This window comes from Schistocerca nitens, chromosome 4 (genome assembly GCF_023898315.1).
Source record: "Schistocerca nitens isolate TAMUIC-IGC-003100 chromosome 4, iqSchNite1.1, whole genome shotgun sequence".
NCBI classification, from domain to species: Eukaryota; Metazoa; Arthropoda; class Insecta; order Orthoptera; family Acrididae; genus Schistocerca; species Schistocerca nitens.
In genome coordinates, this window is record NC_064617.1 from 481,771,686 (window position 1) to 481,843,774 (window position 72,089).

Sequence of the window (72,089 nt, forward strand, 5' to 3'; positions counted from 1 at the left end):
TGCTCTTATTGCTTACCAGACGAGCTTCGTTACTTTTATTTATATTTTCCAACTCTGATACATTCGCAAAACCCTGCCAGGACATCCACAAACTGTAGATTTTGGTTATTTTTTTTTACCCTAGTAGTAAGTTATTCGCTAGTTCACAGTGTGTCTATTGCACTTAAAAACAGGACCGTGCACATTGCTTCTCCCCGGCAGAGTAATTTATAGACAAAGAGTTTGCAAGTTATGCATTCGAACAGCAACCGTCAGCTGCTGGCAGCTCTACACACATACATATAGAGATTGTACATGCATAATACTAATCGTGAAGTCTCGATTTCAACCACTTGCACATTATTTTCGACAGTGCTACAGCCCAACGAACAGTGAAAAATTCTTCGCAAAACGGTTCTGTAGGGAATGTAAGAACATTTTAAATTCCTCCTGCTAAAGAGCATAACATTTTCGATGCATATTATATTACCAATATTTCGTAACAAAATTGTCTAGATTCTCCAGTAATAACCACAAACCAAGGTACACCAATGCGCCTATCACACATCCTTTTATACTCTTAAAGATCCATGATGGTGGCACATGATCATCTCAGTTCTGTTACTTTGAGTGCAAGATATCCGTTGGATGGAGGGAGACAGTGCTTCGTGAGTATTATTCGTATGTACTAGTTAGAGCAGCACATTAATCAAAAGGTATAGTATAGCCCTGCACTCGAATGCACCCAGTCACCTACAACCATATATTCTAAAGATGCAGCGCATTTGCTGTACTTTCTGTATGTCTCATGTCTGTGCGTGTGTGGTGGATGTCTTCCATAAAACTGACCCAGGGTAGGGCTGAGGTAGTGCTCGAATGTGGATCCACTCTGCGTTATATTCGGAATAGTATCTAGAGATGGATCAACAATATATTACGTCCAGGACAGGGTTAGAAGATGGATCTACCATGCATAATAACGGGAATGGTTCAAATGGCTCTGAGCACTATGGGACTTAACATCTGAGGTCATCAGTCCCCTAGAACTTAGAACTACTTAAACCTAACTAACCTAAGGACATCACACACATCCATGCCCGAGGCAGGATTCGAACCTGCGACCGTAGCGGTCGCGTGGTTCCAGACTGAAGCGCCTAGAACCGCTTGGCCACACAGGCCAGCCGGGAATGGTGTCTAGTGGATGATTTGCAATGCGCTTTGTCTGGGATAGTGATCGAAGATGGATCCAGCAGCGAGATGACTGGCTCATATTATGGTCTACTGTTAAAGTTCTGAAAATGTACATCCCTAGAAGAATCAACCAATATATTGCTTGTTGTTGTTGTTGTTGTTGTGGTCTTCAGTCCTGAGACTGGTTTGATGCAGCTCTCCATGCTACTTTATCCTGTGCAAGCTTCTTCATCTCCCAGTGCCTACTGCAACCTACATGCTTCTGTATCTGTTTAGTGTATACATCTCTTGGTCTCCCTCTACAATTTTTACCCTCCACGCTGCCCTCCAATACTAAATTGGTGATCCCTTGATGCCTCAGAACATGCCCTACCAACCGATCCCTTCTTCTAGTCAAGTTGTGCCACGAACTCCTCCCCAGTTCTATTCAATACCTCATCATTAGTTATGTGATCTACTCATCTAATCTTCAGCATTCCTCTGTAGCACCACATTTCAAAAGGTTCTATTCTCATCTTGTCCAAACTATTTATCGTCCATGTTTCACTTCCATACATGGCTACACTCCATACAAATACTTTCAGAAACGACTTCCTGACACTTAAATCTATATTCGATATTAACAAATTTCTCTTCTTCAGAAACGCTTTCCTTCCCATTGCCAGTCTACATTTTATATCCTCTCTACTTCGACCATCATCAGTTATTTTGCTCCCCAAATAGCAAAACTCCTTTACTACTTTAAGTGTCTCATTTCCCAATCTAATTCCCTCAGCATCACCCGACTTAATTCGACTACATTCCATTATTCTCGTTTTGCTTTTGTTGATGTTCTTCTTATATCCTACCTTCAAGACACTATCCATTCCGTTCAACTGCTCTTCAAAGTCCTTTGCTGTCTCTGATAGAATTACAATGTCATCGGCGAACCTCAAAGTTTTTACTTCTTCTCCATGAATTTTAATGCCTACTCCGAATTTTTCTTTTGTTTCCTTTACTGCTTGCTCAATATACAGATTGAACAACAACGGGGAGAGGCTACAAACCTGTCTCACTCCCTTCCCAACCACTGCTTTCCTTTCAAGTCCCTCGACTCTTATAACTACCATCTGGTTTCTGTACAAATTGTAAATAGCCTTTCGCTCCTTGTATTTTACCCCTGCCACCTTCAGAATCTGAAAGAGAGTATTCCAGTCAACAATGTCAAAAGCTTTCTCTAAGTCTACAAATGATAGAAACATAGGTTTGCCTTTTCTTAATCTAGCTTCTAAAATAAGTCGTAGAGTCAGTATTGCCTCACGTGTTCCCATATTTCTACGGAATCCAAACTGATCTTCCCCGAGGTTGGCTTCTACCAGTTTTTCCATTCGTCTGTAAAGAATTCGTGTTAGTATTTTGCAGCCGTGACTTATTAAACTGATAGTTCGGTAATTTTCACACCTGTCAACGCCTGCTTTCTTTGGGATTGGAATTATTATATTCTTCTTGAAGTCTGAGGGTATTTCGCCTGCCCCATACATTTTGCTCACCAGATGGTAGAGTTTTGCCAGGACTGAGTTTGATAGAGCACTGAAAGATTTAAGTCCTCCTCCTTATACTTCGCCTAAAGTCGGTGATAATAAAGTTATAAAAATTCGAGGTCACATGAAGGCTTACCAGCAATCGTTCTTCCTGCGAACCATGCGCAACTGGAACAGGAAAAGGGGGAAGTGACACAGAAAAACAATGCGTCCTCAGCCACACCCCTTAGGATGATTTGCGCAGTACAGATATAGATGTGTCACTTCGCACATCTAGACAAGACTTTGCAGTTCGATGCTCCGTTTCTTTATCCGTATCGACGAGACGGCTGTATACTTCAATTTTGAGGCGATCCCAGACACGAAAAACCCAGAGGACTGAGGTTTTGTTGGAGTGTAAGGTACGAGATCCAACAGACTCATCCATCTTGCTCCAATGAAGGCGAGTTAAACGTCGCCTTACCTCAGTAGCCAAATGTGCCGTTACCCAGTCATGCATGTACCACATTTTCCAGCCATGAGTTATGAGTGAGATTTAAGTTCATTTCAGTGGAGACATAATCGAAAGGTACATTTCAAATATGTTTGTAGGAACTACACAATATTTCATACTGAAGTCATTGGCTGATCGTAAACGCACATTCGCATATGGGCGCCCATGTTTACTGGAACGTTTTCTCTTCTATATTCGTATACTTTCACCCGTTTCGGTTCTCACTGTTAATAATGAAACAGCTCGTTTACTTCGAAAGTCACTGTACAACGCAGTGTTCTCGATTTTCTATCCTATTATATTCGAATGATGAACATGGCGGTATATGCCTCTGTATGCATCCTAATGTCGCATTGTCTTAATGTCATGATGCCTATGTGAGATATAAGATCCTGTCATATTTATGGCCCCACAGTCACCTTGGAATAGTCCGCCCCCGGTAGCTGAATGGTGCCGGCACGGTAGCTCAGCGTGTTCGGTCAGAGGGCTGCGTGCTCTCTCTAATAAGAAAACTGAGTCACGGTATCAACGATCAACCTGACAGGATGTCTTGTGACGTCCGCCCAAACCAACGCAACGAACTATATCGAAAAAAAAAAAAGATGGTCAGCGTGACGGATTGTCAATCCTCTGGGTCCAGGTTCGACCCGGCTGGGTCGGGGAATTTTCTCCGCCCAGAGACTGGGTATTATGCTGTCCTCATCATCATCCTATCATCCTCGTCGACTGCAGGTCGCCGATGTGGCGTCAAATTGAAAGATCGGCACTCGGCGAACGGTCTGCCCGACGGGTGGCCCTAGCCATACGAATAAATAAAAACATTCTAATACAGGGTACCTAAATTTACTCAATAGGATTTCACAAGAACTACTTCGACTTTCTTCCTACGATTCCCATACTTTCGTATGGGCTGCACCGATCTGTTACGGTCCTAGCAACATGTTTCTCCATTCTTTCGGCCTCTGTTGTCATGCCTACTTGATAAGGACTCAAAACACTGGAGCAATAGAATCGTTCGCACTAGCCCCTTCTTTGTGTTTACATTTACAGATCCACTACATTTTCCGAGAACCCTTCCAACAAATCAAGACTTTCATTCGCCTTCCCCATTATTAACTTTGCGTGGTCACCTCAGTTCAAATCGCTTTTTAGTATTCACATAAATAATTATACGAAATGGCGTGCTCAAAATGTTCAATATTAATGTCGTACTCGTATCGTATCGTATTCTTCCTCTTTCTTCAAGGTATTGTCTTAAATTTACATACATTTAAGGAGTGCCACCTTTCATAACACCAACTGCAAATCCTGTTCAAGTCTTTCTGTATCCCGCTGCGATTGTCCAGCGGCTATACTTTCCTGCAGGAAACAGAATTGTCAGTGTCCAGTCATACAGAGCTGCTAATCCTGTCTCATAAAGCAAATGTTGAAACACCACAAGAAATGCATGCTCGACCGTAAATGCATATTATATAAACTGAATGTGCAGGGGGAGAGAAAGCAAAGGAATTATTGCAGTCAGCTGCATCAGGGCTTTGTGCTGCATCAATGGCGACAAGTGAAAATGTGTGCTGGATTGAGATTCGAACCCAGGATCTCCTGTTTATTTGGCACGTGCGTTAAGCACTGCACTCAACTGACACAGTGTTTATTGCAAATCCGTGGACCCTCTCGGCAAGCCACACGGCTGACCCACATTTCCACCGAGCGCCACCTGTCTGCAGTCCCTGGCCAATCCTCCACACTCGCTCCATTGAGATTCTGCAGGAGATCGGCCACAATTGTGCATCTGCACTGATTATGGTGGGTTGGTGTCCATTGGGCATTAACAATATGTGATCAAAACTATCCGGGGTACCGCAAAAAACATTCGTTTTTCATATTACGTGTACTGTGCTGCCACCTACTGCCAGGTACTCCACATCAGCGGCCTCAGTAGTCAGTAGAAATCATGAGAGAGCAGAACGGGGCGCTGTACGCGAGATTTCCACACTCCTAAACATCCCTAGATCCATTGTTTCCGATGTAGTAGTAAAGTGCAAACGTGAAGGGACACGTACAACACAAAAACGTACAGGCCGACCTCGTCTGTTGACTGACAGACTGCTGACGGTAGGCCGGGCTTTGTGACCGAGCGTTTCTAGGAGCTTCAGTCCGGAACCGCGCTGCTGCTACGGTGGCAGGTTCGAATCCTGCCTCGGGCATGGATTTGTATGATGTTCTTAGGTTAGTTAGGTTTAAGTAGTTTCTAAGTCTAGGGGACCGATGACCTCAGATGTTGAGTCCCATAGTGCTTAGAGCCATTTGAACCATTTGAACTGCTGACGGTTGAAGAGGGCCGTAATGTGTAATAGGCAGACCATCACACAGGAATTCCAAACTGCATCATGATCCACTACAAGTACTATGACACTTAGGCGGGAGGTGAGAAAACTTGGATTTCAAAGTCAAGCGGCTGCTCATAAGCCACACAACACGCCGGTAAATGCCAGACGACGCCTCCCTTGGTGTAAAGAGCGTAAACTTTGGACGATTGAACAGTGGAAAAATGTTGTGTGGAGTAACAAATCACGGTACATAAAGTGGCGAGCCGATGGCAGGGTGTGGGTATGGCGAACGCCCAGTGAACGTCATCTGCCAGAGTGTGTAGTGCCAACAGTAAAATTCGGAGGCGGTGATGTTATGGTGTTGTATTTTTCATGGAGGGGGCTTGCACCCCTTGTTGTTTTGCGTGGCACTATCACATCACATGCCTACATTGATGTTTTAATCACCTTTTTGCTTCCCACTGTCGAAGAGCAATTCGGGGATAGCGATTGCATCTTCCAACACGATCGAGCACCTGTTCATAATGCAAGGCCTGTGGCGGAGTGGTTACACAACAATAACATCCGCGTAATGGACTGGCCTGCAGAGAGTCCTGATCTGAATCCTATAGAACACCTTTGGGATGGTTTGGAACGTCGACTTCGTGCCAGGCCTCACCGACCTACATCGATACCTCTCCTCAGCGCAGCACCCCGTGAAGAATGGGTTGCCATTCCCGAAGAAACCTTCAAGCACCTGATTGAGCGTATGCCTGCACGAATGGAAGCTGTCATCAGTGCTAAAGGTGGGCCAACGCCATATTGAATTCCAGGATTGCCGATGGACGGCGCCACGAACTTGTAAGTAATTTTTAGCCAGGTGTCCGGATACTTTTTATCACATAGTGTATGTCCAAAGTGACAGGCACCCCTCATTCATATAATCGGTACTCCTCAATGGGCTCTGGATCCACCGCCTTAAATGTGGATGCACAATTATGTTCAACTTCCTGCGGGAATGTGAAAGTAGCGAGCCTGTAGGAAATGGGTGGAGACTGGGGGTAGGTGACGCTGGATGGGAGCGTGGTTCGGCCATGAGGAGCGCCGAGTTAGTCCGCGAAAATGCAATCATCACTGTGTCAGATAGCGAAGTAGTGAACGCAACTGCCCAGTAAACGAGAGAACCCAGGTTTGAATCCCGGTCCGGCACACATTTTCACTGGTCGCCATTGATTTTGCATAAAATCCCGTTGCAGCTGACATCAATAATTCCTTCCCTTCCTTCTGTTTCTCTTTCTCCACCTTCAGTTTACTTAATATCACAGTTGCGGATTTCGTGTGGTCCCTCTTCCTTGGGAAGTGTCCGAAAGAACAGACGCCACGCATTCATGTAAATAAATGTATATGTTAGGCAAACCTGCAGATTGCGCTGTTGTATTTGACCACGAACGTCACCTGTGCAATGTCCCAATAAGCAGCAAGTGTCAGTAGTGTTCAGAGCTGTGTTCCATGTAGTTGTGAGTGCATTATGTGAAGATAAGTGAATTAGAACTTGGTAAAATTGTTGATGCATTCGTAACCAAGAAAGCCGAAGTCTCAGCTGAGAGCCGGCCGGAGTGGCCGAGCGGTTCTAGGCGCTTCAGTATGGAACCGCGCGACCGCTACGGTAGCAGGTTCGAATCCTGCCACGGGCATGGCTGTGTGTGATGTCCTTAGGTTAGTTAGGTTTAAGTAGTTCTAAGTTCTAGGGGACTGATGACCTCAGATGTTAAGTCTCATAGCGCTCAGAGTCATTTGAACCAGTCTCAGCGGAGAGACCTCGTTGGAAGCGGATATGGAGGGCCATGTGGTCAGCACACCGCTCTCCCGGCTGTTGTCAGTTTTCGTGACCGGAATCGCCACTGCTTGGTCAAGTAGCTCCTCAACTGGCTCCTCTTGCCAACAATGCTTGGCAGACCCGGACGGTGACACCTCCAAGTACTAGCCATGCCCAACAGATGAGAACCGGTATTACCATTGCAGCAAAGCCATTGGCACGCAGGCCTATGCGCTGTAATTTAAAACGAAGACACGAAAACAATATACACTACTGGCCATTAAAATTGCTGCACCAAGAAGAAATACAGATAATAAACGGGTATTCATTGGACAAATATATTATAATAGAACTGAGATGTGATTACATTTTCACACAATTTGGGTGCATAGACCCTGAGAAATCAGTACCCAGAACAACCACCTCTGGCCTTAATAACGGCCTTGATACGCCTGGGCATTGAGTCAAACAGACCTCGGATGGCGTGTACAGGTATAGCTGCCCATGCAGATTCAACATGATATCACAGTCCATCAAGAGTAGTGACGCGTATTGTGACGAGCCAGTTGCTCGGCCACCATTGACCAGACGTTTTCAGTTGGTGAGAGATCTGGAGAATGTGCTGGCTAGGGCAACAGTCGAACATTTTCTGTATCCAGAAAGGCCTGCCGATCGATGTGGCCGTGCGGTTCTAGGCGCTGCAGTCTGGAACCGCGAGACCGCTACGATCGCAGGTTCGAATCCTGCCTCGGGCATGGATGTGTGTGATGTTCTTAGGTTAGTTAGGTTTAACTAGTTCTAAGTTCTAGGGGACTAATGACCTCAGAAGTTGAGTCCCATAGTGCTCAGAGCCATTTGAACCCAGAAGGGCCCGCATAGGACCTGCAACATGTGGTCGTGCATTATCCTGCTGAAATGTAGGGTTTCGCAGGGATCGAATGAAGGGTAGAGCCACGGGTCGTAACACATCTGAAATGTAACGTCCACTGTTCAAAGTGCCGTCAATGTGAACAAGAGGTGACCGAGACGTGTAACCAATGGCACCCCATACCATCACGCCAGGTGATACGCCAGCATGGCGATAACGAATAAACGCTTCCAATGTGCGTTCACCACGATGTCGCCAAACACGGATGCGACCATCATGATGCTCTAAACAGAACCTGGATTCATCCGAAAAAATGACGTTTTGCCATTCTTGCACCCAGGTTCGTTTTGAGTACACCATCGCAGGCGCTCCTGTCTGTGATGCAGCGTCAAGGGTAACCGCAGCCATGGTCTCTGAGCTTATAGGTCACGCTGCTGAAAACGTCGTCGAATTGTTCGTGCAAATGGTTGTTGTCCAAATCTGTTGACTCAGGGATCGAGACGTGGCTGCACGATCCGTTACAGCCATGCGGATAAGATGCCTGTCATCTTGTCTGCTAGTGATACGAGGCCGCTGGGATCCAGCTCGGCGTTCCGTATTACCCTCCCGAACCCACCGATTCCATATTCTGCTAACAGTCATTGGATCTCAACAACGCGACCAGCAATGTCGCGATACGATAAACCGCAATCGCGATAGGCTACAATCCGACCTTTATCAAAGTCGGAAACGTGATGGTAGGCATTTCTCCTCCTTACACGAGGCATCACAACAACGTTTCATCAGGCAACGCCGGTAAACTGTTGTTTGTGTATGAGAAATCGGTTTGAAACTTTTCTCATGTTAGCACGTTGTAGGTGTCGCCACCGGCGCCAACCATGCGTGAATGCTTTGAAAAGCTAATCATTTGCATATCACAGCATCTTCTTTCTGTCGGTTAAATGTCGCGTCTGTAGCACGTTATCTTCGTGGTGTGGCAGTTTTAATGGCCAGTAGTGTATTAACTTTATAAAAACAATTGCAATGACCAATGGGCACTCGTAAAAAACAGTTAAAGGATTGACAGATCCATTATTTGTAACAAAAATCCTACTCAAAATGCAGTCAACTTAGAACATGTCTTCACAAACATACCATTTAATATCATAAAAATTGCAAAAATAAAGCAAAAGGAGCGTAAGGCCCAACAGTACCTATCGACCACCATGTTATATTCTGCTGTTAAATGTCACTGGATACAAATATGAAGAGGCATGTGGTCAGCACACTGATCTGGCCGCTGTCAGTTGTTATGACCAGAGTCGCTAATTATCAGTCAAGTGGCTCCGCAGTTGGCTTCACAAGGGACGAGAGCACGCCGCTTGCCAGTACGACTCGGCAGACCTAGACAGTGAACAGTACAAGTGCTAGCCAAACCCGAGAACTCTTAACATCGGCGATCTGATGGGAACCGGTGTTACCTCTGCGGTAAGGCCATTGGCACATTGCCATCCTGGGAAAAGTCATACTGAAGGTGAATTGCCACTGTCTCCTCCTGAGAACCGACAGCCATTCGACTTGTCTCTTTTCATTTATCAACGATAAATAATTCGACTGGATAGGAGTTGCACGGGCTCTGACAGTAGAAAGTTTAGATGGGTTAAGAGGTTACAGTATTGTATGTGCAGACTTTATTTCCACTTTCTTAATAGTGTTTAATTTAACTTGGTGCTGGCATTCAGTGCTTTTCTGGGTGAGCTTTAGAATCCAGGAACACTGTCGATATGAGACTGTAGTGGTAAGTGGCACGGCAAAAGTGGGCGTCTGTGGGAGGGTATGCACCCTTTGCAGAACTGCAAGAGGGGCGGGGGCAACAGGTAGTGCTGTCCTTACATTGTCTTGGGAAAGTTGTTTCAGCTAGCATCACACTGGGGCCAGACCCATTAATGGCATTTATCCATTTTCGACGGCCAAGATGAAAACATTTGTTCCATCCAATGGAACGCTGCCGGCAAGAGGTAGGCATTTGTACTATGATAAGAAAAGTGCATTCAGTGGATAAATGTCTCCATAGTTTCCAGAAAACATGGCAAAACAGTTCTGACGTATTGCAGGTTTGCAAGACACTGACTGGTGAAATCGATGTGACATCATGAGGATGTAACACGTAATTCGAAGTTTTTTTAGAAAAGTGGGGAGGAAATCAAGATTATTGTTTTTCTAACGTTTCGTGTCTCCTTGGCAGGAAATTTTGTTAAGCAAACAGTCACACCACTGGCGGGGTGATACAACTTTAAATAGGATTACTTGCTGAGATTCTTCACAGGATTAAGATCGCTATCAGTTCAACTGATCATAAAGAAAGACAGACAAACTTGTAGGCAGGGCAACCAAGCAATGAGCTTTCTTTAGTCCTTTATTATTGGATCACTACCGATTTCGTCGCATTACAAGCCCATCTTTAGGTGAACAGATGACTAAAATATTAGAGCGGAAAAGCTCGGAACCTTTTTACCCTACATTCGTTGTCCGTCAGAACGTAACACAGCAAAAGGGTGGTATGTCATAGAATAAAACAGCCGACTTCAAATATAGTGGATGGATCCGCTTCTCCGATCTATACGGAATCGCGACCAGAGCACGCGGCCATGTCTCCTGGTCACGATTCTGTATAGATCGGAGAAGCGGTTCCATCCACTATATTTGAATCCGGGTCTTTTATTCTACGACACACTGTCTCTTAGCGGTGTTTCATTTTGACGGATAATGAAAGTAAGGTAAAAAGATTCCGAGCTTTTAGCTCTAAAGTTTTAGTCATATATTCACCTGAAGATGTGGCTGTTAGTGCCACAAAAAGGGTATTGATCTAATAATAAAGGACTAAATACAGCTGGAGTGGTTGTGAGTACCTAGGACATAAAGAAGGGACTTCGTCTCTGGACTTGACACTGAACGCATCAGTACTCCGCAGGCTGCACTCTCATCTGGAACAACAGACTCTATCAGCAGAGTGGGATTCAATGTCTGAGTCTTTGGCAGAGCGATTTTAGCATCATCCAGCCATGGTGCAACTATTCTACTCAAATCGACGATAATGGTGAGCATAATTAGCAGTTTCATCATTTTAGGACCATCACGAACTAGAAGTTCAGATTCGTGATCGGTTTCCATTTTCCACCTTCATCAGCACATTAACTATTGCATCATTTTCTTCGCCTTTCCGTACAGACATGAGGTCACTGTAATTGACATGTAGGCAGGTCGACATAAATTTCACAAATTCAGACACGTGATTATTAACTAATTCTGATCCCCACCGAGAAACTTTGCTAACCGACAGTTAATTTTTCAGATTCTCATAGTTAATATTCTTGGCTTCAAATTCTCATGATTTCGTGGTTTATATAGATCCTCGACCATTCTAATGCACTTTTTTAAATAAACGAATGAGTTCACTTAAATCCTGTGTTTGATTCGAGCAGATGTTGCCTTCCTTACCACATTTGATGAAATGTAAGTCCCCCACCTTAAGACTGAGAGATAACAAATGAGGCCCGCTTGTGTTTTCTGTCACGTGTGGGCAACCCGAGAGAACGCCGGGATAATCACTGTATGTAGCTTATTGTTTGAGCTGGATAAGAATTGTGGATTGCCTAGATACCGAAAAGTTTACATCCACGAAAGAGCGCGGTTTTAGAAAGTATCTCTCGTCAGAAACTCAGCTTGCTCTTTTCTTACGTGATATCTTGGGAACTATGGATAAAGAACACAAGCCAGATTCCACATTTCTAAATTCTCTTAACGAAGGTATGAGCATGTGGAATAGGTTCCCAGATATCTGAGTGGCTCGAAGATTTGTGAAGTAATAGAACCCAGTACATTTTTCTCGATTGCGAGTATTCATTGCAGACAAAGGTATCGTCAGGAGTGCCCTAGGGAAGTGTGATAGGACCGCTGTTATTTTCTAATTATCTGGCGGACAGGACTGTAACGGTACGCCAACCACCGTAAAACGGCAATCGATGTTAACGTAATACCTCTACGAGAAATTTTTGAAAGTTGTGACCCGTGAGATAAGCTAATGGAAATAGAACAATCAAACTGGGATTCGTTTCCGAAACACTCCAGCAAAGTATAACCTACAGTAAAGGGTGGGTCAGGAACAGTCGTTCTCCCAGCACAAAAGCAAGCTGTAACATTACATATTAAAACCAGTCGCCAGACTAAATAGGCATTCTTCTGTCAAGCAAAATGATAAAGCAGAAGGCAGTGCTAAGGCTCACCTCACCTAACCTTCCTTCACACACACACTAACCTTGCAGATAAATGTGCTACTAACAAGCAAATGGCCAATGAGATAGTAAACCGTATTGTATGTGCCTCTCAACAACATCTATCTTAAATGAACTATTTGTAACAGTTCATAAAACCAGTTACCGACGCAGATGAAACTAGTAGCAATACTGAACAGGGGAAATGGTTCTGGATTTAAATCAGGGGGTCTGCTAATGATCATAATCTATAACTTCATTGCTTAGTACAGGGTCTCTATGCTTGTGCATTAACCAACTTTCATTAGCATAGATAACACAGTTCTTTCTTAAACTTGGATTGAAGCAACTAAACAGAATGCAGATCTAATTACACTGGCTCTGAAGGAGCCTTTGCATTGCTTCATTGACAAATTAGCCTAGTACATGACGACCCTTAAACTTTCATGGTTTGAAGAGCTATGCTCATTAACAAAACTATACTAGTATGTTTGAGAAATGGTAAGCATTATATACTCTTTAAATAACAAATATGCTTTCATAAGCAGTCTTTTTACCTACTCAAAAGTATAATTGGCTGTGCAAATGATAAATGGAAATGAAATGAAGTTCCACGCTTCTTTACAGAGCGTAGGGAACGATGCGGGAGACCTGCACTGCTTTACTAGGCAAGGTCCTAGTGGAGGTGGTTTGCGATTGCCTTCCTCCGACCGTGATGGGGATGAATGATGATGATGAAAACGACACAATACCCAGTCATCTCGAGGCAGGAAAAATCCCTGACCCCGCCGGGAATTGAACCCGGGACCCCGTGCTCGGGAAGCGAGAACGCTACCGCGAGACCACGAGCAACGGACGTGCAAATGATAACACAACATTAAATTCAAGTTCACTCACTTTCTCATTATAAATTAGGACACTCGGAATTAAATTCACTAGCATACGACTCCTGTCCAGGTTTGTGATTTGGGATAATCACGGTTGTAAGGTAGAGTTTTTAGCAACACCACGATTATTATTAAGATCTACCAAATTTCACAAATACCTGGTCGATTTACAGAGTGCCAAATATAAACAATTAAGTGGAAGGCTGGTGACTCCGGTGGCGCAATTTGCAGTGGCTAATAATCTTATGGCGATGCAATCATAGCAATACTGTTGGCCTCACCCTGTTACATATCTTCTTGGCGGAGGAATTATGTATATATATGGCCAAAACCCATGCCATGAAAATCATATCACCAAATGTAACCTCCAAGGCCAAAAATTCTGCCCTTAAGCTCTTCTGGCCTTAAAACGCCTGGAATATGAGCCACAATGGTCCGCTACTGGTAGCGAGATGTTAACCACAGCACTGCTCAGCCCAGTACCTTAACCGTCACATAGGACGAGTTGCCAATTACTCGCCAACCACACCTTTTCCATTCCACCAGGTTATTTCCGTCGCTGGGGGGCTTCCCCACATCTTTTACATTCAACCCTATGTTCCCTAACTATGGGCCAAGTCATTTACAGTACGTTATATAACAATCATTTCAGTAGTTATTTAAATCCACTAGCATAATTTAAACAACATCGTTTTAAAGTACTGAAACATGTATACGTAGTCAATGAATTTCCATGACGGCAACATTATACATAAGCAATTCAACAAACTGACAAAGAAATATCGATGCAGATACAAAATAAGTGTTACAGGGTTAGCAGCAAAATGCGGTTCTTTCTGATGATAGTGTGGAGTCCGTGAAGGTGTCGAAATTGAGTAACTTTAGGAGGTTACAAGATGACTTAAGCAAAATTTCTAAGTGGTGTGATGAATGGCAGCTAATTCTAAATGCTGAAAAAAATGTAAGTAAATGCGAACGAGTAAGAAAAAGAAACCGCAAATGTGAAACGTCCCATTAGAAAAATTACGAATTACTGTGGTGGTAAACTTCTACGTTATTTGATACAAAGACAGCTGAGTAAAACTCAACGTACTCAAACAGTTTCCTCTATACTTATTCTGATCATCATTAAACTGACACACAATATTTTTAGCGCAACGTAGTCTGACTTTCAATAATCCCTACAAAAGAATGGCCCTGACTAACAATAACCTACACTTTTCATGAATCACTTACCTCACAAAAATCTTCGTTACTCGAACTACTGCAGTACAACGGGCACAAATACTGCCATCTAAATAAAAGATTCTAACTACTGAAGGCACTAACTACTGGTAGGCGTAGTTAGCAAATGAAAGACTTTGATAGAGAACAAACAATCTACACTCCTGGAAATGGAAAAAAGAACACATTGACACCGGTGTGTCAGACCCACCATACTTGCTCCGGACACTGCGAGAGGGCTGTACAAGCAATGATCACACGCACGGCACAGCGGACACACCAGGAACCGCGGTGTTGGCCGTCGAATGGCGCTAGCTGCGCAGCATTTGTGCACCGCCGCCGTCAGTGTCAGCCAGTTTGCCGTGGCATACGGAGCTCCATCGCAGTCCTTAACACTGGTAGCATGCCGCGACAGCGTGGACGTGAACCGTATGTGCAGTTGACGGACTTTGAGCGAGGGCGTATAGTGGGCATGCGGGAGGCCGGGTGGACGTACCGCCGAATTGCTCAACACGTGGGGCGTGAGGTCTCCACAGTACATCGATGTTGTCGCCAGTGGTCGGCGGAAGGTGCACGTGCCCGTCGACCTGGGACCGGACCGCAGCGACGCACGGATGCACGCCAAGACCGTAGGATCCTACGCAGTGCCGTAGGGGACCGCACCGCCACTTCCCAGCAAATTAGGGACACTGGTGCTCCTGGGGTATCGGCGAGGACCATTCGCAACCGTCTCCATGAAGCTGGGCTACGGTCCCGCACACCGTTAGGCCGTCTTCCGCTCACGCCCCAACATCGTGCAGCCCGCCTCCAGTGGTGTCGCGACAGGCGTGAATGGAGGGACGAATGGAGACGTGTCGTCTTCAGCGATGAGAGTCGCTTCTGCCTTGGTGCCAATGATGGTCGTATGCGTGTTTGGCGCCGTGCAGGTGAGCGCCACAATCAGGACTGCATACGACCGAGGCACACAGGGCCAACACCCGGCATCATGGTGTGGGGAGCGATCTCCTACACTGGCCGTACACAACTGGAGATCGTCGAGGGGACACTGAATAGTGCACGGTACATCCAAACCGTCATCGAACCCATCGTTCTACCATTCCTAGACCGGCAAGGGAACTTGCTGTTCCAACAGGACAATGCACGTCCGCATGTATCCCGTGCCACCCAACGTGCTCTAGAAGGTGTAAGTCAACTACCCTGGCCAGCAAGATCTCCGGATCTGTCCCCCATTGAGCATGTTTGGGACTGGATGAAGCGTCGTCTCACGCGGTCTGCACGTCCAGCACGAACGCTGGTCCAACTGAGGCGCCAGGTGGAAATGGCATGGCAAGCCGTTCCACAGGACTACATCCAGCATCTCTACGATCGTCTCCATGGGAGAATAGCAGCCTGCATTGCTGCGAAAGGTGGATATACACTGTACTAGTGCCGACATTGTGCATGCTCTGTTGCCTGTGTCTATGTGCCTGTGGTTCTGTCAGTGTGATCATGTGATGTATCTGACCCCAGGAATGTGTCAATAAAGTGTCCCCTTCCTGGGACAATGAATTCACGGTGTTCTTATTTCAATTTCCAGGAGTGTATTTACCTTAATAGCGTTCAAAAGTCATTATATACAGGGTGAGTCACCTAACGTTACCGCTGGATATATTTCGTAAACCACAGGAAATACTGACGAACCGATTCCACAGACCGAACGTGAGGAGAGGGGCTAGTGTAATTGTTTAATACAAACCATACAAAAATGCACGGAAGTATGTTTTTTAACACAAACCTATGTTTTTTTAAATGGAACCACGTTAGTTTTGTTACCACATCTGAACATATAAACAAATACGTAATCAGTGCCGTTTGTTGCATTGTAAAATGTTAATTACATCCGGAGATATTGTAACCTAAAGTTGACGCTTGTGTACCACTCCTCCGCTGTTCGATCGTGTGTATCGGAGAGCACTGCAACATACATCGCGTTTCTACGGAATGATCTGCCACCGTTGCTCGAAAATGTCCCACTGGAAACGCGTCGACGTACGTGGTATCAGCATGATGGTGCACCTGCACATTCCGCAATTAACACTAGGCTGACCCTTGACAGGATGTTCAACGGGCGTTTCATAGGACGTGGAGGACGCATAAATTGGCCAGCCCGTTCTCCTGATCTTACACCTATGGACTTCTTTCTGTGGGATACGTTAAAGGAGAATGTGTACCGTGATTTGCCTACAACCCCAGAGGATATGAAACAACGTATTGTGGCAGCCTGCGGCGACATTACACCAGATGTACTGCGGCGTGTACGACATTCATTACGCCAGAGATTGCAATTGTGTGCAGCAAATGATGGCCACCACATTGAACATCTATTGGCCTGACATGTCGGGACACACTCTATTCCACTCCTTAATTGAAAACGGAAACCTCGTGTGTACGTGTACCTCACCCCTCATGATAATGTACATGTGCGTCAGTGAAAAAGACCAATAAAAAGGTGTTAGCATGTGGACGTAATGTGCTGTTCCAGTCCCTTCTGTACCTAAGGTCCATCACCGTTCCCTTTGGATCCCTACGTAATTCGGTGCTCTCCGATACACACGATCGAACAGCGGAGGAATGGTACTCAAGCGTCAACTTTAGGTTACAGTATCTCCGGATGTAATTAACATTTTACAATGCAACAAACGGCACTGATTACGTATTTGTTTATACGTTCAGATGTGCTAACAAAACTAACGGGGTTCCATTTAAAAAAACCTAGGTTTGTGTTAAAAAAACATACTTCCGTGCATTTTTTTATGGTTTGTATTAACCAATTACACTAGCCCCTCTCCTCACGTTCGGTCTGTGGAATCGGTTCGTCAGTATTTGATGTGGTTTACGAAATATATCCAGCGGTAACGTTAGGCGACTCACCCTGTATATGTGCCATCCAATTAAACAAATTTCCTTTTGCTGACGGACACACGTCCAGATCGTCCGCTCAAAACTCTGGCATCTCTCTCTCTCCACATCCACCACTGCTGGCGGCTCACCTCCAACTGCAAAACGCTACGCACTATTCACATCCAGCTGCCCAGCACTACAATGCCAACCAGCCACAGACTGCACACAGCACAGTCAGTGATTTTCATACAGAGCGCTACGTGGCATTACCAACACAAAAACCTAAACAGCCTACTTACAAATGTTCGGATACAGCATTAGTAGTTTCCTACTTGACTGAGTAACGTCGTTTAAATATCTTGGCGTAACGCTGCAAAGCGATGTGAAACGGAACGAGAATTCAAGGATTGTGGTAGGGAAGATGAATGGTCGACTTCGGTATATTGAAAGTATTTTTTGGGAAAGACTGGTTCATCTGAGTGTACTAGTCGAGTGTCCGGGATCCGTACCAAATCGGATTATAGGAAGACATTGAAGGAATTCAGCGGCACGTTAGTAGATCTGTTAACGATAGGGTCGAACATCACAAAAGTATTACAGAGATGCTTCGGGAACTAAAATGGGCGTCCCTGGATAGGCTTTTCAAGGAACACTATTGAGAAAAGTTACAGAACCGGAATTTGACGCTGACTGCGGAACGGTTCTGCTACCACCAACATACATTTCTCGAAAGGACCACGAAGAAACGAGAAATAAGGGACCATGCGGAGGCATGTAAACAGTCGTTTTTCCCGCGCTCTATTTGCGAGTGCAACAAACGAAATGACTAGTTCACGGTACCTTCCACCACGCGCCGTACATTGGCCCGCGAAGTATGTGTGTAGATGTAGGATCGTCTTTCACCTGTCATCTAAGGATGGGACGTCCACTGCACTGAATAACCTGGAGGCATATCGGCAGAGAGAAAGCGGTATGCGTTACCCATTTGTTTCTTAAAAGCTATTCACTGCCCATGCACCCCCAGCGTCGGTTGCGTGTCTTAAAACGCGCTGCAAAAGTGAACATCGTTCTCTTTTTTATGACGAAAGGTTTCGCACGCTTTACGAGTGTTTTGAGCCAAACGAACTGTAGTACTATTCTCTTCGTACATCGTAAAGACCACACCGACGTATTGGAACGTGCATATTAAAGGCACATTATATCTTGTCTTACGAAGATGCCGCTCACAAGCTTCCCATCTCTAGGGATTGAGAAATGGCAGGCACTGTTAGTTACCGGCTGGTTGCTTTCCGACCGAACGGACCAGAAATTCTTAGACGCTGCAGTGAGGTACGGCACTTACAAAGGACGCGTTTTAAAAGGGTTTTCAAAGGGACATTGTCTTCTCATATGCTCCAGACTGTCGCACGATTTCTAAGCCCGTGGGAAGAAAGCTGCCTGTCTGTCTTAGTTATCTGAGCTGTTCTCTGCGTATTTGTTAAGCAACGCAAAAGGGACAGTCGCCCGAGAGTCGGGCTGTCACTTTCGAAAGATCCTGTGTGCGTTTTGTTGGCTCTGGTCGATACCAACCATCTCCCTAAGTTTATTAAACGTCGGCAGAAACGAGGTTAGCCTAGAAACGAGGTTAGCCTGGCTGTTCCTGTTTTGTTTCAATCAACTGTCTTCTCAGATAGAAAGATCAATGGCAGTGTCTCTCCGTGAAATGTGGAGAACATTTATGTACTGAATTTTATGACAAAATTAATACACGGTAATCTAATGATCTAAATTAATGTAAAGTTTATGGAACATTAGACATAGTAAATAAATAGTGTCTGGTATCATTAGAACAAATATTTAAGTGTGATTTAGAGAATAATGTTTGTTTAATTATAGTTGTTGAGCTTGGCCAACTGGATCACAGATATATACACTACTGGCCATTGAAATTGCTACACCACGATGATGAAATGCTACAGAAGCGAAATTTAACCGACAGGAAGAAGATGCAAATGATTAGCTTTTCAGAGCATTCACACAAGGTTGGCACCGGTGGCGACACCTACAACGTGCTAACATGAGAAAAGTTTCAAACCGATTTCTCATACACAAACAACAGTTTACCGGCGTTGCCTGATGAAACGTTGTTGTGATGCCTCGTGTAAGGAGGAGAAATGCCTACCATCACGTTTCCGACTTTGATAAAGGTCGGATTGTAGCCTATCGCGATTGCGGTTTATCGTATCGCGACATTGCTGGTCGCGTTGTTGAGATCCAATGACTGTTAGCAGAATATGGAATCGGTGGGTTCGGGAGGGTAATACGGAACGCCGAGCTGGATCCCAGCGGCCTCGTATCACTAGCAGACAAGATGACAGGCATCTTATCCGCATGGCTGTAACGGATCGTGCAGCCACGTCTCGATCCCTGAGTCAACAGATTTGGACAACAACCATTTGCACGAACAATTCGACGACGTTTTCAGCAGCGTGACCTATAAGCTCAGAGACCATGGCTGCGGTTACCCTTGACGCTGCATCACGGACTGGAGCGCCTGCGATGGTGTACTCAACGACGAACCTGGGTGCTCGAATCGCAAAACATTTTATCAGATGAATCCAGGTTCTGTTTACAGCATCATGATGGTCGCATCCGTGTTTGCCGACATCGCGGTGAACGCACATTGGAAGCGTGTATTCGTCATCGCCCTACTCGCGTATCACCCGACGTGATGGTATGGGGTGCCATCGGTTACACGTCTCTGCCACCTATTGTTCGCATTGACGGCACTTTGAACAGTGGACGTTCCATCTCAGATGTGTTATAACCCGTGGCTCTACCCTTCATTCGATCCCTGCGAAACCGTACATTTCAGTTGGATAATGCACGACTGTACGTTGTAGGTCCTGTACGGGCCTTTCTGGATACAGAAAAGGTTCGACTGCTGCCCTGGCCAGCACATTCTCCAGATCTCTGACTAATTTAAAACGTCTGATCAATGGTGGCCTAGCAACTGGCTCGTCACAATACGTCAGTCACTACTCTTGATGAACTGTGGTGTCGTGTTGAAGCTGCATGGGCAGCTGTACCTGTACACGCCATCCAAGCTCTGTTTGATTCAATGCCCAGGCGTATAAAGGCCGTTATTAAGGCCAGAGGTGGCTGTTCTGGGTACTGATTTCTCAGGATCTATGCACCCAAATTGCGCGAAAATGTAATCACGTGTCAGTTCTAGTATAATATATTTGTTCAATGAATACCCGTTTATCATCTGTATTTCTTCTTGGTGTAGCAATTTTAATGGCCAATAGTGTATCTTTGCTGATGACCTGGCGTGGCGACGAAATAGAATGGTGCGAAATGTACTGAGGTGGTCAGCCAACAGTAGACAAACTGAACGCTGTGGAGGGGAGATTGAAAGTTTAGTTCGGAACTGGTGTTGGGTGGATTGGGGACAGGAATCTGGAACTCCAGAGGCTCCAGACGTTGCTACATCTACATCTACATCTACGTGATTACTCTGCTGTTCTCATTTAACAAAATATTTTTGCATTCGGAAGAGAATGTTGGTGACTGAAATTTCTTAAATAGATCTCGCCGCGACGAAAAACGTCTTTGCTTTAATGACTTCCATCCCAACTCGCGTGTCATATCTGCCATACTCTCTCCCCTATTACGTGATAATACAAAACGAGCTGCCCTTTTTTGCACCCTGTCGATGTCCTCCGTCAATCCCACCTGGTAAGGATCCCACACCGCGCAGCAATATTCTAACAGAGGACGAGCGAGTGTAGTGTAAGCTGTCTCTTTAGTGGACTTGTTGCATCTTCTAAGTGTCCTGCCAATGAAACGCAACCTTTGGCTCGCCTTCCCCCACAATATTATCTATGTGGTCTTTCCAACTGAAGTTGTTTGTAATTTTAACACCCAGGTACTTAGTTCAATTGACAGCCTTGAGAATTGTACTATTTATCGAGTAATCGAATTCCAACGGATTTCTTTTGGAACTCATGTGGATCACCTCACACTTTTCGTTATTTAGCGTCAACTGCCACCTGCCATACCATACAGCAATCTTTTCTAAATCGCTTTGCAGCTGATACTGGTCTTCGGATGACCTTACTAGACGGTATATTACAGCATCATCTGCGAACAACCTAAGAGAACTGTTCAGATTGTCACCCAGGTCATTTATATTGATCAGGAACAGCAGAGGTCCCAGGACGCTGTTTCGGAATATGAAAGGACTTTGGTCTGAGGCTCCGCAGAGTCCAGACGTTTCCGCTGCTGTTCCGTTTCGGTTGTATTGGAGGATTTCAGTCTGGAACTCGGGAGAGGTCAGACGGTTTGTCATTTCTGTTTCCGTCCGAACGAATTGAGGATTCGGAGAATCCAGACATATCCGTTTGTGAAGACCTGTGTTTCCTGAACTATTTTGGTTCCGAACTTCGCTTTTATCGAGAATATATCGCTATTACAAAGTTTGGGATACAGCATTAATAATAACGTGCTTTACACAGCCACATTGTTTAAATATCTAGGCGTAACGTTGCAAAGCGATATGAAATGGGACATAGGTGTGTAAATTGTGGTAGGGAAGCCGAGTGAACGACTTCGGTTTCTTGGGAGAATTTTGCGAATGTATGGTTGCAAGTCATTTAGGCGTGAAATAAATCGGAAATACAGGGAAGCTAAAGTGTAATGGGTACATGAAAAATGCGAAGAAATAGTGAAAGAAATGATGGTCGGAAGGAACGACTCAGCAAATAGAAAAGTGAACACAACCTTCGGTGCAGTTAAAAGCTAGGGAGGTAACATAAAGGTTGCAATGGGAATTCCACTGTTAAACGCAGAGGAGAGAGCGGATAGGTGGAAAGTGTATAGTGAAGGTCTCTAAGAGGGGGAGGACTCAGATGATTACATGATGGAAGAAGAAGCAGGAGATGATAGGAAAGAGTTAGGGGGTCTAATATAAGAATCAGAATTTAAAGAGCTTTGGGCAACTTAAAATCAATTAAGTCAAAGGGGGTAGATATTCCTTCGGAATTTCTAAAATCTTGGGAGAAGCGGCAACAACTATTCACATTGGTGTATATTATGTATGAACTGGCGATACACAATCAGGCTTTCGGGAAACATCATCCTCACAATTCTGAAGGTCGCAAGAGCCGACAAATCTACATCTACTTCTACATTTATACTCCGCTAGCGATCCAACGGTGTGTGGCAGAGGGCACTTTACGTGCCACTGTCATTACCTCCCTTTCCTGTTCCAGTCGCGTATGGTTCGCGGGAAGAACGACTGTCTGAAAGCCTCCGTGCGCGCTCTAATCTCTCTAATTTTACATTCGTGATCTCTTCGGGAGGTGTAAGTAGGGGGAAGCAATATATTCGATACCTCATCCAGAAACGCACCCTCTCGAAACCTGGCGAGCAAGCTACACCGCGATGCAGAGCGCCTCTCTTGCAGAGTCTGCCACTTGAGTTTATTAAACATCTCCGTAACGCTATCACGGTTACCAAATAACCCTGTGACGAAACACGCCGCTCTTCTTTGGATCTTCTCTGTCTCCTCCGTCAACCCGATCTGGTACGGATCCCACACTGATGAGCAATACTCAAGTATAGGTCGAACGAGTGTTTTGTAAGCCACCTCGTTTGTTGATGGACTACATTTTCTAAGCACTCTCCCAATGAATCTCAACCTGGTACCCGCCTTACCAAAAATTAATTTTATATGATCATTCCACTTCAAATCGTTCCGCACGCATACTCCCAGATATTTTACAGAAGTAACTGCTACCAGTGTTTGTTCCGCTATCATATAATCATACAATAAAGGATCCTTCTTTCTATGTATTCGCAATACATTACATTTGTCAATGTTAAGGGACAGTTGCCACTCCCTGCACCAAGTGCCTATCCGCTGCAGATCTTCCTGCATTTCGCTACAATTTTCTAATGCTGCAACTTCTCTGTATACTACAGCATCATCCGCGAAAAGCCGCATGGAACTTCCGACACTATCTACTAGGTCATTTATATATATTGTGAAAAGCAATGGTCCCATAACACTCCCCTGTGGCACGCCAGAGGTTACTTTAAAGTCTGTAGGCGTCTCTCCATTGATAACAACATGCTGTGTTCTGTTTGCTAAAAACTCTTCAATCCAGCCACACAGCTGGTCTGATATTCCGTAGGATCTTACTTTATCCGGCGACAGTGCGGAACTGTATCGAACGCCTTCCGGAAGTCAAGAAAAATAGCATCTACCTGGGAGCCTGTATCTAATATTTTCTGGGTCTCGTGAACAAATAAAGCGAGTTGGGTCTCACACGATCGCTGTTTCCGGAATCCATGTTGATTCCTACATAGTAGATTCTGGGTTTCCAAAAACGACATGATACTCGAGCACAAAACATGTTCTACAATTCTACAACAGATCGACGTCAGAGATATAGGTCTATAGTTTTGCGCATCTGCTCGACGACCCTTCTTGAAGACTGGGACTACCTGTGCTCTTTTCCAATCATTTGGAACCTTCCGTTCCTCTAGAGACTTGCGGTACACGGCTGTTAGAAGGGGGGCAAGTTCTTTCTCGTACTCTGTGTAGAATCGAATTGGTATCCCGTCAGGTCCAGTGGACTTTCCTCTGTTGAGTGATTACAGTTGCTTTTCTATTCCTTGGACACTTATTTCGATGTCAGCCATTTTTTCGCTTGTGCGAGGATATAGAGAAGGAACTGCAGTGCGGTCTTCCTCTGTGAAACAGCTTTGGAAAAAGGTGTTTAGTATTTCAGCGACGGTTATCGCACAATCAAGGTAACAGCTCGTGCATCCAAGTTGCTGACAAGGGCAACATACAGAAGAATGGAAAAGAAAATTCAGGATGTGTTAGATGATGATTAGTTTGGCTTTATGAAAAATATAGGCACCAGACAGGCAGTTCCAACGTTGCGGTTGATGATAGAAACAACACTAAAAAAAAAAAAAAAAAGAAATCAAGTCACGTTCATAGGATTTGAAGACCTAGAAGTGTTCGACAGTGGAAAAGGTCCAAATGCTCGAAATTCTGAGAAAAATAGGTATAAGCTACAGAGAAAGATGGGTAATTACAATGAGACAGGAAGCACAAAATGCTCGTATTAAAAATACTGTAAGTCAGGCATGTAGTCTTTCGCCCCTACTGTTCAATGTATACATCGAAGTAGCATGGACGGAAATAAAAGGTTCAAAAGTGGGATTAAAATTCAGGATGAAAGGATATCAATTATAATACTCGCTAACAACATTACTATCCTCGGTAAAAGTGAAAAAGGATTACAGGATCTGTTGAATGGAATGAACAGTTTAAGGACTACAGGACATGATCTGAGATTAAATCGAAGAAAGGCGAAAATAATGAGAAATAGCAGAAATGAGAACAGCGAGGAACTAATCATTGGAGGGTGCTTACCGATGATAGGGCACAATACGGTGGTCACCAGCCTTTTAGAAATCTACCTTCCTTGATAGATAACAAAATCAGGTGCGGAAGTCTGAAGTTACTGTTAGAAGCAAGTGCCCTAAATAGCCCCCCCCCCCTTTCACACTTTCTGCATTATCCTGAACTCTAGTGGGACCCAAGTGTGGGTAGTAGTTTAGGCTTCTACCGTTCTGCAGTGGAGCGCACACATCACCCACATTAGTCAGTTCGCCATTAAATGTTCTGAAAATGGAAACAGTTTTTACGTTGCGCTACATTTTCCGTTATTTTTCATGACGCTGGCATTAAGCCTTTCAGCCTGTATGTGATACTGGACAGTAGTGTTTAAGATTACTATGACTAAACAGTTTCATTTAGATGATTGTTTAAAAATTTATTGGGTCAACAAAATGTAGGTCTACGCTACAGTCGCTTAGACGGCACTCCCTTCAGTTGCTGACGCCAGTATTACACTATCGTATTTCTTTGTCAAAGTTGATATGTTAAATATTTATGTCAAAGAAATTTGATGGTGTAATAGGGAACTTCGTCAAATCTCGCCTGTCATCAAATAAATATGATCAAATCTAGGGCTTCGCCGTAGATTTTATCATAAAAGTCGCTCGTCTTCTGTTCACTGCAGTGTGAACTGTAACCGCTGGGAGCGCTGGCGTCGCTACAGCTATTTGACGTTCCTTCGATTCTTTCATTTTGAATAACTTGCTTCGACTAGGGTGGGGTGGGGTGGGGGGGGGGTGGGGGGAGAGTAAGGGGCTGATGGGCAGGTGGAATAAGCTGCAGACGACTTCATGTCCACGATCACAGTTACAGCCATCCACATCTACATCTGTAAACATCCAGGCAGCTTTTCAGGAAGCCAGAATGGAGGATGTGGTCACACTCTAAAATAAAAAAATTCTTACTTAGCTTTCCGTTCTACTTTGTCTATTTTTGAACTCTGGACGCCAAAAATTAAAAAGCGCTTCATCTGTTTCATACTTGTTATTAATTTTGTAGTTGTTGGAACACTAATTCCATTAATAAAATTATTCAAAATTAGAAATGGTTCTCATTGCCCATATAGTGTACTAAACCCATTTATTTACATTCACGTATTTCCCCTTCAGTGCTTTATAAATCGCTTCACAAGTTTCTGGAATTATTTTGGTTAATGTGGAATGTGATATTCGAGTGCTGTGTTGTAAACTAGAGTAGCTCTCTCTTGTATCAACAAATCGCAGTTTCAGTTTGCCTGTCATCTGCACATATAGCATTTCTGAAGAGAGTATTCTGTTTTGTAATATGAGAATCCACTTTATTGAGCAAATACTGAGACACGCTCTCATCCATTCGTAAGCAATTTATTTATTAAGACTTGACTTGCTCCACTTGCAGCTCTCGTAACTTATTTTGTTGGATGCTTTTACTAACTCGTCGTAATATCTATGGCTTCATCCAAGTGTGTTTCCTTATTTTCTGCCGCTTTTATTCCAAATACACACACAGTGCAAATATGGTACTAGCAACTGCAGCGCATTGTAACAAGTTGTTGTCCTCCATCTTGGAATTTGGCGAAAAGTGTGACGACAGTGTAACACCCGTTTTCAGCGCCACCTCAAAGATCTTTGTCAAAGAACTGTGACGAACATTTGACCGCATTTCTTTGTTAGAGAAATGTGACTGTAATACTGGCCTTAAACCGGGTCCCCAACTTTTTCATGTTTAAGGCTTGCATGTTGTAGTACACAGTCTTAATCTCTTTGAATCCTCTTGCAAAGTGTTTAACAAATAAAGTGGACTCCGTCTGAAATCGCTAAAGCTATTAATGCAGCTCAGAAAACGAAGGTGGACTGGATGGAATTAGAATTGCGCTCTACCTAATCTACGGTTCAGTATTATCGGTAAGGTACGTAAATGGCGTACCGTATTTTTCCGCACTATAAGATGCTACGGACTATAAGATGCGCCTTAATTATTAAGCAGTATTTTAAAAAGTAACATTTTACCATGTTTATTATTAGATTGCAAAGCCAGATAAATCACCATCTGAACTTTATTCTTCTTTTTCTTCCTCTTCGTCGTCATCGTTGTCTCTTCACATGTAAGATGGTCTTCACGCCAACGACTGAGTTACTGCACTTCTTGAAACATTTAACAATGATGTCTTCTCTCACTGTAGACCAGGACTGTCTTATCCACTGACACACTTGTGTGATCGTACATCGTTGTAAAGTTCCCTTCGGGGTGAATTCATTCTGCAAATCACATTAGCCCGCATCTCGTGGTCGTGCGGTAGCGTTCTCGCTTCCCACGCCCGGGTTCCCGGGTTCGATTCCCGGCGGGGTCAGGGATTTTCTCTGCCTCGTGATGGCTGGGTGTTGTATGCTGTCCTTAGGTTAGTTAGGTTTAAGTAGTTCTAAGTTCTAGGGGACTTATGACCACAGCAGTTGAGTCCCCTAGTGCTCAGAGCCATTTGAACCATTTGCAAATCACATTCAAGTGCCTGGCAGAGGTTCATCGAACCACCTTCACAATTCTCCATAATTCCAATCTCGTATAGCGCGCGGAAAGAATGAACACCTATATCTTTCCGGACGAGCTCTGATTTCCCTTATTTTATCGTGGTGATCGTTCCACCCTATGTAGGTCGGTGTTAACAAAATATTTTCGCATTCGGAGGAGAAAGTTGGTGATTAGGATCTCTTGAGAAGATTGCGTCGCAACGAAAAATGCCTTTCTTTTAATGATTTCCAGCCAAAATCCTGTATCATTTCTGTGACTCTCTCTCCCAGATTTCGCGATAATACAAAACGTGCTGCCTTTCTTTGAAATTTTTCGATGTACTCCGTCAGTCCTATCTGGTAAGGATCCCACTCCGCGCAGCAGTATTCTAAAAGAGGACGGACAAGCGTAGTGTAGGCGGTCTCCTTGGTAGGTCTGTTACATTTTGTTAAGTGTCCTGCCAATAAAACGCAGTCTTTGGTCAGCCTTCCCCACAACATTTTCTATGTGTTCTTTCCAATTTAAGTTGTTCGTAATTGTAATACCTAGGCATTTAGTTGAATTTACAGCTTATAGATTAGACTGATTTATCGTCTAACCGAAGTTTAACGAGTTCCTTTTAGCACTCATGTGGATGACCTCACACTTTTCGTTATTTAGGGCAACTGCCAATTTTCGCACCATTCAGGTATCTTTTCTAAATATAAAAGGTTGCAATTGTGAAGTATGACTTCCAGGAATAGTACAGCAAGCTCTGTAATTCCCCGCCTCAATTTCTCTTTCAGAGAATTTTTCACTGATGTAGCACAAGAAGAGAACTCTTCTTCAATAAAGCGCCTTCCCTTATCACTCACAATCTATTAATCCGTAATATCACACCAGCTTCGTCTCTCCAGCTCTTTTGATGTTTGTGAATAACAACACCTGGTAGTATTTTAGAAGGTTTTGGCATTGTTAGGAGAACAGTGCAGCGCATTTTTCATGTCCACTTGTTTTTATAGCTGCAGTTGTAGCATATTTCATGGCAAAGACGGCGCATCAATTGTCAGAGGAGTTTCGTCCATATTCGCTATTTGGCTTAATTCCACACTGGTTTTCTTTCGATATTGAATAAGAAGGCGATGGAAAGGTACTATTTTCTCTTCATACTCTTGTGGCATTTACTGAGATATTTTGGTTTTGGTTCGCATGCTAAGTCCATGAGGTCTCACAAACCTGTAACACCAACCAGTTCCACCCTTAAAGTCCGTTAAGTTAAACTATAGCTCTAGCTTACGAGCGTGTATTTGAATCATTTTTGTATCAATTCCGATGCCATTTTGAAGATGTCCTTTTATCCATTTCAATACATAATCTTCTAGTTTTTGCCATTTTGCATTCCGTCCTCTGTGTGCACGTTTAGTCCTACTCATTTTTTTCAATTCTTCTTTACTAGTCCGCCAATCCAAAATGTTTTTTTTTCCCGTTGCTGTATGGCCGAAATGCCGCTCAGCTGCTCTGTTTCCATGTTCACCTGCGTATGCTATTAGTTTCAATCTATAGCCCATCATATGAATACTTTTTCTTTCTGTTACGAAACTAGCTACTAACAAAAATATTGCGCTGTTACCGATAACACAAATCACTTTCAATTCAAGCTTACTGGCACAGTAGACAGCAAAGATGCATCGTATGCTAGACAGTATTTTGGGTTTGTGATGGCTGGGAGGGAGGGAAACAGTGTTAGCAAGCTTGTGAATTCCCGCAAATGATGTTCGTCACATCGGTGTACTGCTGCTGCCAGTTGAATACAATGTTGTCAAATAGAGATGGGTTTTCCACGGCATCGAATATGGCCATTTTTAAGACTGGCGAGATTTTTAAATCAAACACTGGGCATTTTTATATTCATTTCGACTATAAGACGCACCTGAATCTTGGAGGCAATTTTTCGAAGAAAAAATTGCGTCTTATTGTCCTATTGGTAGCATTGGAAGGGAAATAAACAAAAATGAATTGTGTGAAACAGAAACAGGCAGCCGACGACTTCTCTTTGTTTTTTGTTTCTTTTTTGTCCGGTTTGCATATACTTAGAACCACACATCGTTGAGTGCTGGTCCATTGAGTATATTCTGTACTTACAAAATATAAATTGCATTTTAAAAGTAATGAGACTCAGTTGATCGAGTAACTTTCGCGTTTTTACGCAACCAAGGCAATTAGTTTTCGTGCAAGTACAGTTTATATCCACAAGCATAAAAAGATCTATGAAATTGCTGTTATTACTTTGTATTCAGAAGAACGTTCTTCCCGTGATCAAAGGGAAGAGTTTACTGTTATTACTGATAAGTGCAAATGTTGTTCACGATTAACAGAAACATGTTTCATACAAGCTCCACAAAGTATTGAAACGATGTTGTTTTATGGTCCTTTTTTTAATTTTACCTTTTCTTTAAGATATTTGCGTTTTCAAGATCGGTATTGTTATTTTTGTTTTTACTTCGATGTCCCTCAGTTTCACGTTACAAATCAATGATTTTTCGAATAAAACTTGATTTAAACGTTGACAATTTTAATTTTGCTATAAATACTGTTTATTTGTAAGTGGCATACAGGATAACTATGTAGAACAAAAATCCGTAGGTTACACAGACTTTTTATACGATCACTCATTTTCTAGACGGTTCACGTCTTCCGGTATCTGGGGAAGTCTAATAAGACACTGATCGCATACGCAAACGAAACGATCGAAATGAGGTAATGCCCAACAGCAAGCAACACACCTAACGTGGTTATGGCTACTAGGAAAACTGCCTTGGTCTACACTTACTTATGATAGTCTACTGTAGCCTACGATAGCTTTACAGTTCTAGAAGAATGCCAGTAAACTGTTTAATGTTCTGGAAACAACACGTATGAGGTTGACCAACATGAAGAACACTACACCTGAAGGAATAGCAAGGACAAAATAGGCGGACCTACAATTCTGGGCAAAGATCTTAAAAAAGAGGCGTTTACTGTTGTCTTGTTAGGGATACTTCTTTCTTTGGACTTACTCGTATTAATTTATGAAAAATGACCCCACAATTTACGGAGAGAAGTAACACAAAATATCCGTTCAAAGACGAAATTCCTGGGAAAAATCTGTAAGGTCTTTTCTTAATTACCACAAAACCAAACTGTCACAAAAAAGCCTACAGGAACATCGTATAGGAGGGCTCATGGCCTCAGCAAAGGACACACAATAGAATTATATAACCTTCAGAAAGACTACATACACGGTGGTGCACGAAAAATCGGCCCCAAGGCCAGTCCGCTTGCCAATTATGCACGTATTGTTGCCTGCCACAAGCAAATAAAGCAACAAATAGATAAACATGTAATAATAATAATAATAATAATAATAATAATAAAGAAATAACAAAGAAGCTAACACAAGCAAAAGCCTCGAAACAATAGGCTAGGTGACAACTGACGGGCGACGATGAGCAGCGTCGTACTCAGGGCCGGTTTTTCGTGCGCACGTTGTATTACACCTCCTTTGAAACTATGTGTTTTTTCTAATTTAAAATCTATTTCGGATTTTCTTTAGTGATATTCCGATTATTTTTGTAAGGAGCTCGAGTCGGAAAATATTTGCAAACTCTCAAAGTCTAAGGTCTTGGAAAATAATTTTTTATAATAGCTTTTAATAATATTTTCTGGGAGTAAAACGTAAATGATGCATTACGAATATATCGTTAGACTGTCTCTCACTGCTATAGAGACAAGTCGCTTTACGTAGCTGTAGTTATTGCAGTAACACCTCCACGTTTACCACGCACTTTTGTAGAATTACTTTGTGTTGCCTATTTTCGCTAGCAATAGTCACGTATTTTACGACACAAAAATCCGTGTCCGCTGTCCCCCGTGAGGTGATTCACCTCGATGTCGAAACCGTCATGACGATTATGCGTTATTGCGCTGTCACTTACACAGAAAGTGTTGCGCAGTGTCCCATTATTGAGATTACTTGTTGAGTGAGAATAAGTGTGCTATACTTCCATTGTTGCTGCAATCTTTCTTCTTCTTCTTTTGCTACCGTCTTTGTCCCGCATCGTGCGCCGGCCGGAGTGGCCGAGCGGTTCTAGGCGCTACAGTCTGGAACCGCGCGACCGCTACAGTCGCAGGTTCGAATCCTGCCTCGGGGATGGACGTGTGTGATGTCCTTAGGTTCGTTAGGTTTAAGTAGTTCTAAGTTCTAGGGGACTGATGACCTCAGAAGTTATGTCCCATAGTGCTCAGAGCCATTTGAACCGCATCGTGCGCAGGGTCGGCAGGGTTAAGTGCAGATGTGGCATGGCTAATATTAAGGGGTGACCGGATGCCCTTCCTGCCGCCACCCCATCCGCTGCCTGGACTTGGGTAGGCGCGGTGGCCCCTGATCGAATCCGTCCGGAGGATTACCGACGAAGACCAGTGTGCCGGCCAGCCTGGATGTGGTTTTTAGGAAGTTTTCCACATCCCCCAGGTGAATACCGGGCTGGTCCCCACGTCCCACCTCAGTTACATGAATCGAAGACATTTAAAATACATTCGCACTATTCCATGAATTCCACTAGACGCAGGCAGCTGGGGTACACTAATTCAGTCCCAGGGGGTATGGACGGCGGCAGGAAGGACATCCGGCCACTCCTTAAAATTAACCATGCCACATCCGTACTTAACCCTGCCGACCCTGCGCACGATGCAGGACAAAGGCGGTAGCAAAAGAAGAAGAATAAAGGTTGCAGTAACAATGGAGATATAGCACACTTATTCTCAATAAGGCAAGAAATCTCAATAATGGGACTGCGCAACACTTTCTGCGTGACAGCTCACTAACGCATAATCGTCATGACGTTTTCGACATCGAGGTGAAGCACCTCACGGGCAACGCGGAGACGGATTTTTGTGTCGTAAAATACGTGACTATTGCTAGCGAAAATAAGCAACAGAAAGTTATTCTACAAAAGCGCATGGTAAACGTGGAAGTGTTGCAAATGATGTTGCAAGAGTCTGGGGAACCAATGGGCTGCCAGGGCCACAGAGGCACACGGCAGCAGACGTCCACGCCGGCCACGCATGCGCACCTAGCGCGGGTATTCCCCAAATAATTCACTGCGCGAATTCCCCGACGGAACGCGCAACGCTATTGGTCGCGAGGGCGGCGCCGCTCTCGCAGAGCCCCGCCCACCGCGGCTAACGGCCACGCCTCTGGCTGCTGGGGAACCGGCGGATCCCTACCACCGCTCTCGTCACAGCTGCATGACGGTGAATCCGACTTCTAGATACCATCTCACAATTCTCTTTTAAACTTCTATGAGAGAGAAAAAAAATCTTTTCTAGCAATTTACTGATCGACACAGTTCCTATCTTAAAGGAGTCGTGATACCAAGCAGACAGTAATTAGCGGTGAATTAACGAGCACACCGATCATCTCCAGTTGCTCATGAAGTTTAATTTTCACATATTTGTATCTTTGAACCGAATAACATCCGTTTAAAGTCATCTACTTAGTCACGGAATTGCTATAGTGTTAAAAATAATTTTTCTAGTAGTCTCTAATTATGAGTCGCATTCAAACTTCGACTGAATCAACTGTTTCGACATTAATTCCATTTAAAAGGTAATTACCATTTACTGTTTTCGTCGAGTAAGTTGTGTTACAATTTTTAGTGTCACAAATCTGTTGACACTAAGATTCATTATCCTGCCACTGGCGCAATCACAGGTGATATCAGTTGATACACAGAGTGAACATTAATGAAACCGACAAACTGCAGGGATGGGTTCCTGACTGGAAATAGGGAAGAAAAAAGGTCCTGTGAACACGTGTCCAGAAATGTATCGTTGCCACAGTAAACGGTGCTGACGAATGAAAGTTCCTATGACCACGTACCACACTACCTCGTGCACTGCAGGCTGTGTGATTAACGAAGCGTACTGTAAGCAGCAGAATGCTCTGTTATTCATACCGGGAACAAGCCAAGACGGTGTTTGTATGCGGCAAAGCAAATGGAAACAGTCAAAGAGTAGATTCCGATCCTCCAAATCTGGTAAACTCCTTGCTCGTTCTTCTGTCTGAAAGCACCCACGATCACACAAAGCCCAAAATAGGGGTGGAAATGTTGTATGATGTGGTTAGTGCCTGTGAAGGTACTTGGTTTGGTGTTGCAGTGCTGCCTCTCGACCATTTCCATCTGCTTTGCCGTACACATTGGAAAATTGTGGTAAGTTCTATGGGACCAAATTGCCGAGGTCATCGGTCCCTAGGCTGACACACTACTTAATCTAACCTTCGCTAGGGACAACACACACACCCATGCCCAACTGGCAGTATACAAACGCCATCTCGGCTTGTTTCTGACATGAATACCGGACCATTCTGCTGCCCACAATAAGCTGCGTCAATCACACAGCCTGCAACACACAATGAACACACGGCACGTGGTCAGAGAAACTTTTATTCGTCAGCGCATCTAGCGTGGCAGCGATTCATCTATGGACACATGTTCATACGACCCTTTTTCCTCCATTTCCACTCAGGAATCCGTTACTGTAGTTTGTCGGTTTTATTAATATATTGTATTTTAATTTACTATTATTTTAATATACGGTATTTACCTTCTCTTAAATAAGAACTAATCACAGTATTTAATTTTTAATTAATTTCGTATGGAACGAGTGAGCGCCGCTTCCGACTGCAATCCGACCGCTATGGATCGTAAAATGGCCACTATTGCGCAACCCGCAGAAAATAATTAGTGCAGACTAATGAAATTTCGGGAATACATATTTCTAAGTAACATATTTACGTGATTAACACTGCAGATGACAAGTAAATGTAAGCGCGAGATAAGCCATTGTAAATGTGTAATGCTGGCACATTACTGACCGATGTAGTCTCCAGAATGTCGAGTGCAGCATGCAAACGTGCATGCATTGTGTTGTGCAGGTGCCAGTTGTGAGTTTGTGGGATGGAGTTCCTTGCCTGTTGGATTTGGTCGGTCAATTCAGGTACGGTTAATGCTGTTTGTGGCTGACGCTGGAGTTGTGGTCCGATAATGTCCCATGTGTGGTCGATTGGAGACAGATCTGGTGATCGAGCAGCCCAAGGCAATAAAAACACTCTTTAGGGCATACTGAGTTACATGTACATCTACATCTACGTGATTACTCTGCTATTCACAATAAAGTGCCTGGCAGAGGGTTCAATGAACCACCTTCAAGCCGTTTCTCTACCGTTCCACTCTCGAACGGCACGCGGGAAAAACGAGCACTTAAATTATTCTGTGCGAGCCCTGATTTCTCTTATTTTATCGTGATGATCATTTCTCCCTATGTAGGTGGGTACCAACAGAATGTTTTCGCAATCGGAGGAGAAAACTGGTGACTGAAATTTCATGAGAAGATCCCGTCGCCACGAAAAACGCCTGTGTTTTAATGATTGCCACTCCAATTGACGTATCATGTCTGTGACACAATCTCCCCTATTTCACTATAATACAAAACGAGCTGTCTTTCTCTGTACTTTTTCGTTGTCATTCGTCAGTCCCACCTGATGCGGATCCCACACCGTAAAGCAATACTTCAGAATAGGGAGGACAAAATGGTTCAAATGGCTCTGAGCACTTTGCGACTTAACTTCTGAGGTCATCAGTCGAATAGAACTCAGAACTAATTAAACCTAACTAACCTAAGGACATCACACACATCCATGCCCGAGGCAGGATTCGAACCTGCGAGCGTAGCGGTCGTTCGGCTCCAGACTGTAGCGCCTAGAATCGCAAGGCCACTCCGGCCGGCTAGGGAGGACAATCGTGATGTAAGCAGTCTCTTTAGTAGACCTGTTGCACCTTCTAAGTGTTCTGCCAATGAATCGCAGTCTTTCGTTTGCTCTACCCACAACATTATCTATGTGATCGTTCCAATTTAGGTTATTTGTAATTGTAATCCCTAAGTATTTAGTTGAATTTACAGCCCTCAGATTTGTGTGACTTATCGCGTAATCGAAATTCAGCTGATTTCTTTTAGTACTCATGTGAATAACTTCACACTTTTCCTTATTCAGGGTCAAATGGTTCAAATGGCTCTGAGCACTATGGGATTTAACATCTGTGGTCATCAGTCCCCTAGAACTTAGAACTACTTAAACCTAACTAACCTAAGGACATCATACACATCCATGCCCGAGGCAGGATTCGAACCTGCGACCGTAGCAGTCGCGCGGTTCCGGACTGAGCGCCTAGAACCGCTAGACCACCGCGGCCGGCTTATTCAGGGTCAATTGCCACTTTTCGCACCATACAGATATCTTATCTAAATCATTTTGCAAGTCGTTTTGATCATCTGATGACTTTACAAGACGGTAAATGACAGCATCATCTGCAAACAATCTAAGACGGCTACTCAGATTGTCTCCTATGTCATTAATATAGATCAGGAACAATAGAGGGCCTATAACACTTCCCTGGAGAACGCCGGATATTACTTCTGTTTTACTCGATGACTTTCTGTCTATTACTACGGACTGTGACCTTTCTGACAGGAAATCACGAATCCAGTCGCACAAATGAGGCGATACTCCGTAGGCTCGCAGTTTGGTTAGAAGACGCTTGTGAGGAACGGTTCCGAAAGCCTTCCGGAAATCTAAAACTACGGTATGTGGGCGGGCATTATCCTGTTGGAAAACACCCCCTGGAATGCTGTTCATAAATGGCAGCACAACAGGTCGAAACACCACACTGTCATACAAATTTCCATTCAGGGTGCGTGAGATAACCACGAGAGTGCTCCTGTTGTCACATTTAATAGCACCACATACCATAGCTCCAGTGAGTGTAGCTTGCAGGCAGATTGGTTGTGGGCCCTCAACTGGTCTCCTAACCAACACACGGCCGTCACTAGCACCGAGTAAAAACCAGCTTACATCAGAAACACAACAGACTTCCATCTTGCCGTCCAATGAGCTCTCGCATCACACCACTGAACCGCGCGGGGTAGCCGCGAGGCCCAGGCGCCTTGCCACGGTTCGCGCGGCTCTCCCCGTCGGAGGTGTCGAGTCCTCTCTCGGGCATGGGTGTGTGTGTTGTCCTTAGCGTAAGTTAGTTTAAGTCAGATTAAGTAGCGTGTAACCCTAGGGACCGATGACCTCAGCAGTTTGGTGCCATAGGAACTAACCACCACCACGCCACTGAACTCGCAAACAGAGGTGGTTTTGGGCCAGTGGAATGCACGCTGTGGAGCGTCTGGCGCAGAGCTGTCTTAAGGTAGCCGATTTGTAACAGTTTGTTGTGTCACTGTAGTGCTAAACACTGCTGAAATTGATGCTGCAGATGATGTACGATGTGTCAAAGCCTTACATCGAACACGGTGGTGTTTCCTCTCTGTAATGCCACGTGGCAGCCGGAGCACAGTATACTTGCGACCGTACATTCTCGTGACCACCGTTGGCAACAATCATGTACACTGGCTATATTCCTGCCAAGTTTTTCTGCAACATCGCAGAAGGAATATTCAGCTTCTCGTAGATCTATTACGTGGCCCAGCTGAAGGTCAGTCAGGTGCTCATAACGGCGTCTTTGTCACCTTAGAGGCATTTCTTATTGCAGAGTAATGAATCTACATCTATATATACACTCCCGGAAATGGAAAAAAGAACACATTGACACCGGTGTGTCAGACCCACCATACTTGCTCTGGACACTGCGAGAGGGCTGTACAAGCAATGATCACACGCACGGCACAGCGGACACACCAGGAACCGCGGTGTTGGCCGTCGAATGGCGCTAGCTGCGCAGCATTTGTGCACCGCCGCCGTCAGTGTCAGCCAGTTTGCCGTGGCATACGGAGCTCCATCGCAGTCTTTAACACTGGTAGCATGCCGCGACAGCGTGGACGTGAACCGTATGTACAGTTGACGGACTTTGATCGAGGGCGTATAGTGGGCATGCGGGAGGCCGGGTGGACGTACCGCCGAATTGCTCAACACGTGGGGCGTGAGGTCTCCACAGTACATCGATGTTGTCGCCAGTGGTCGGCGGAAGGTGCACGTGCCCGTCGACCTGGGACCGGACCGCAGCGACGCACGGATGCACGCCAAGACCGTAGGATCCTACGCAGTGCCGTAGGGGACCGCACCGCCACGTCCCAGCAAATTAGGGACACTGTTGCTCCTGGGGTATCGGCGAGGACCATTCGCAACCGTCTCCATGAAGCTGGGCTACGGTCCCGCACACCGTCAGGCCGTCTTCCGCTCACGCCCCAACATCGTGCAGCCCGCCTCCAGTGGTGTCGCGACAGGCGTGAATGGAGGGACGAATGGAGACGTGTCGTCTTCAGCGATGAGAGTCGCTTCTGCCTTGGTGCCAATGATGGTCGTATGCGTGTTTGGCGCCGTGCAGGTGAGCGCCACAATCGGGACTGCATACGACCGAGGCACACAGGGCCAACACCCGGCATCATGGTGTGGGGAGCGATCTCCTATACTGGCCGTACACCACTGGTGATCGTCGATCTCGTGGTCGTGCGGTAGCGTTCTCGCTTCCCACGCCCGGGTTCCCGGGTTCGATTCCCGGCGGGGTCAGGGATTTTCTCTGCCTCGTGATGGCTGGGTGTTGTGTGCTGTCCTTAGGTTAGTTAGGTTTAAGTAGTTCTAAGTTCTAGGGGACTTATGACCACAGCAGTTGAGTCCCATAGTGCTCAGAGCCATTTTTGATCGTCGAGGGGACACTGAATAGTGCACAGTACATCCAAACCGTCATCGAACCCATCGTTCTACCATTCCTAGACCGGCAAGGGAACTTGCTGTTCCAACAGGACAATGCACGTCCGCATGTATCCCGTGCCACCCAACGTGCTCTAGAAGGTGTAAGTCAACTACCCTGGCCAGCAAGATCTCCGGATCTGTCCCCCATTGAGCATGTTTGGGACTGGATGAAGCGTCGTCTCACGCGGTCTGCACGTCCAGCACGAACGCTGGTCCAACTGAGGCGCCAGGTGGAAATGGCATGGCAAGCCGTTCCACAGGACTACATCCAGCATCTCTACGATCGTCTCCATGGTAGAATAGCAGCCTGCATTGCTGCGAAAGGTGGATATACACTGTACTAGTGCCGACATTGTGCATGCTCTGTTGCCTGTGTCTATGTGCCTGTGGTTCTGTCAGTGTGATCATGTGATGTATCTGACCCCAAGAATGTGTCAATAAAGTTTCCCCTTCCTGGGACAATGAATTCACGGTGTTCTTATTTCAATTTCCAGGAGTGTATATACTCCGATAGCCACCAAGACTGGACGAACTAACGTATTGTAAGCTATTTCATTTGTTAAAGGACTGCATCGCTTCAGGATTCTATCAATAAACCGCAATCTAGAGTTCACCTTACCAGTTACTTGTGTAATCTGATCGTTCCATGTGAGATCATTTCGAATAGTCACACCCAGATACTTGACGGACGTTACCGCTTCGAAAGAGTGGGCATTTATTTTGTACTCGTACATTAATGGGGAGTTTCGCCTTGTTATATGCAGTAGGTTACACTTACTAATATTGAGAGATAACTGCCAGTCATTACGCCTCGCATTTATTTTCTGCAAATCCTCATTGATTTGTTCACAACTTTCGTGTGATACTACTTTCCTGTAGACTACACCATCATCGGCAAACAGTCTCAGGCCGCTGTCAGTACCATCAACCAGACCGTTTATGTAAATCGTAAAAAGCAGCGGACCTATTACGCTGCCCTGGGGCACACCTGAAGTTAAGCTTGTTGCTGTTGAAGTCACCCCGTTCAGGACGACATTCTGCTCCCTGTCTGTTAGAAAACTTCCTATCCAACCGCATGTATCATCGGATAGACCGTAAGCGCGCACTTTTTGTAGCAAGCGACAGTGCGGAAATGAGTCGAAGGCCTTTGGAAAGTCGAGAAATATGGCATCAACCCGGGAGGCGGTATCAAGAGCCTTTTGTATATCATGCAACTACTTAAACCTAATTAACCTAATGACGTCACACACTTCCATGCCCGGGGCAGGATTCGACCCTGCAACCGAAGAAGCAGCGTGGTTCCGGACTGAAGCGCCTAGAACCGCTCGACCACAGCGACCGGCTCAGCATCCAACATCAGCGATCATTTAGTAGCAGCTCTTAAGTAGGCCTATGTGGTGAAGTGGTGTATTCTTGACTTACAACAGCTCACCACGTCCAATCTCAAAGATAAAGAACACTCACGACCGTTACAGCGTGTATTTAAAGCAAACGGGATATGCATCCTCATAGTGACGCTACTAGCGTCACTCTTGCGTAAATGGCGCGAAATTTGAATAGACTTCATCTCTCATATGTAGAAACACGCCTACCAACTTTCATTTATGTCGCACAATTCCTGCTTGGCGTTGCGATTTTTCTTCCATCGGTGTATTAAGAAGGCGAACTCCACGCCGCCGTGCAGAGTAAGGATAGGTAGTTAACTACAATTAATCCATTACCTGTAATTATTCTGGTAATCGATTATGGATATATCGGCATGTGTTTCAAGTCAGTTAATTTTACATAACGATTAGGCCTATCCTTATGATTAAACATTTTATTTTTTATTTTTTGTTTTAAATCCAGATGAGTGTTGAAATGCTGTTTATAGTCTGATTAAGGAAAGAAGTCCGACTCTCTCCTAGTCGAGCTACTCGTCGTGTTACATCGGCAATGAGTCTGAATATTTCGCGTCGACTGTGTTCTGTTTGCATCAGCAGCCAACATCAGCGATCATTTACTAGTGGCTCTTAAGTAGGCCTATGTGGTGAAGTCTTGCGTGTATCATTTCAAATAAATAGCGTAGCAAATGTATCTGAACATCAATGTCCCCGTTATGTGCTTTCATCGAACCCTGAAGTCCAAACATGCTCAGTGGCTACGAAATTTCATTTATCAATGAAGACTTTATACTTGTACCAAGTAACCGAAAAAATCAGTGGTGAAAATTTCGTAATAGTGAACAAAGTGACACCATTTCCTTATTTGTTGTCAAAAAAGTTAACATGTTCCCTGCTGCTCGGCCCTCTATGTATCTCGATGCATTTCTTTCCAAACGATCGCGATGAATTTCGGCGAATTCCCGAAATCTCGAAAGTGATTATACGTCAGATTCGAAGTTGCAAAAGGCTCAAAGGTATATATTTATTTATCAAGAGGTAAATAATTCATATATGTTATTGCTTCCGTTCCGCCCACCGGTGACCTAATAACACTTTTTCGTGCTCGTTTTCAGTTATTCGGGTCATCCTGTTTCCTGATTGTTGTGCTGCGCTTTTTTAGCGCTAAACGCTCTAGGAATGAGGTCACTTATTGTTATACATTGAGATACACACACTCATTTGTTAGTGTTTGCAGGCAAGGAAAGCTGCTTAAAATTACTCCCACCGTCCTTTGTTAGTGCTAGCACCCAAGAATAGCTGCTTTAAGCTATGTAGTGAAATACTGTTTACGGTTGTGAGATGATGGTTTACCTTCTATAATAATTACGGTTGGCCACCAGTGGCAATGACGTTTGATTGCACCTTTAGCTAGAAGTGGATCCATCTACTTATGGGCTGCCAGTAACAAGGAAACTAAGATGTACACCGTTAGATGAGAAGGGACTGCGCTACTGTCTGAACAACTACCAAAATAAAAGTGACTCCAGTGGCTACAACGTTTCTTCTGCATCCGACAATGATCCAGCTTACAATCCCCAAGATTCAGAATCTTCTTCGGATTTAAATGTAAGTGATGATGACTCCTGTTTTGATGAGGTTCATGATACCGCATGTAACCCTGATAATGATGAAGAAAATGATATCCCAATTTGGAAACCAAATGTGCAAAATAAAAAGAGAGTAATTTTTAATGGTTATTCAGAAGTTAATATTTCAACCAGTTTTGGCATCCTTTCAGATGATATACAAAATGATGGAAGCCCAAGACATATTTAACAATATGCTGTTAGAAACAAACAGATATGCCCCTAGAAACGTAAACGACAGCACTTAAAAATTACAGTTGTTAGCTGAACATCTGTAGAGTAGCTTTAAAAATGCTCTAACCCCTGGAAGAGATGTGGTAACTGATGAAACTATAATTCCTTGGAGTGGAAAATTGATTTTTGGGCAGTATATCCGCAAGCGATCATATACTAGTGGCTCTTAAGTAAGCCTATGTAGTGAAGTATGTTGTTGTTGTTGTGGTCTTCAGTCTGAGACTGGTTTGATGCAGCTCTCCATCTTGTGCAAGCCTCTTCATCCCCCAGTACCTACTGCAACCTACATCCTTCGAATCTGCTTAGTGTATTCATCTCTTGGTCTCCCTCTACGATTTCTACCCTCCACACTGCCCTCCAATACTAAATTGGTGATCCCTCGATGTCTCAGAACATGTCCTACCAACCGATCCCTTTTTCTAGTCAAGTTGTGCCACAAGCTCCTCTTCTCCCCAATTCTATTTAATACCTCCTCATTAGTTATGTGATCTACCCATCTAATCTTCAGCGTTCTTCTGTAGCACCACATTTCGAAAGCTTCTATTCTCTTTTTGTTCAAACTATTTATCGTCCATGTTTCACTTCCATACATGGCTACACTCCATACAAATACTTTCAGAAACGACTTCCTGACATTTAAATCTATACTCGATGTTAACAAATTTCTCTTCTTCAGAACTGCTACGGTCGCAGGTTCGAATCCTGCCTCGGGCATGGATGTGTGTGATGTCCTTAGGTTAGTTAGGTTTAAGTAGTTCTAAGTTCTAGGGGACTGATGACCATAGATGTTAAGTCCCATAGTGCTCAGAGCCATTTTTTTCTTCTTCAGAAACTCTTTCCTTGCCATTGCCAGTCTACATTTTATATCCTCTCTACTTCGACCATCATCAGTTATTTTGCTCCCCAAATAGCAAAACTCCTTCACTACTTTAAGTGTCTCATTTCCTAATCTAATTCCCTCAGCATCACCCGACTTAATTCGACTACATTCCATTATCCTCGTTTTACTTTTGTTGATGTTCATCTTATACCCTCCTTTCAAGAGACTGTCCATTCCGTTCAACAGCTCTTCCAAGTCCTTTGCTGTCTCTGACAGAATTACAATGTCATCGGCGAACCTCAAAGTTTTTATTTCTTCTCCATGGATTTTAATACCCACTCCAAACTTTTCTTTTGTTTCCTGTATTGGTTGCTCAATATACAGATTGAATAACATCGGGGGTAGGCTACAACCCTGTCTCACTCCCTTCCCAACCACTGGTTCCCTTTCATACCCCTCGACTCTTATAACTGCCATCTGCTTTCTTTACAAATTGTAAATAGCCTTTCGCTCCCTGTATTTTACCCCTGACACCTTCAGAATTTGAAAGAGAGTATTCCAATCAACATTGTCAAAAGCTTTCTCTAAGTCTACAAATGCTAGAAACGTAGGTTTGCCTTTCCTTAATCTTTCTTCTAAGATAAGTCGTAGGGAATCCAAATTGATCTTCCCCGAGGTCGGGTTCTATCAGTTTTTCCATTCGTCTGTAAAGAATTCGCGTTAGTATTTTGCAGCTGTGACTTATTAAACTAATAGTTCGGTAATTTTCACATCTGTCAACACCTGTTTTCATTGGGATTGGAGTTATTATATTCTTCTTGAAGTCTGAGGGTATTTCGCCTGTCTCATACATCTTGCTCACCAGATGGTAGAGTTTTGTCAGGACTGGCTCTCCCAAGGCTGTCAGTAGTTCCAATGGAATGTTGTCTACTCCCGGGTCCTTGTTTCGACTCAGATCTTTCAGTGCTCTGTCAAATTCTTCACGCAGTATCGTATCTCCCATTTCATCTTCATCTACATCCTCTTCCATTTCCATAATATTGTCCTCAAGTACATCGCCCTTGTATAGACCCTCTATATATTCCTTCCACTTTTCTACTTTCCCTTCTTTGCTTAGAACTGGGTTTCCATCTGAGCTCTTGATATTCATACAAGTGGCTCTTTTTTCTCCAAAGGTCTCTTTAATTTTCCTGTAGGCTGTATCTATCTTACCCCCAGTGAGATAAGCCTCTACATCCTTACATTTGTCCTCTAGCCATCCCATCTTAGCAATTTTGCACTTCCTGTCGATCTCATTTTTGAGACGTTTGTATTCGTTTTTGTCTGCTTCATTTACTGCATTTTTGTATTTTCTCCTTTCATCAATTAAATTCAATATTTCTTCTGTTACCCAAGGGTTTCTATTAGCCCTCTTCTTTTTACCTATTTGATCCTCTGCTGCCTTCACTATTTCATCCCTCAAAGCTACCCATTCTTCTTCTACTGTACTTCCTTCCCCCATTCCTGTCAATTGTTCCCTTATGCTCTCCCTGAAACTCTGTACAGCCTCTGGTTCTTTCAGTTTATCCAGGTCCCATCTCCTTAAATTCCCACCTTTTTGCAGTTTCTTCAGTTTTAATCTACAGTTCATAACCAATAGATTGTGGTCGCAGTCCACATCTGCCCCTGGAAATGTCTTACAATTTAAAACCTGGTTCCTAAATCTCTGTCTTACCATTATATAATCTATCTGATACCTTTTAGTATCTCCAGGTTTCTTCCATGTATACAACCTTCTTTGATGATCCTTGAACCAAGTGTTAGCTATGATTAAGTTATGCACTGCGCAAAATTCTACCAGGCGGCTTCCTCTTTCATTTCTTAGCCCCAATTCATATTCACCTACCATGTTTCCTTCTCTCCGTTTTCCTACTCTCGAATTCCAGTCACTCATGACTATTAAATTTTCGTCTCCCTTCACTACCTGAATAATTTGTTTTATCTCGTCATACATTTCATCAATTTCTTCATCATCTGCAGAGCTAGTTGGCATATAAACTTGTACTACTGTAGTAGGCGTGGGCTTCGTGTCTATCTTGGCCACAATAATGCGTTCACTATGCTGTTTGTAGTAGCTTATCCGCAATCCTATATTTTTATTCATTATTAAACCTACTCCTGCATTACCCCTATTTGATTTTGTATTTATAACTCTGTATTCACCTGACCAGAAGTCTTGTTCCTCCTGCCACCGTACTTCACTAATTCGCACTATATCTAACTTTAACCTATCCATTTCCCTTTTTAAATTTTCTAACCTATCTGCCCGATTAAGGGATCTGACATTCCACGCTCCGATCCGTAGAACGCGAGTTTTCTTTCGCTTGATAACGACGTCCTCTTGAGTAGTCCCTGCCCGGAGATGCGAATGGGGGACTATTTTACCTCCAGAATATTTTACCCAAGAGGACGCCATCATCATTTAATCATACAGTAAAGCTGCATGCCCTCGGGAAAAATTACGGCTGTAGTTTCCCCTTGCTTTCAGCCGTTCGCAGTGCCAAAACAGCAAGGCCGTTTTGGTTAGTGTTACGGGGCCAGATCAGTCAATCATCCAGACTGTTGCCCCTGCAACTACTGAAAAGGCTGCTGCTCCTCTTCAGGAACCGTTGTGGTTGCACCTACGGTACGGCTATCTGTATCGTTGAGGCACGCAAGCCTCCCCACTAACGGCAAGATCCATGGTTCATGGGGGGAGGCTTATGGCTATTAATATGGATATTAAAATTAATTTAATTTATTATGTAATTAATTTTAATACATTAAAATTATAAATAAATTTTGTATATCTTCTAATATAAAAATAATATCTATATTACCTATTTGTTGTAACAATGGAATAAATTAATTAGTTGCTTTTTATTGGATTATCTGTTTTCTAAATATCGATATTTAAATCTTTTTGTTATTGAATGAGAAACTTTTAAAAATAATACATAACCTTTAATATGTGTGTCATTTCAAAAATGAATAGCGTAACAAATGTATCTGAACATCAACATCCCTGTTGTGTGCGTTCACCAAACCATGAAGTACACAAGTATGGTGTAAATCTGTACAAAATTTGTACAGAGGAAGGCTACACTTTTGCCTTGCGTATCTGTCTATCGACGATGAACACTGAATTCGGTCTTCCGAAGTTGTTTCACCGCGAAAGATCGTAACACTGTCCCTCCTTTCAATCGTCGTGCGAAAATCGAAATGCCAGATATTTAGATAACCGGTCGCGGAATTGACAATCAGCTACAATCGAGTAGAAAGTGGAAAGGCTTCAGGACCAGATGATATACCTATAAGATTCTATAAAGATTATGCGAAAGAACTTGCGCCCCTTCTAGCAGTAATTTATCGTAGATCGCTTGAGCAACGAAAGGTACCTAACGACTAGAAAATAGGGCAGATTATTCCCGTTTTTAAGAAAGGCCATAAGACAGATCCACACAACTGTAGACCTATATCGTTGACGTCAATCTGTTGTAGAAGTATAGAACATGTTTTATGCTCAAGAATTACGACTTTCTTGGAAAATGAACATATCCTCTATAAAAATCAACATGGATTTCGCAAACAGAGATCCTGCGAAACTCAACTCGCTATGTTTGTCCATGAGATCCATAGTGCAGTGGACAACCGAGCTCAGGTTGATGCCGTGTTCCTTGATTTCAGAAAGGCTTTTGACACCGTCCCGCATTGCCGTTTAATGAAAAAAAATACTAATACTAGCTTACGAAGTATCGGAGCAGACCTGCGATTGGATCCAAGACTTGCTTGCAGATAGAACTCAAACGCGTAGCTCTTAACGGAATTAAATCGACAGATGTAAAGGTAATATCCGGAGTACCACAGGGAAGTGTGATAGGACCGTTGCTGTTTACAATATAGGCATATATAAATGATCTAGTAGAAAGCGTCGGATGCTCTTTAATGCTATTCGCAGATGATGCAGTTGTTTGTACCAAAGTAACAACGCCAGAAGATAGTAAGAATTTGCAGCACGGCCTGCAGAGAATTGATGAATGGTGCAGATTCTGGCAGCAGTTGACCCTGACGAAAATAATTCTAACATATTACGCATTCCACTAATGTACATCTACACTATTGATGACAAACAGCTGGAGATAGCGTCTGCCGTAAAAAAGTAACTATCCAGAGCGACCTTAAGTGGAATGGCCATAAAAAGCAGACAGTGGGAAAAGAAGACACCATAGATTCATCGGAAGACTCTAGAAGAAATGTAACTCATCCACGAAAGAAGTGGCTTATAAGGCGCTTGTTCGCCCGATTCTTGAGTATTGTTCATCAATCTGTGATCCCTATCAGGTGGGACTGATAGGGGAGATAGAGAAGATCCAACGAAGAGCGGCGCTTTTCGTCACGGGATCGTTTAGCTGGCGAGAGAGCGTTACGGAGATGCTAAAAAAACTCCACTGGCAGACGTTACAAGAGTGGCGTTGTGCATCACGGAGAGATTTACTACTGAAATTTCGGGACAACACTTCTCGGGAGGAGTCAGACAACATATTACTTCCCCCCACATACATCTCGCGTATTGATCACGAGGAGAAAATACGATAAATTAGAGCCAATACAGAGGCTTACCGACGATCATTCTTCCCACGCACTATTCGGGAGTGGAACAGGGTTGGAGGGATCAGACAGTGGTACCGGAAGTACACTCACACACCATTAGGTGGCTTGCGGAGTATGATGTAGGTGTAGAACTGCAAGGTCCCGGTCAGGCTGAGGCTATCACTACGAAAATGTGTGAGCCTCCCTTTGGAAAAGATCGCAACCTTTATACCGACAATTCCTATACAAGCACTTCTCTAGCGCATAAGTTTTTAGATAAAAACATGCTTCTCTGTGGATCAATTCGTCCAAACAGAGCAGAACTACCCAAGGATATTCTGGAGAAGAAGCTTAAAAAAGGGGAACAGAGAACAATAATGAAGTCAAAATTTTTGACTGGGCGGATAAATGGAGAGTTCTAATGTGTTCCTGGACATGCTAATGTTTTAGAGAACACCGGAGAAAAGAACAGGAACGGAGAAGTTGCAATGACACCAAAGGCTTTGCTGGAGTACAACAAAATAAAAAAGGCTTTGATCTCAGTGACCAAATGTTTTGTATTATTCACCGTTGGGAAAGGGGGTGACGTGGTGTAGAAAAGATGCAATGGAACTTCTACTAGGGAACTCTGTAGTAAATGCTTGGATTCCGCATTGTAAAAAGAGCCCTTCGAGGAGAAGAATGTCATTCGAATTTTCGAACAGTCCATCGCCTTGAATTTATGTGGATATGCTGCCTCTGCCACTCGTCCTTTTGCAGTGACTGCCCAGGATAACCTACAATGTGCAACCGTTGTTTCAATAAAAACCACATCTAGGAATGACTTTTTAAGATTGCAATCTTTAAACGGTGCAAAAGTTATGTTAATAAGTATTATTCTTATGCTTGTATACATTGTTTATGTGTTTTGCGAATAAATTACTATGGTAAAATGTCCTTCATAAATAAAAGAGCAGCAGAAAATAAAACTAAGAATGACTTTTTAAGACTGCGATTGCTAAACACTACAAAGTTTGTATGAAAACGGTTTTTTGTATTGTTTTGGGGTCATTTCTGCTTCTAGCAGGCCACTTACTGCAGAACTTTATGCAGTGATACATCCCCTTTATTACAGACAGACCAGCAAGCAGCCACGTATTGAAAAGACGTCATTCAGAGGTATAATTACACTCGCGGCATTCGGGAGACCGGTGACCCGAGCCGCATTTCAGCGAAGTTTTCGTCGGGTCACCAATGGACCGATACGCAATACAGGCGAGAGATCAGATCTTCCTCCGCAGGGAACGTGTGAATGGGTACACATTTTTCGACACCAATATGTAATGTCTCAAAGAGAATGTGCAAGCACCATACCAATTGCGTTTTCAGAAAACACAGAAAACCGAACTGTAGACACTGAGGTGATTGTGGATCATCGCTTTAGGCGGCTCCGATTTTAAAGAACCCTTCGCTGTAACTACCGCCGCTCGCACGTTAAATGCCACTGTTCAGAAGTAGCAGACACAGTGAGTGGCCGATGTCGAAGAACCATAATTACAGTTACCGGCTACTACACAAGATTGTTTTTTGGGGCATTCATGAGACATTAGTATCAATACAGGAAGAATAGAGTTCTATCACATTAGCAGCAAATAGTCGAGATTTAGCCTCTAAAGTTCCACTTTATTTACACTAACCTGTGATCAACCGAAAATCATCTCTTCTGCATTCCTGGAAACACAGAGTACCCCATTCTGCATGACGTGGCTCGTAAATTTCTGGGAATAGCAGTTTCATTTACTCCTTCTGAAAGACTTCTGTAAGGCAGGAGACGCAGCAACGTATTACCGTTCGGGAGAACAGTGGAAATAGATTACATAAATTCGTGTTCCTCTGTTCTCTTCCCAAAAAATGTTGGTGCTTGTAGGCATTTTCAGTACAGTATCTGTGTTAAAACATGGTCTTAATTAGCTTTACTAATATGTGGGAAATATACATATATCTTCAATAAAATTAAAATATGGTAATTGTTTATTTAGTAAAACTGAGCACTTACTGTTAGTTACAAAAGGAGAAATAAAAATGTGGTTGCATCACTTTATTTGTTTTAGAAAAAAATCTTTTCGTTTAAAAAATAATTTGAGGTTTGCTTCATAGACCTAAAAATAAAGATGTAATCTAACAACAAATCGAATAATCGATTATCAGGATAATGTTAATAGGGATGTCGATTCATTCAAATAATGTAAAACGCCAGTTAATCGACTCTTACTCATAATCGCCCATCCCTAGCACGAATATTTAAAAAAGTTAGTTCCATTTTTTGTTTCACTGAATAAATGTTGAAGAAAACGAATACGAACATATCAGTTAGCTCCATTTAGCAGAATATAATGCAGATGAACAAAAAAAAAATGAAAAAGTAAATGAATTTAATTTAACGTCATAACGGTGAAAAAAATCCCAGTTAATTTGTTCCTAGTTAGCTGCCTTTTATAGGAGTAGTCGTTGAATCTGGAATTTGAGGAAAACAAATTTTTAGAGTATGAACCACTATAACAGCCTTAAAATAACCTTCGTTGTGGACTTTCACATACACGAACTGCGTTCTTGTCTTTCTAGTACAGTCACCTACTAGCGACGGAAGCAGAGAAACTCAAAGAATGGCTTCCAGATTCATGTAAGACTTAATTTTTCTGCACCTGAGCACCACGGAAATGCTTAGAGTTTCCAGCGAAACTGAAAGTACGCTGAATTAAAATTCAGAGAACGACGTCACGTAATTTATAACGATGAGGACACTTATATTGTTCGACTAACTGCAGAATGAAAGCTGTCGGAACCAAGATTTACCAACTCTACTGGATCTGAGAAGGAAACATACAAAAAAGTGTTGCGAATCTGTGTTGGGACAGATATTTTACATAGATTTGGGAAATTTTGTTAAATTCTTCTGGCTAAATATTCTGTTAAGATATTTCCTTAGCGGGGTTCAGCCGTCATATATAAAGTTTCGAAAGAAATTTCCGCAATTCGACTGGTAATTACTATTCATTTATTTACACAATCATGATTTCGGTTTTATAGCGATTCTCAAGAGCAAGCTGAAATGTGACAACATGATCGACCTGCCTAAACAACATGTCATCGTCAGAATAACATGTTTCTAGTCTTATAATCCAATCTTTGTGTTACTCGATTTGAGCACATATCAAAGATACATAATACGGCTGACATTGTGCACACTGAACAAACAGCAGCAAACCGCATAGTGTATTTGACATCCTATACATTGCTGGAAATTTAGTAGTTTATCTTAGCTGTTAAGTCTTTGAAACGACTTACACATCTGGATGTGAAACTTAAGTGATGACGATTTTTACATTACGCCCAGCAAAAATGTAAATAAATACATCTATGAAATAACTTAAATTTACAACTCACTTAAGATAAAGAGTCTTTTCTGAAAAGAGTAAATATTTAGTTATGTAATCTCACTGACACAACCAGTAAATAATCCTCATCACACTACAGATTAATGAAATGTACATATAAATGTAATACATTTTCTGATGGTTTAAAATGGCTCTGAGCACTATGGGACTTAACTTCTGAGGTCATCAGTCCCCTAGAACTTAGAACTACTTAAACCTAACTACAGTAAGGACATCACACACATCCATGCCAGAGGAGGATTCGAACCTGCGACCGTAGCGGTCGTGCGGCTCCAGACTTAAGCGCCTAGAACCGCTCGTCCACTGCGGCCTGCGGAGGCAGGATTCGAACCTGCGACCGTAGCAGCAGCGCGATTCCGGACTGAAGCACCTAGAACCGCTCGGCCACCGCGGCCGGCTCCATATCGTTAAAATACGATCCAGTCACATTAATGTGCGCACCGTCTGGTCAAGGGTGAAGCGTGGAAGCATTTCCGAAATGGCTAAGTTTATAAAGTGGTTGAAGTATATCGTGGATGGCAAAACGGCTCTGTCCAAATCTGGCGCCGAGGCAAGTCTGGTGCACCACGGAACGTAGGTGGCAGGGGTGAACGATGACTGTGGAGATGTGTGAGGCCGAACAGACGTCCAACTGTTGATCAGCTGCCCACCCAGATAAATCAAGGGTTACCAACAGCGCCTTCTCAAAGACGGTTCAGTGAAAAGTTGCTGCGTTTGGACTTCTGCAGCAGGTGCCTGTTTCATGCACCCATACAGACTGCTGTTGTTCGGCGGCGAAGACTGGAATTTGTACTCCAGTACTGCAACTGGACGTTTACAGACTGGCGACAGGTGGCCCTTTCAGAGGAATCACGTTTTATGCTCCGTCGGACAGACGACATTTCGTGTGTACAATCTGCAACAATTATCGGAAGCGTTCAGGCCGGAGGAGGAAGCGTTATGGTCTGGGGAATGTTTCCATGTTATTCCCTGGGTTATCTCGTCATTGTGGAAGGCACACTGGATCAACGGAAGTCTGCATCTATTCGTGGAGACCATGTCCACCCCTACACGCAATTTTTTCTCCGCGGCACAGTGTTCACACCTTGTGCCCTCAAACGAGAAACCTACCGCAGCTGGCCACGGCACTGGATTCGGCATGGCTCCACATCTCTGCTGGTATCTTCCAGAACCTCACTGATCCTCTTCATGTACGTCTCGCAGTGTACCTCGCTGCAGAAGTGGTTATTCAAGCTGTTGACAGGTGTTCATATTAATGTGAGTGGACTGTGTGTTTGGTGGTAATACTAAGAATCGTGTTATAATGTTCAAAGTCGTCAAGTCAATATTATGGAAGGCGACTGAAAGATTTACACCTCTTGGAAGGATTCCGGGCGAGTGATATGCGTCTGTAAAGGTAACGGCAAACAAGACGCTAGTGTGACCGGTTCTAGACTACCGTTCCAGCTTTCGGAGTCATTATCAAGCTGACGTGACAGTAGGCATCGAAGGAATTCAGAGGCAGGTTGCTAAGTATAAGTTAGTCCATACGACAATGTAATATAGATGATCAGTACAGCTGAATGGTAGTTTTTAGTTTCTAACGAAAACTCGTCGGATAAATTTAGATAGTCTGTTTCCGAGGAAGACTGCGAGTAATCCTGCTGTCTCCATCGTGTATTTTGAACAGTGAGTATGAGGAAATGTCAAGAATGTGGCGAGTAAACTGCTTAACACAATGTCAGTAACACTGGCATTTCTTAAATTCCCTGTATAAATCATTGTGTCCACTATTTCTTTTATCTTCGGACTGGCCATCAGTTTCAGTTCCTCCTCTTAATTTGTTTTTTCTCATTTTTCCAGTACGCCTTCATCTTCTCGCCATATTGTACTATTTTATTCTTCTTAAAAAGATTTTTGTTCTTATTTCCGATTCTTAGAGTTTGCTTCTTTCAGATACTTCAAGCATATCTATAATCCATGCTTTTGTTCATTTCTTTTTCCGTTAATACAGGAATATCTGTTTCGTTAACCTGTTATCATTTATTCAGCAGAGGTATCCAAAAGGATATCAGATGATGCTGTCATTTAGCGTATAGTAAAGTCATCAGAAGACCACAACCATTTGCAAAATGATTTAGACAAGATACCTGTTTGGTGCGAAATGTGGAAATTGACTCTAAATAATGAAAAGTTTGAGGTTATCCACATGAGTACTAAAAGGAATCCGTTAAATTTCGGTTACATGATAAATCACACAAATTTAAAGGCTGTCATTTCAAATAAATACCTACGAATTACAATTACGAATAACTTAAATTAGAAAATCAGAATGAATACAATGTGAGAAGGCAAACCATTGGCTGTATTCTATTGGCAGAACACTTAGAAGATGCAGCCTTCACTACGCTTGTCCGTCCTTTGTTACAGTACTACTGTGCATTACAGGATCCTTACCAGACCGCGTTGGCAAAGGACATCGAAAAAGTTTAAAGAAGGGCAGCTCGTTTTGTACTATCGCGAAATAGAAACAGTGTCACGGATATGGTACGTGAGTTAGGATGGCAATCTTTAAAACAAAAGCGTTTTTCGTTGAGGCGAAATCTTTTTTTTTTTGAAATTTTGCGTAGATGTGGGGGACTAACCTTCACTTTATCGTTACTCTGATATTTTCTGTGTATTTGGAAGGTCTCCTATTACTTCTCGTTTTACAGCTATCTGTATTTTTCTATTATTATTATTATTATTATTATTATTATTATTATTATTATTATGTGCTACCTATATTTCATGCATACAGTGGTGTTGACGAAGTATGTCTCATCACAAGGGATGTAATCTTGACAGCTGAAATAATGGTGTAAACGAGTAAATAAATGAGACGTGTAAGACATACAGCAGTCATTATCCCATAACCCAATATACGAATCGAATGGACATAAAACTGATGATATTAGAACTAAGTAGCTTCGGTCACGCGCTGTACATCGGCTTTCGAAGTATACAACATAATCCAGCACCGCCCGTTTAAAATTTTCCGAAAGAGATTTCATTTCTGGTGTCAGCACAATAACTACTGTGCAACTTGAACTAACGGCTATAAACAAAAGACATTCATTCAACCAGTCAGTTATAAGCAGGCGGTTTTAATTGGGCACGTTACAAACAAATGGAATGAAATGAAGTAGTGAACGTGAGTCCGTAGTGGGTCAACATCGTTGTGTCGCAAATCACAGTGGAGCAACGAACTGATAATGTAAATGAAGTTTACAAAACACAGAAACTTTGGAAGACGAGAAAACTGTCTACAATGCTTGCCCCTCACATAGCAGAACAGAAACAACTATGTGTGGACGCCTGTTGCGATTTGATTGAAGCGAAAAGCGCATACAGCACATTTATGGAAAAATCACCATGGGTAACAGAATACGCCGAAATTCAGAGTGTATCTTTGATGCTTTATCAAGGCCGAAGAAAGTGCTGCGAATGTCAGCGCTAGTTGAACAATATCCCAAAGAAAGACTTTTCTGACAGTTTCACTTGTTGTATGAACGTTTTGTGTGTTTTACTGAAGTGGGGAGAACTATGTTGAACACCTGCAGCATTAAAACCACCTTTTCACTGTACTCTCTTATTTTATTGATGCAGTCTCGAAACCTTTTGGGGTGACGGGGTGCATAATGGTAGAGTCCACATGTTCAAAGCTAGACTTTTTTCTCCCTCCTTCAAGTAACCGACATTACTTGCCTGACAATGCGCAGATTCTCAATGTTCATAGTGATGAAAATATATTGAGTCTGATCACCTTTAACCACAGTGGTAGAGATCAGATAAGAGAATATGGCGTGTAAAGGAGTATTTTATTAGATTACACGATGCAGAAAATCTTCAGGTTTTACTTGCATCGTTTTTATTTCATTTCTATTTCCCTCGAGCGAAATGAGAGATGGAAAAGTGTATTTTGGCTCTGAAAACATTATTGATTGCAAATATGATTCTGGTTTTCCGTACCTCTAGAAAGGCACACGAAATTCAGTACACGCTCTATTGGTTCCACTATACAGACTTTCTCCTGCTATCATTTAAACATCAAACTCGCACCTGCACTCTTTGGAACTAAATTTTGTCTATTTGATTCGCACGGTTTACAAATCTGACCTATCGATTATTTTCGTTCTTTTTGGTTTCCTTTCGTATTTTCTCACCTTCATAGTTTTCTGTATCCAGTCTTTAGCTCTTCATCTACATCTACATGGTTAATCTGCAATTCACGCTTAAGTGCCTGGCAGAGGGTTCATCGAACCATTTTCATACTACTTCTCTACCATTCCACTGTCGAATGTCGCGTGGGAAATAGGGACACCTTAACCTTTCTGTTCGAGCTCTGATTTCTCTTATTTTATTATGATGATCATTTCTCCCTACGTAGGTGGGTGTCAACCAAATATTTTCGCTTTCGGAAGGGGGAAGTTGGTGATTGAAATTTCGTAAATAGATCTCGCTGCAAAGAAGACTGCCTATATCAGTGACACCCTCACCCCTATTGCGCGATAACACGACACGAGCTGCCCTTCTTTGCACTTTTTCGATGTCCTCCGTCAATCCTACCTGGTAAGGATCCCACACTGCGCAGCAATATTCCAGCAAAGGGCGGACAAATGTAATGTACGCTGTCTCTTTAGTGGGTTTGTCGCACCTTCTAAGTGTTCTGCCAACAAAGCGCAGTCTTTGTTGCGCCTTCCGCACAATTACGCCCACAGTAGTTTAAATTCATCTGTAATATTGAATTGGTTAAAGAAAATACAATTATTTGTTTGAATTTTTGTTTTTTATTTTTATGAACGCCGTTGTGATATAGCTTCTCATCGCTATTCATCACTAACATACGATATTTCGTGAATTTTCAGTTACATCTAACGTCGGTCCTAACGGTAATTACGGCCACCCTCGTTGGCTGTAGGTTACAAATCGGATGTTAATTCGAGTGTCAGATACTCAATCAATCAGTTTCAAAATTCCTGTTTATTAGAAAAAGTATAGAGTAGTATAGCGTGTACTGAAAACAGTTGCAGTGAAATGCGCACACAGAACAACGAAACTGCGACGTTCTGTACCGTATTGTTCGCCGCCAATACTGTTCAGATTTGCATCCACACGAGCTCTAGTACCCTTCAATAACTCCCAAAGGAAGCCGACCAGTAAACATATTGTCGCATTGTCAACGGCGTTGAGCTATTTCCGCGCTCAGGCGCTGCTGTTGGTTGGTTTGTGGCCGATTCTATACCGTCTAGTCACATTAACATGACCACAGCCTACGTTCAACGACGGCAGCGTGGAACTACCACCAACAGATGGTGCTGAGGGGGGAGGGGGGGGGAGGCGGGAAACAACAAAAATGTTGTCGTAATGGCAGTCGGAGCGACTGATCTGATGTCCCCAAAAGGGCATGATCATTGGCCTTCGGTTTTTGCTCGGCACGACGGCATTTACAACCACAACAATGAACTTGTCGCGCAACTCGCGGTGTACTCTGCATGGTTCGAAGAGCACCAACTTAGCAGATTGAAATCAATCGAGAATCTGTGAGACAACCTTGATCAGGGTGTTCGGGCTATGGATCCTCAACTTAGTGCAGCTGGCTACGCCACTAAAGTCGGCAAGGTTACACACCCCTGACGGTACCTCCAAGAAACTCATTGACTCTTTCTGCACGTCTCGCAGCGGTCGCACTTGGTAAACTGATTATTCAGGCTTTTGACAGGTGCTCATACTTATGTGACTGGATAGTATATGTGGTATCGCTCGTTCCCTCAATGCTGTGGGGATTTATACTTATAGGATTTTTACTTATTGAGTATAAATGTATGATATGACCCGGAAAATCAGTGACTGTAGTAACGCGAAAGTGAACTACGGCACTCGCACTTCCCTCTCTTCTGTAATGCGGTAACGAGATGAAAGGATGTGTTGTATTAGTTTCTGTGTTTATTAATATTTTTTAAAGTGTAGGAATTGATTTTTAACATCGTATTTTTTATCTGCCATGTTTCACTGAATGAGACTGTGGTTGAGGAATTTCAGATATCTGTTGTAAACCCCAGAAATATGGTACAGCTAGAAACTGCTCGAGGATTCAATTCAGGCGACTGTTAGCAGTTGGGACAGTATTTGAGTGTTAAGAAACCTGTTGATCGGTATTCATTATCTTTTGGTATTTAGCCTTTGAGATGGATACTTAGCTATGGTGTTGCCTTTGAGATGATGTATCTGAAATTATATTACAAACAGCTGAACCTTCAATTTTAATAGCCTTCACTAGCAGCGAAAATTATATTTATGGACTCAAGAACAGAGTGTACAAGTTTTGAGTTTGAGAGAAATAGTGAGTTATTTGTAAGTTATATACAGAACTTTTTAATTATCAGACATGAAGACGCCAGTAGAGAAAGCAGGAACCATCTTCGTGGACACTCCCAATACAGTTGGCGTTAGGAACCTTTTTCACTTTGAGAAGGCACGTGGCTGTGATGCATTCAGTTGTAGATCTGAGAAGGCATCACTTCGTTACCTGATAGTAGTGCAGGAGTGCCGCCATTTTATTTTAAGTGAGCTGCCGAACTGCAGGCAGAATAACGTGGCCGATAGATGTGCAATCGGCAGGGCATGCGTGGGGAGAGCGGTGGTGGTGGGGATTGTGGGCAGACGCTGTAGGGGAAATGCTGAGTGCTGGGGGGGAAGTCCGTTCTGAACCGAAGCCTACTGTCACATTTTTTGTAAATATTAAGTGGAGCACGTCCACAACAACACTTGCACCGGGACCTTTCGAAAATAGCTACAGTCAGCTCTGCTTTGGTCAGTATCTACAAACAATTCCGCTGAAAATGCAACAAATACTGCGATTTATTTTCGCTTAGCTTGTTAGGCATTTGCAACTTTCTGAGAAGAGTCATGGGTGGTGAATTTAGGGTAACACCTACATTTCTCTTATTGACAAGTTAAAATTTGCTGTTTTTGCTAAAACACAGCGGAGTTTACACAATGTCGTCTCATTAACATGTTGTGCAGATATAGCTGCGACAGAATTCTGAAACTGTGATTCACTAAGTTTTTTAAGTGAAGAACTGACGAAAAGTAAGGTCAGTTGTTTACAAAAAGCACATCCTCACCACAAAAATAAACGTGTAATGTCTTCACTTACGCTGTTCCAAACCCCACAGCATTTCTCGTTTAACCTTATACTGATGGCCCTTAAAAATTAAATTCTTTCATCGAAAAAGTCTGTAGTTAGTGGGATAACACGATAGATATTGACGTTTTGCATAATAATCATACGGCAAAATATTCTCCTCTTTCTTTGTTATAATTTGCCAAAAAAAAAAAAAAAAAAGAAGAGAGATGATCGTGTGGCATTGTTGGTCTGGAGGCCTCACCCGAGGAACTTTGGAACGCTGGGTGCAAGTCTTATTTCGGGTGACGCCAGTTTGGGCGACTTGCGCGTCGGTGATGATGAAATGATGATAAGGACAACACAGCACGCTATCCACTAGCGGAGAGAGTCTGCAACCCGACGGGAAATCGAACGTGGTCTGGCCGCACGATAGGCAAGCACGCTACCAAGCAGTTAAACAGGCGGACATCATTTACCAGAATCTCATGTCGATATCTGATTTTGTCTCTTAAGTTTACTATCTCTTGTGCCAGCCTAAGATTTCTACTTTCATCTCTCAAAAATACCCATTTGTCTTCTGTTATGTTGCGTACGTCTGTTTCACTCAGTCGTTCTCTAAGTCTCTCTTTTGCAGTTTAAATTCTGGTTTCTAAATCTGTATTACTACATGTTCTGCAAAACTAAAGGACAAAAGTAACTTACGCAAATATGTGTCACTGCCCAGTAACATAGCTCGATGAAACGTGGACCATACGTAGAAAAACTTGCTACAATATAGTAGAGAAGGTAACTGAAAGAAATACGCAATGTCACTAATAGAAATGATACTTTTACTCAAAAACAATAATTACACTGAGGTCACCGCGTTTTATGATGGTCCCTTGGACATTACAAAAGGCAACTTTTGATTGGTGCCGCTTCTTACGTGAGCGTAAGCTGGGATGAAGTTTCCTGCTGGCCTGTTCTTTCCGTCCGTTTAGTCCATGATCGTTGTCTTTACATGGGTCATTTGTACTGTTACTAAGCCATATGGCTGTGCCATAGCATTTATATTGATCATTTTACGGTAGACTAAGTCTAAGAATTCGTTTCTCTTCTCACACAATACAGGGTGTTCAGAAATTCCCGTTAGGCGCTAAAGTCTGGAACCGCGCGACCGCTACGGTCGCAGGTTCGAATACTGCCTCGGGCATGGATGTGTGTGATGTCCTTAGGTTAGTTAGGTTTAAGTAGTTCTAAGTTCTAGCGGACTGATGACCTCAGCAGTTAAGTCCCATAGTGCTCAGAGCCATTTTTTTTGGATGATGTAACATCCCCACAGAAAATTTATGAAAGACTATATTTATTAGAAATGGTGCCACAGCTAAGTGTAACCTCCCCACAAGAATTTCAATGACAATAATTATTAGTAATGGAGCCAAATATAACCTTCCCACAAAAAATATTAATGACGAAGACGATTAAGCAGAAATTAGCAATCTGACCCAAGTATAAGCTCCCATAAAGTAATGAAAGATAATCCCATGACAATGGAAGTACAGTGATAATCAAAAAAATCAATTTAACCGAAATGTCGGTCTTTGGCCCTGTGCAAAAATCAGAATTAATTTCTTACCTTAATAAAACTGCATTTCAAAATTCTGCTCTTATTCTGCGCCATAGCTTGCAGCAGATGCAATTGAAATTTTTTTGTTTAAAGGAAATGGAAGGAAATCGAATGATTCTTTGTTAAAAATTGCTTTTAAATCAAAATTATTATTGGGGGCGATTCTTACAGAAATTACACTTAATTAACATCATTAGCTGATCGCAATGCTGCTTAATAATATACCTTGTCCTGAACCTCGACCATTGCGGTGCCGACGCCCGCCGACTGCTCTGCGCTACCACTACTGACAGACTCCTCTCCGCTACATAACTCGGCTACTGCTTCCAACAGACTACTGTACTGCACTGCGCCTCGAGCGCAACTGCTCTGGTCAGAGATTCTACAATGCCTCATCATCGCTGTCAAAGAGTACATACGCCTTTCATAACCCTCCACTGGGGGGCAAAAAATTTGGCAGCGATGGTGAGTCATTTGGACTTGCCATCGTAACAAATTTTTCTTTTAATTAATTAACATTTACAAAATATTTGGATGTAACACATGAATTAAATGTTGTGCGCATGCACCGATTACTAAACATTACAGACAAGACAAAATATAAGTACAATGAGTAGAGAGCGTATCAGCAAATCAGAAAAATGTATATACAAATTATTTGACAAATAACAAAGTGCACACGCACTGTAAGATTCTGTAGCATTTTTTTTGAACAAAATCATGTTGACAAGGGACATGAGTGCACATGCACTGCAGTGGAGAACATATCAGCAAAAGACGAAATGTATATACAATGAATAACAAATGACATAAATCATAAAAAGTATGCAGAATGAACACAAATCATATCAAAAATTGAGAAGAGTGCACAGGCACTGAAGTTCCGTTGAAAACATATTCACATAAGTGCACATGCACTGAAAAATTTTTGAACATTTTTATAAAAATAAACGCAAGGGTAGAAAAAAAATCATCAAATCACAAAAAGTATATACAATATAGATGACAAGAGTGCACACATACTGCACTTCAGAACAAATCGAAAAATGTCTTTAGTATAATGGCAAAAAATCATGTCGACAGGTGACATAAGTGTACTCGCACTGGAGTTCCACAAATCGAAAAAAATGTATAGGCCATGAACATAAATGGTGTTAGTTAAAAATGATTTTCACTATTAGGATAGGAAAGGAAAGGATTGCATCATGGTTGTAGCACTTTAGTTTGCACACAGCTGCACTGAAAGTCCATATCTTTCCACAGGGTCACAACACTAAGTGATACAATCTGCAGTTCCGTTCCCAGAAGTATTTATCAGCGTATCAAGACACTGAAACGTCGTAGTAATATTCCATGCTATCATTTGGCAGTACAGCAGGTACAACAAACAGTGGGACCATAATAACGTCTTCATCGCTTACGGTGGTGGACAGCATGTCATGTCAACACCACGCTCTTAAGAGGCACACCAACGTAGAATTAGTGCAAAAACCAAATATAGTGCTCCATGATAATGAGGATGGACAAGACAAATGGATGTTACAATAATTTCAGGTAGTTAGGTCAGAAAGTGAAGGACATTAACTAACACACAAGTCTTGATTAGTGATTACATAAGTAGTTTGCGGTATCCATACTCTAGTCATTGAACATTTCTGTACCATGTATTTTAATATTACAGAACATGTTCATAAAAAGTCTTAATTATAGGCACTCAGTGGCCAGCAAGTATTGAATAGTATAAAACATTAGTCATCATTCAGTATTATTCATATCATTAAGAAATCATCATTAGAAAAATGTTAATTACAATCATAGCATTAATAAGCATGGGCATAATAAGTAATTACATTAATTATGGGCACTCAGTGGCCAGCAAGTATTGAATAGTATAAAACATTATTCATCATTCAGTATTATTCATATCATTAAGAAATCATTATTAAAAAAATCAGTTAATTACAGTCATAGCATTAATAATCATGGGCATAATAAGTAATTACATTAATTATGGGCACTCAGTGGCCAGCAAGTATTGAATAGTATAAAACATTAGTCATCATTCAGTATTATTCATATCATTAAGAAATCATCATTAGAAAAATGTTAATTACAATCATAGCATTAATAAGCATGGGCATTATAAGTAATTACATTAATTATGGGCACTCAGTGGCCAGCAAGTATTGAATAGTATAAAACATTATTCATCATTCAGTATTATTCATATCATTAAGAAATCATTAAAAAAATCAGTTAATTACAGTCATAGCATTAATAATCATGGGCATAATAAGTAATTACATTAATTACGGGCACTCAGTGGCCAGCAAGTATTGAATAGTATAAAACATTAGTCATCATTCAGTATTATTCATATCATTAAGAAATCATTATTAAAAAAATCAGTTAACAGCATTAATAAGCATGGGCATAATAAGTACTCTCATTACAATAGATAGTGGCAATTATGTTTTGGTATCATTAAGAAGTCATTATTCAAGTGACATACTATTCAGAGCTGATCAGTATTATTCAGAATTATCATAAACTAGTGACATTATCTGGGACTGTTAATACATTTTGTTTTTTCTGCTAGCAATGCATTGCTTTGGGTAATTATAAGGGAAAGCAAGAAGAAATAAGAGAAAAAATTGCTTCTAGGTTGTTCCTATAAATGAAAAGATTGTGTAACGTCATTCGTCATGAGTCAGCAGTAGCAACGTTATCACATTTATAAATGATAGACACAAGTGGGTAAAAAAAATGCAAGTACTAGAACAGGTATAATAGGTAACAAGTTTAGTAAGTATTATAAAAAGCTTCTCCTGAAAGAAAAATACAAAATGGATTATTGAGCTGAAAGAAGAAACGCAGACTATGCTGAAAAGTAGTGAACTTCGAATTAACAGGTAGTGAAATGTGTATAAAAAATGTGTTCCATAGCTGTCCTTTCCAAAATCTTCAGTCATCCTACTATGCAATATAACACCTGCTGTCAAAGCAAACTGCAACAAATACTTAAATAACTATATAGCATAAATACATAACTTCAACATTATCCTCATCTGTAAAGAAAAACTTCATTATCCATATTATCATAACTTCATTATTATCATCACCTGTAAAGAAAAACTTCATTATCCATATTATTATATTCTTCATCATTATTCATCATCAGCATTCATTATCATCTGCAAAAAAAATCACTTCATTATTCATCACATAACTATTCCTTATACCTAGCATATTACATCACTTAAAACTAAGATGTGTAGTTCTGTCTGACAGCTTGCATCAATCGCTTCGTATTCTGAAAGAAAAAATTAGTTAAGACTGCTATTCTGCGATGTGTATAGTATATTCTTGTTAATGCTTGTTAATCCTAATCCATTTACTCTTCCTCATAAGGTTATTGCATCTTCTTTCGTTTATTCCGTAGGTGAAATTCCCATTTCTGTTTAATGTATTTCCTTTACGCATCATTTCTTTCTTAAATTGATGAACAAAGATTAATGTCTTGCATTTAAATCAGATACCCATTAAATAATGACTGGTTACTGGTGACAAAATTAAGCAAACAGCATAACATGACAGAAAACGTAATATGTCAAAGGCATAGACAGTGTTTAAAGGCAAAAGTGTACAGACAATATCATAATGCAGCAGCAAAAAAGGAAAATGTAAAACAGTCACGATGTTGAGATATCATAGGACAAAATGTCAAAGTCATATGGTGTGTGTTATACCTTAACTAGTTCACAGTGCATACAAACAAAACATGAGAACAATCGTACATACATAAGAAAGACAAAATGTGACATTCGTTGTGCTCAGCTTGTATATGGTGTAATTAATAGAAGCGATAATTAAAGACTTCAATGGAGAGACAATTTGATAAAATTAATGCGTCATTACAGAGAATTGCATAATTATTCATAAAATGCGTAAGTTCATCTGGAAAATATGCACGGTCTTGTGTGTAACGACAAGAAGAGCGACCTGCTAACCTTACCTTGCCGGGCACTTGCCAAGAAAAAATACGATAATCATCAATAAGTAGTCATGTGAATATAATTGCAGAAATGTTCATAAAAATTAGCAAATAGCATTACGGCGTGATAAATCATAAAGTATGTTCACTCAATAAAGAGTTTTATGTTTGACCAATGGTGGTTGCCTTTCGATTTCCTGGTTCTCCGAGTTTCGACGTGTACAACATTGGGATGAGGAATGCTGCGAATCCGATATGGACCTGCGTACAGAAGTTCAAATTTACTACACTTACCTTTTAATTTGCTGGATAAATAGTGTGTACGTACTAATATCTTCTGTCCAACGTGAAAGTCTCAGCGTCTACAAACCTGTTTTTGCTGTCTTCTCCGGCGATCTGCGGCACGTTTGATGTTGTTCAGAGCAATGTCAATTATTTCGTGGTGTCGTAATCGACGAGATGTAGGAAATGTTACTAATTCTTTAATTTTGTTTGGTGGTTCAACGTTTTTCAGTATTACAGACGGAGATATCATAGTGGATTCATTTGGAATGGAATTAATTACATCTTGGAATGAGTGTATGTATGTGTCCCAATTAACATGTCTTTTGTGGCAGTATATTCTACACAGTTTACCAATTTCTTTCATTAATCGTTCACAAGGGTTCGAAGAAGCGTGGTACTTGGATATATAAATCGGAGAAATGTTTCTAGCTCGTAACATGCGTGTCCATATAGCAGAATGAAATTGTGATCCATTGTCAGAAATTACTTTCTTCACATGCCCTACATGAAATAGAAAATGCTTTACAAATGCTTTCGAAACAGTTTTAGCAGTAGCTTTGCGTAACGGAGTGAAAGTAACAAATTTTGAAGTGAGTTCAACAGCGACAAAGATGTAGCAAAAACCTCTATTAGTTCTCGGAATTGGACCAAAAATGTCTACTGCGGCCATATGTCTTAATTTAACAGGTATAATGGGATATAATGGAGGAATGTGTGAAGTTGTGTCAGACTTAGCTTTCTGGCAAATTTTACATGACGCTAAAACTCGTCGTATACGTTTTTCCATATTTGTAAAATAACAGTTCTGTCTCAGTATAAGAAAACATTTTCTAGCTCCGTAATGTGCGTAGCTTAAATGAGTGTACCAGATTAATTTGTTAACCAGTTCGTCAGGAATGCATAATAACCAATTGTTGCTGTCTGGATGAGAGCGGCGAAACAGAATGTCATTGCGTACAGTGTAGTGGTTCCTAATCGTAACATTATTCTTATCGTGCCAAAGGTGTTTAATTTCTTTCCACACATTGTCTTTGCTTTGCTCTCGTGCTATGTCCTGTAATGACGATGAAATAAAATTTTCAAATGCTACTTGCTGAATGTACATAACGCTGAAATTTGCTTTGCACAAGTTGGTTGCGACGTCTTGCTGATTGTTGCTGAGAGAACGAGAAAGTGCGTCTGCTATAACATTGTGTGTGCCGGGAATGTGAACAATCGTAAAATTAAATTCCTGTGAATACAGTTTCCATCTGCTTAATCTATCATGAGTAAATTTAGCCGAAAGCAAAAATTGTATAGCTCTATGATCCGTGTAAACAGTCGTATGTCTGCCATAAAGAAAGTGCCGAAATCTCGTAAAAGCCCAAACAACACATAATGTTTCCAATTCAGTGACGGAATAATTTCGTTCAGCAGGTGACAGAATGCGGCTTGCAAATGCGACGTTCTTAATTACTTTAGAACCATCTTCTTCAATTTCCTGAAAAATGTGTACGCCTAAAGCTGTGTTGGAACTGTCGGTGGCAATGGAAAAATTTCTAGTAAGATCGGGGTGCGATAAAAGTGGAGCATTCAACAAAGCATGTTTCAGGTTCATAAATTCAGAGTGTGCTTGCTTATCCCATAACCAAATAGTGTTTTTACCTGTTAATTGGCATAATCTAGGCGTGTCTAAAGCAGAGTGATGAATAAATTTACGAAAAAAGTTAATTAAGCCCAAAAAACTACGTAATTGCTTCTTCGTCGTAGGAACAGTAATGTCACGTAGAGCTTGAAGTTTTTCTGGATCAGGCGCAATGCCTTCTGCTGAAATTACATGTCCAAGAAATTTTATAGAAGTTTTCCCAAAGTGCGATTTACTGAGGTTAATTGTGAGTCCTTGTGTACGAAAAGTTTGCAACAGTTGTTCAAGAATCAGATTGTGTTCAGACCAGTTAGCTTCTGCGATAAGAATGTCGTCTACGTACGTCGTAATTCTGTCATTAAGTTCTGTCGGAAGTATTGTGTTTAAACCGCGAATAAAAGCTGCAGAGGAAATAGTTAAGCCGAACGGTAATTTGCAAAATTGATAACAGTCACCAAAACAGAGAAAAGCTGTGTACTTTCTGCAATTCGGATGAAGTTGAATTTGCCAAAATCCCGATTTCAAATCTAATGTAGAATAAATAGCTGTACCGCGAAATTTCTGTAGTAGTTCCTCTAAAGTCTGTGGTCGATCTGTTTCATTAATAATAATGTCATTAATGTGACGTGAATCAAGTACGAGGCGAAGTGAGCCATCTTTTTTTTAACAATATGTAGCGGGTTTATGTACGGACTAACTGCTGGTTCAATAATACCTTGGTCAAGCATATCCTGCAACTCTTTTTTAACTTGTTCTCGGTAGATATATGGAATGGGATAATGCTTTGCTTTAAATGTGTCGTGCTGTTTGACTTGAAATTCATACATAAAGCCGGACATAGTACCAGGAATGGTTGTCGAAAACTGGAGCTTGCTGTAAAAGAATTTTGTGTAATTGCGTTCGTTCATCGTCTGTATTTGCACTGCTTTGTTTAACTTTATCGGAAATCATCTGCATTACGTCGTAGTCGGTTTCGTCTGGAATGTTATAGTTACGTACGTACGTGTCTGTGAACAATGCGGGATTACAGTCTAGGTTACGTGTTGCGGAAATGACCTCTGTGCGGTTAATTGTTTGCTCTTCCGCAGATAAAGAATGCTGAAACTCCAAAGCCAATTGTACATTTTCGTCCTTCAACATTAAATAAGAATTTTGAAAATCGACCACTGCGTCGTGTTGTACGAGAAAGTTCATGCCTAAAATAACGTCTGTTGTCAATAAGGGAACAATCCAAAAATTTGAATGAAAAGTATGACCTCCAATACAAAATGATAAATGCGTCTGAAATTTTACGTCCACTCCTTTACTCGATACTGCTCCTTTTACTTTCGTTTTGCCTAAAGGTAATGTGGGATAGGTATTCTCTTTGTTACACTCGTTAAAAGTTTCCTCATTAATGACTGACATAGGTGAGCCAGAATCAATTACTGCCGAAAATTTCGATGAACCTATTTTAACTTCGATGACAGGATGTGAAATAGTTTTCTGAACAACTGGTCTTTCCTGTAAAAGAGTGTCTCTTATATCGTCAAAAGTAATTACATTTTTGTGAACAACATTCTGCGTGTCAAAACTAGTGCTTGTATTATTGGAAGATGCGACCTGTACAGTATCTAGTCAGATTCTATCTGACGTGTTATTATTATCAGGAGGATGTCGTGGCATTTCTACAATTTGAACAGTTCTATTACTTCTTCCAGACGTATTACGCTCTGGATGATACCTACTGTCGGGTGCATTCATGAGAATATGTTCTTGTGAATAATTTTGCTGTTGGTATGACCGACTGTTGTTATATGTACGCTGATAATTGTGTTCATCGTTTTTACGTCTGTCGTGATACTCATTCCTATACGGTGCATTGCGATAGGAATTGAAATAGTGTGTTTTCTGTACGTAGTTGTTTCTTTGCTGCCGTGCGTTACTGTTTGTTGTATCAGGGACTATACGTTCACGCGGCGAAACATTAAAGTTGGGTTGACCTTGTGCATTCCATTGTTGGTTAGGTATGTTAACCGATTGACTTTCATGCTGTTGTGGTGGAAAACGTCTATTGTTACTAAAAGGTGGTTCCTGTTGCTGAAAATTTTGATTATATTGATAATGAGAATTTTGCCTGTTATTAAAGTTCGGTCGGTTGTCATTCCTAAAACGTCTATTACTTCTACTATTGAAATTACGTGACTGATCGTAATTGCTGTACGTTTGTTGGCCTTGGTTGTTATATGAAAAATTTTTGTTTACAAAAGAATAATCAGATTGCTGTACTTCTAAAAGCTGCAGCAGATCTCTGAATGCCGAAATGTTTTCTTTTTGCTGACCCGTTAGGAGTGACACTCTTAATGACCGTGGTAATTTAGAGATACATAATTGTATAAGTGCAGATTCACTATAAGGTTCACTTAGGTACTGGTTTTGTTGCACCATGTGCTCAAAAAATTGCGTTACACTGGGAAAATTGGAGTTCTCATAATTCGGTAAACTAATTAGCTGATCTTTAATTCCGCGCTGTGTCGTCTTCGACCAGTACGCTGACAGAAAAGCATTCTGAAATTCCTCTACTGAATAACATTGTCTCGCGATCGGCCTCATACGAGTTGCCGGTTCGCCTTCCAGTAAGCTGCAAATAAATTCCAGTTTGTGCGTTACAGGCCAAGTCGGTGGAAAAGCAAAGCTAAATTGTTGGATCCAATCTAGCGGGTGAATCTGTGTTCTGTCGTTCTTAAACACTTTAAATTTTCTTACTGACAGAAAATGTTTGTAATCGAAATTATCGTCTCTGTGTGATGGAACAGGTTCAGGATTGTAAGAGAATCTGTGGAACTGTGGTTGTTCGGAATCAAAGTCTCGTACTCTCTGTAGATTACTCAAATTACACGCGTTGCGCGAATCTGACAAATGTTCGCAAAGTGGCGTCTGCTGTGATGCGTTATTAACCGAAATATTTTTCATCTCTGTTACTTCCTGCTGTAAACTTGACAGTTTTCTACGCAACGTGTTATTAGACGAATCGATTTCATTAATTGTCTGCTGTAAATTTTGAAATTCAGTTGTTTGACTAAATGAAACCGGTGAAATGTCGTCTGATTTGCTGTCATTAGTACTTTCAATAGCATCAATACGACTGGCCAATTCATCATAATTTTCAGTCAGTATTTTTGCCTGATCATCGTTTTTAGAATCGGACGCATTAATCTGTTTTTGCAACTTACGTGTAATTTCGTTCAGTTTTTTAACGTCAGCTTTGACGACATCGGAATCCTGTGTTATTTCTAATTCTTCAAATCTGACTGTCACTGTCTGAATATCTGCTGTATGCGTATCTGTTTTTGATTTAAGATCAGAAATTTCATCGCGTAATTCCGCGTTCAACTGTTCGATGGTATTAATTTTATCGGACATTGTAGCAATATTGTTGTCTACGTATGTTTTTGCTTTCGCAAATATCTTACGTTTGTCTTCTTGTCTCTGTGCAGTGATTGTTTCCATGACTTGACGTTTGACTTTATTTTGATCATCAATAAATTTGCGGAAACGCGTATCACTGTTCTGTATGTGAAGACTAAGACGTTCGTTAATTTGTGTGTTCTGTTGGTCAAATTTCGCGTCAATCTTTTCATCCATTGTGCGCGAAAGTTCTGTTGTCATTGCTTTAAATTCGTCGCGTAATTGTGTAGCCTTTTCCGAGCATTGTTTAGCGACTGTACTGATTTCCGCTCTAAGTGTTTCTGTTGTGGCTGTTTGCATTTCCCTTAATTCATGAGCAACAGACCTAATTTCTTCGCTACTTTTTCTTGAACAAGCCTCAATTTCCTCGCGTAACTGTTCCTTAGTGTCATGACACTGCGTGGCAACGGCTCTAATCTGTTCACTAAGCTGCCTGGAATTGTTGTCTAATTTTTCATTTAGCTTGTCTTGTTTTTTGTTGAATTGTTTATTATCTTCACTCAGGTTGTCTTGTTTCACAATAATTTGGTTAATTCGTTGCAGCAATAGTGCCATAAATTGATCCGAGCCAAAATTAGCATTTTTATTCTCTGTGCTATTTAATGGTGGATCTGGAATTGTTTCGCTTTCTGTAACCATTTGGTTATTTTGAGATTTACAAGAAGGTTTGTCAGTCGGATGTACACTGTCAGACATTATTTCGGAATTAAATAAATCCGGCGTACTTTCCATACACTGATCATTTTCATTAGTAAAATTTGTCTGTACATTATTTGAATTTTCCAAACCGGGTGTATTAAGCTGGGCAGCGCTCATTACCATAGGGCGCCCCGCGTCATCAATCGTCGTCAAATTAACAGAGGAGACAATTGAGTTCGCTTGTTCATCATTAAGGTAAAAGTCGTCATTAGTGGCTGGAACGCACTGATTGTCAGTGAACGCAGGATTGTCATCACTACTCTGCGCGTCACAATTGCTATCGGTCATGTTGTTTAAGTCGGAAATTTCATTCAAAATACCTCGCGATACACTATTCACAGTCTTTCGCGGCATTTTTACAATAGTCAAAATTATTCACAAAACAAATAAGCACAATGCAAAAGCAACAAACAAAATACAACAGAGCAAAGAATTGCCGATGATCTGAGGAAGGAAAGTCACAAATTAGTAAAAGCGTTGCGCCAAATTCTAATTATATTAAAGCAAATAAGAGCAGATATCTGACTGTTTTTCAAAAGATTCTCACGAAATACGATCCTGGACTGGGTGTCGCCAAGTGTAACCTCCCCACAGAAAATTTTTGAAAGACTATATTTATTAGAAATGGTGCCACAGCTAAGTGTAACCTCCCCACAAGAATTTCAATGACAATAATTATTAGTAATGGAGCCAAATATAACCTTCCCACAAAAAATATTAATGACGAAGACGATTAAGCAGAAATTAGCAATCTGACCCAAGTATAAGCTCCCATAAAGTAATGAAAGATAATCCCATGACAATGGAAGTACAGTGATAATCAAAAAAATCAATTTAACCGAAATGTCGGTCTTTGGCCCTGTGCAAAAATCAGAATTAATTTCTTACCTTAATAAAACTGCATGTCAAAATTCTGCTCTTATTCTGCGCCATAGCTTGCAGCAGATGCATCGCAATAACTAAATTTTTTGAAGTTAATTGAAATTTTTTTGTTTAAAGGAAATGGAAGGAAATCGAATGATTCTTTGTTAAAAATTGCTTTTAAATCAAAATTATTATTGGGGGCGATTCTTACAGAAATTACACTTAATTAACATCATTAGCTGATCGCAATGCTGCTTAATAATATACCTTGTCCTGAATCTCGACCATTGCGGTGCCGACGCCCGCCGACTGCTCTGCGCTACCACTACTGACAGACTCCTCTCCGCTACATAACTCGGCTACTGCTTCCAACAGACTACTGTACTGCACTGCGCCTCGAGCGCAACTGCTCTGGTCAGAGATTCTACAATGCCTCATCATCGCTGCCAACGAGTACATACGCCTTTCAATGAATAAAACATGGGTGGGCTACACTGCCTTTTTACCCTCACTGCCGCTCCTTTGTTAGGTAGGTGGTTCTTATCCCCGCACGATTCTTTCCAAACAGTAAGTCATGTTTGGTTCAGATCGGTTAGTGGTTTGGGAGGAGATGTGGAACGTTCATACATGCACAAACACTGACGGAAAAAAGTCGCAACACCAAAACGTAACATACAGTAATGAAACTTCGGGAATACATTTGCCTAGCTAATATATTTAAATGATTGCTGTTGCAAGACCACAGGTTAATGTAATCGCGAGATACAAATGTGAAATGCTGGTACATTGTGCAATGTGAAATACTGGTCCATTAATAAGCGGTGAAACAGCCAGAATGTTGAATGCAAGCATGCCAACGAGCATACAATGTGTCTACGATTGCCGGATGTCAGTTTGCAGAATCGAGTTCCATGGTTGTTGCACTTGGTCGGTCAATACACGGACTATTAACGCTGTTTGTGGATGACGCTGGAGTTATCGTCCAATGATGTCCCGTATGTGCTCGACTGGGGACAGATCTGGTGATCGAGCGAGCCAAGGCAACGTGTCGACACTCTGTAGAGCAAGTTGGATTACGAAAGCGGTTTGTGGGCGAGTGTTATCCTGTTGGAAAACACCCATTGGAATGCTGTTAATGAATAGCAGCACAACAGGTAGATCGATGCATAAATTTGCATTCAGGGTGCATGGGATAGTCACGAGAGTGTTCCTGCTGTCATACGATATCGTACCCCAGACTCCACGTGCAGGTCCAGAGTGCCTAGCACGCAGACATGTTGGTTGCAACCCTTTAACTAGCCTCCTTCCAAGCAACACAAAGTCATCTTTGGCACCGAGGCATAACCAAGTTTCATCTCAACACACAACATATCTTGTGGGGCGGTAGGCAAATAATCATATTGTCGATACTTTTATTATGTCGTTACGAAAAAACACTTAAATTGTCTGTGCGTGTTTTACACCTACCTTCGCCGTTTACAAAAGCCTGAAAACTAGTTTTGCTGTCAGCTAAAAAGCGATGGAAAATATAATGACCACAATTTCCAGTATGCTTGTCCACATTACTTTTTATGCTCAGTGAAAGGAAATGTTCCCGCTTGCTATTATTCATCAGGATCGGGAAGCATGACTGTAGTTAAAAGTTTTGAATTTTAACTGATTGATATATTCTGTAAAAGTTCGCAAGCACAAAATACAATAATGTCCATAATAATAATATCACTATCCGAAACAGGGCTTTTAACGGTTCAGAGGCGACTCTACGGGTAGTTCCAAGGAAAATGGCCTGTCGCCCTGACTGCCGGCCGAGGTGGCCGTGCGGTTAAAGGCGCTGCGGTCTGGAACCGCAAGACCGCTACGGTCGCAGGTTCGAATCCTGCCTCGGGCATGGATGTTTGTGATGTCCTTAGGTTAGTTAGGTTTACCTAGTTCTAAGTTCTAGGGGACTAATGACCTCAGCAGTTGAGTCCCATAGTGCTCAGAGCCATTTTTTTGTCGCCCTGACTCCAAATCATCAAAAGTTAATTGCTCGCCTTAAGATTGGAAAATAATCTCGCGACTGGCCACGCGGTTTTGTCAACATTACGGGCGGCACACAAACAGTTATTTCCGTGAATTCTAGGGTAGCCAGGACGGTATACAGTCCTTGCGAGTTCAGTTCCGACTTCCGCCGAAAACGCCTTCAATTC